This window comes from Macaca mulatta, chromosome 15 (genome assembly GCF_049350105.2).
Source record: "Macaca mulatta isolate MMU2019108-1 chromosome 15, T2T-MMU8v2.0, whole genome shotgun sequence".
NCBI lineage: Eukaryota > Metazoa > Chordata > Mammalia > Primates > Cercopithecidae > Macaca > Macaca mulatta.
The window spans coordinates 74,908,269-74,980,357 of NC_133420.1; positions in this window are offsets into that span (position 1 = coordinate 74,908,269).

Below are 72,089 nucleotides of genomic sequence, written 5' to 3' on the forward strand. Positions count from 1 at the left end.
TGGTCATTGAAGAGTTAGGTATTTATTGTAGTCATTGCAGTCTGGGTTTGTTTGCACCCATCCTTTTTAGGAAGGCTTTCTGGGCATTCAAAGCGACTTCAGTGTTATAATCTAAGTCTTATGTCACTACAGATATATCTGCATTAGGGCACACCTCAATTCCAGTAATATTTTGGCTGTTACAGACTCGAAGAGGTACTGCCTTGGTGGTCTTGGATAAGATCTAAGAGAATTTTCTAGATTAACAGGCAGATACTGCTGTTCTCTTTTCTTACTTTCCACTAAACAAAGTCTCTGTGCTGAGCTGCCTGGAGTTGGGAGACTGGTGATACAAGTATCCCTGTGGCCCCCACCACTCGGACTGCACTGGATCAGACCTGAAGCCAGAGCAGCACTGGGTGTCTCCTAAGGCCCACAGTGACCACTGCATGGTTACTGCTTATGTTCACTCAAAGCCCAAGGGCTCTACAATGAGCAGGTAACAAATCTAGACAGGCTTGTTTCTTTCCTTTCAGGGTAGTGAGTTCCCCCTGTCCCTGTGCATGTTCAGAGATGCCATCCAGGAGGCAGAGCCTGGAGTTGGAAACATTAGGAATCTATTTGGTGCTTTATTCTACTGCAACTGAGTTGATACTCAAGCAGCAACACAAAGACCTTCCCACTCTTCCTTTCTCTTTCCTCAAGTAGAAGAGTCTCTCCTCATACCCACCATCACCCCAGGTTCATAACAAGTACTGCCTGGCTACTACCAATGTTCACTCAGACCCCAGGGCTCTTCTATCATCTTGCGGTGAATGCTGCCAGGCCTTGCTCTCCTCCTTCAGTGAAATGGGCTCCTGTCTGGCCCAGAGCAGGTCCAGAAATGCCATCTAGGAGCCAAGTCCTGGAATCAGGGACTGCGGGAACTCATTTTGTGTTCTACCCCACTGTGGCTAAGCTAGTACCAAAGCTGCAAGACAAACTCCTTTTTTCTCTTCCCTCTTCTTTCTTCAAGCAGAAGGAATCTCTCCCCTTAGCTACCATAGTTGGAAATGTGCTGGGTCATACCTGAATCCCCCCTCTGAATGTTGCTTAAGGCCTACAGCAAGTACTGCCTGGCTATCACTGCTGATTATCCAGTATCTGAGGGTTCACTAGTCAGCAGGTGATGAATGCTGCCAGGACTAGATTCCTAGATCCCTCTCTTCCAGGCAGTGGGCTCCTTTCTGGCCCAGTGTGTGTCTAGAGATGTTGTCTAGGGGCTACGGCCTATGTATCACTGCCTGGGTTTGGCGGAGGGGGTGATGATGATGTGCCATCCCAGCTGGTGTCTCACTGCGTTGCATGCACTCCAAGTCCACCAGTTCTGAGGCCAGCACAGCAACAAGACTTGCCTAGGAATTCCAGTTCTTGTGGCCTAGACTGCCTTTCAAGTTTATTTAGAACCCTAGAGCACTGTAGCCCACAGTGGCAAGGCTTGTTGGAACTCAGCTTCCAACTGCTGGGATAGACAATTCACCTGTGTCTAGAGCAGGTCTAAGTGGTCCCTTCGTGGGTAACAGTTGAGTTCCGCCCCATGTTGCTTTCTCTGTGACAGGACAACACTAAGTTCCAGTGCAAAGTCCCACAATCACTGTGCTCTCCCTCTCCCAAGGGCACAGATTCTCTCTCTGCACCACATGGCCACTGCTGGAGAATGGGGAAGGGGTATTGTAGGTGATTCAAGACTGTTTATCCTACCCTCCTCATTGCCTCTTTCTTTTCTTTTCTTCTCCTTTTTTTTATTTTTTGTTGAGATGGAGTCTTGCTCTGTCACCCAGGCTGGAGTGCAGCGGCACGATCTCAGCTCACTGCAAGCTCCACCTTCCGGGTTCACGCCATTCTCCTGCCTCAGCTTCCCAAGTAGCTGGGACTACAGGCGCCCGCCACCACGCCCGGCTAATGTTTTGTATTTTTTAGTAGAGACAGGGTTTCACCGTGTTAGCCAGGATAGTCTGTATCTCCTGACCTCGTGATCCGCCCACCTCGACCTCCCAAAGTTCTGAAACTACAGGTGTGAGCCACCGTGCCCAGCCTGCCTTTCTTTAATGTGATGTTAAATTCAGGTACTATGATAACTCACCTGATTTTTGGTTGTTTTGAATATGTTTTTTGTGTGTGGACAGTTGTTCGATTTGGTGTTCCTGTTGAGGGAACAATTGCTGTAGGCTTCTACATAGCCACCTTGCTCCATCTCTCTAACAAATATTTTTTAACATTTATTTCTCCCTTAGATTCTGTAACACTTGGTTCTTCTCTTACTTGTACATTTCTTACATGTCTTCTTTTCTGTTCCTTCTTTCTCCATCAGCCCTTGAATTGATGATTGTCCAGAATTTCATCCCCAGCCAACTACCCTTCTGCCTCTGGCCTGCCCTTCAAATCTGCGCTTTATTCCTGTCAAAAGCACTGTCATCCACCCAATTGTTCAAAACAGCAACTTGAGCATCATTTTAGATGCCCCTCTTCCTCTATTTTCCCTTTTCATCCAAATGATCCTCCAGTACTGTCAATTCAGTTTCTCAAATGTGTCTTAAATGCATCCCAACTTTTCCATTGCTGTTGACAGAGTCTTATTAGACAACCTGATCAGCTCTCATATGACCAATCATAACAGCTTTCTTTCCTCAAGTCTTACCTTCCTCCAGCTAGTGTTCTGATCCATCTTCCATAATGGAGATAGGATAGTCGTCTATAATGTAAATCTGATTATATTAGTTCCATTTTTAAAAAAATCCTTTCATGGCTTCCAATGTCAACATGATGAAGTCCTAAATTCTTAGTATATCACCAAGACCTTTTTGTGACCTTACCCTTTGCCCTACACTCTACTCCCCAATTATACACATGACCTCAGTTATATTTTGCTTAGTGGGACATGCTTTCTCAAGCGTTCCTGACTCTTCAAGTGCTATTTCTGCTGCCTAGAATGTTATAACTTTTTTCATATGCCTAGTGAAAATACAGTCTTCTTCAACAACTTATTTGTTTCATCTCCCCTAGGACAGCTTACAAAGGAGTTTTGTATTTTATCCTCTTGAACACATTTCTATTTTATACTCATTATATAGTATTATAATCTTTATCTGCTTGTTTCTCACATCAGAATAATAGTATTAATGTCAATAATAATTATAATATCCAGGATTTGTTGGGATGTATGTGCCTGGTGTCACTGTAAATGCTATATATTTATTAACTCATTTAATCCTCAAATAAACCTTAAGGTAATATTTATTATTACCTCAATTTTACAGATGATATCATTGAGAAATTGAATGTCCAGCATCTAACAAGTGGTAAAAAGAAGATTCAAACTGAGGCCTAAAGGTAACAAAATCTACGCACTATTTCATGCTGTTTTTACAGCTTTATGAAGACTGTGAGCTCTGGAAAGGTAGGGTAAATGTCCTATTCATTTTTGAAACTAGTGCCTAGAATATTGTCTGCCACATAGACAGTGCCCTATTAATACATGTTTACTCAAAGGCCATGCCCAAAGGGAATTACACTAAATTCCAAATATATTTTTCCAGTGAAATTGATAAATATATATATACACACACACACATATATATTTTATATATATATATCTCCAATGAAATCAAGGAAAATGTGTTTTATATAAATAGATGTAAGCACCTGTAGAAATATTTTTTAAATAATTTACGGTTGCAGGAGACAAAAATATATACATGTAGATATTAGTCACTATACATCAACACAGTAAAAGTGTACCACAAGATGGATGACAACTAGGAAACGTCATGGAGATTATTGATCAGATAGGCACTGAAACAGAAATTCTGTTACTCCATTGGCCTTCAAGGACATGAAATAGGAGTTTGTGCCATGAAGCATTTCTGCAAATACACTATGAAATATGGTGTTCCTCTAAGTAGCAAGATGCTTCAATCCAGAATAATAGTCTTAAATCACTACTGGGTCTTTCCTCTCCTCTTTTTTTTTCATCCTATAAGGCATTATAATTTCAAAAATGAGAAACTGCTTCAATGGACACAACATGAGCACAGTGTTGCTCCTTATAGGAAGGAACAAATAATGTTAAAGAAAATAATGTTATGCCTTCAAAGACCAGCCAGTAAGAATTAAAGCAACAGACAGCCCTGGAAATCCTTTATTTGAAAAACAAAATGGTATAAATTCTGTTATGTCTGTAAAAAATGATACAAGAGAAGAATGCATCAATTGTGTAAATTGCAACTAATAAAATTTCAAGTCATTCTAGGGAGGCCACATGTGGAGTGAACAACCTGGCAAAACTGGTTTTTGAGTACTGCAACAAAAACTACGCATTCAGTCTTGGTTTTAAAAAATGTATATATACATAGAAAGATTGATAAGCTTGCATGCATGCACTTTCTCTGTCTCATATATACACATTTATAAACATGTATAGTGTACAAATAAAGGCAGCATATGATAGTGGAAAAGGACATATGGATTCTCGTCTGCTTCTACCATTTGCTAAATGATATGGTAAATTATTTTCTCCTTCTGTTTCAGTTTTTTTCACTTTTAACATGAAAAAATTTTCCCTACAGAATTATTGTGAGAATTAGAGATGTTTTTAAAATGTTTACCTCTTACTTGCATCTTACACTTCAATCATCAGTGTGTCATTATTAATAAAGAATATTAGGCTGGGTATGGTGGCTCACACCTGTAACCAGCACTTCGGAAGGCTGAGGTAGGCAGATCACTTGAGCCCAGGAGTTCAAGACCAGCCGGGGCAATATGGGAAAACCCCATCTCTACAAAAGAATACAAGTTAGCTGGGTGTGGTGGTGTGCACCTGTGGTCCCAGCTACTTGATAAGCTGAGGTAGGAGGATGGTTTGAGCCTAGGAGGTTGAGGATGTAGTGAGTTATGATTTTGCCACTGCACTTCAGCCTAGGTGAGAAAGCAAGGCCCTATCTCAATTAAAAAAAATAAAAATCAATATTAAAAAGAATACTCCACAGGACAGAGAATAAAAGAAAGAAGGACAGCCAGAAAAATGAGGGCAGAGGTAGAGTGAGAGTGTCTGATGGTTTTAGGCCCCTTGGCTAAAGGGCCTTGGTAGGAAAGCTGGGCTTATACCCCAACCCAGGCCTTTTCAGGGAGGACAGCTTTTTCCTACTTTCCACTCTCCTTTATTCACCACACTTCATGCACACAGAGATGTAAATAACTGATAAAGAGAACTTGCCTGTTCTTTGGTCTTTGCATTTTATTGTGCGTTAGAGCCTTGGAGCCTTGAGCTAACAGACTAAAGATCCTTTGTGTTGGCAACAAAAAGGCAGGTGATATGGTTTCATTCTGTGTACCCACTCAAATCTCATCTTGAATTGTACTCCCATAATTATCATCTGTTGTGGAGGGACCCGGTGGGAGATAACTGAATTGTGGCATCATGGGGGCAGTTTCCCCCATACTGTTCTTGTGGTAGTGAATAAGTCTCACGAGATCTGATGGTTTGAAAAGGGGAAACTTGTTTCATTTGGCTCTCATTCTCTCTTGCCACTGACATGGGAGATGTGCCTTTCACCTTCTGCCATGATTGTGAGGCTTCCCCATCCACGTGGAACTGTAAGTCCAATAAACCTCTTTCTTTTGTAAATTACTCATTCTCAGTTATGTCTTTATCAGCAGCATAAAAATGGACTAATACAGTAAATGCACTGCTGAGAAGAGACCTGAAAACGTGGAAGTGACTTTGGAACTGGGTAACAGGCAGGGCTTGAAACAGTTTGGAGGGCTCAGAAGAAGACAGGAAAATATGGGAAAGTTTGGCACTCTTTAGAGACTTGTCGAATGGCTTTGACCAAAATGCTGATAATGATATGGACACTGAAAGCCAGGCTGAGGTGGTCTCAGATGGAGATGAGAAATTTTTTGGGAACTGGAGCAAAGGTGAGCTTTGCTATGTTTTAGCAGAGACTGACGTCATTTTGCCCCTGCCCTAGAGATTTGTGGAACTTTGAACTTGAGAGAAATGATTTAGGGTATCTGGAAGAAGAAATTTCTAAGCAGCAAACCATTCAAGAGGTGACTTGGGTGCTCTTAAAGGCATTTAATTTTAAAAGGGAAACAGCATAAAAGTTTGGAAAATTCACATCCTGATAATGCAATAGAAAAGAAAATCTAATTTTCTGAGAAATTCAAGCCTCCTGTGGAAATTTGCATAAGTGATAAGGAGCTGAACGTTAATAACCAAGACAATGTATAAAATGTCTCCAGTGCATATCTGAGGTCTCCACAACAGCCCCTCCCATCACAGGCCTGGTGGCCTAGGAGGAAAAGATTGTTTAATGGCCCAGGTTCAGGGTCCCCCTGCTCTGTGCAGCCTTGGGACTTGGTACCCTGTGTTTCAGTGGCTCCAACCATGGCTAAAAGGGGCTAAGGTACAGCTCAGGCTATTGTTTCAGAGGGAAGGTGCAAGCCCCAAGCCTTGGGAACTTCCATGTGGTGTTGAACCTGAGAGTGCACAGAAGTCAAGAATTGAGGTTTGGGAACTTCCACCTAGATTTCAGAGGATGTATGGAAACTCCTGGATGTCCAGGCAGAAATTTCTTGTAGGTGAGGGGCCCTCATGGAGAACCTCTGCTAGTGTAGTGCAGAAGGGAAATGTGGGGTCAGAGCCCCTACACAGAGTCCCTACTGGAACACCACCTAGTGGAGCTGTGAGCAGAGGGCTACTGTCCTCTAAACTCCAGAATGGTAGATCCACCAACAGCTTGCACTGTGTACCTGGAAAAGCCATAGATACTCACCGCCAGTTTGCGAAAGCAGCCAGGAGGGGGGCCATACTCTGCAAAGCCACCAGGGGCGGAGCTGCCCAAGACCATAGCAACCCACCTCTTGCATCAGTGTGACCCAGATGTGAGACATGGAGTCAAAGGAGATAATTTTGGAGTTTTAAGATTAGACTGCCCTGCTGGTTTTCAGACTTGTATGGGGCCTATAGCCCCTTTGTTTTGGCCAATTCTTCCCATTTGGAATGACTGTATTTACTCAATGCCTATACCCCCATTGTATCTAGGAAGCAACTAACTTGCTTTTGATTTTACAGGCTCATGGGTGGAAGGAACTTGCCTTGTCTCAAATGAGACTTTGGACTGGACTTTTGAGTTAATGCTGAAATGAGTTAAGACTTTAGGCGACTATTGGGAAGGCATGAGTGGTTTTGAAATGTGAGGACATGAGATTTGGGAGGAGTCAGGAGTGGAATGATATGGTTTGGCTCTGTGTCCCCACCCAAATCTCCTCTTGAATTGTGCTCCCATAATTCCCATGTGTTGTGGGAGGGACCCGGTGGGAGATAATTGAATCATGGGAGTGGTTTCCCCCATATTGTTCTCATGGTAGTGAATAAGCCTCACAAGATCTGATGGTTTGATAAGGGGAAACCCATTTCACTTGGCTCTCATTCTCTCTTTTGCTGCCACCACGTGAGATGTGTCTTTCATCATCCACCTTGATTGAGAGGCCTCCTCAGCCATGTGGAACTGTAAGTTCAATTAACCTCTTTCTCTTATAAATTGCCTAGTCTCAGGTATGGTTTTATCAGCAGCATGAAAATGGACAAATACAACAGGCAAGGAGTGCATTACTATTATGACATTAAAAACACTGCCTAGCTGACTCCAACTACAAAATTTATATATGCAACTGTAAGGACATGAAATCTTGATCAGGTATTTATAAGGAAACAATATCTTAACCTCCAAAACCTACTGGAAACATTACCTAGAATGACCTGAGTTCTAGACACAGCCCTATGACATGTTTTGGAAAAATAAAACAACAAAATAACTACTAAGTAACCCACCCAAGAAACAAGTAGAGTCACATACAGAGCTTATGTGAAAAAAAAAAGAGAAAGTAAATATTGACATTCAAGATAAGTAAAAGATGAAATGCATTACAATGTGTAAAAGCAAAAAAGTAGAGTCAAGGTAAGTGTTATACTGCAAATAAGTCAATAATCATGTATAATCAAAATTGCCCTTGAGAATCCCTTAGAAAGGTGCCATATTGGAGAGAAACACACCATCTCTCAGTAAGTCTAACAAAGCCAGCTTTTCCTCCAGTGCTGGAACAGATCAGTGTTTATTTGAGTGATTTTGAGTTTGGGGCCATGTAGTATAAAAAACATACGTCTTTAAAAACAATAGGAGCAAACTCAGCATGGATCATCAGTTTTGCCATTTAAATTCTTTAAACAGCTCATTTATTATCTCTCTCCCTTTCTCCATACCACTGTTTATTTGCGGTTATATGGTAGAGACTCGCATGATAGGAACCTATTACATCTAAGACAAAACCTGGAAAGAGAAAAGGAATCAGGCAATCCACAATTCATCAAACCCTCCAAGAAATGTCAGAACAGTGTGTTTGTCCCTGCATTAATGGGACTTATTTTATCCTGTGTTTCAGTATTACTAATGTTTTTGCTCATTTACAAATGCATTAGATTGTAGGATCCTAGAAAATGTGCTGAGAACAATTCTTTATTGAGGGAGTCCTATAAGGTGTTGCCACTCTCTGCAAACTCATTTAACCATGCTGTGAGGCAGGTATTATCCTTTTACATATGAGAAAACTCTCTCAGAATCAGAGGTAGCTTGCCCCAGTTAGAGCTTTCAAGGAGCAGAGTCAAAACCAGAATCCACATCTGCCTGACTCCCTGGTGGACACTCTTCCCACTCCCTGAGTTGATATGGCAATGGGCCTTGAAACTCTGCTCATAGTGGACACACATAATTGAGATCATTCTTTCTTTTCATCATAGAGGTTTCCTAAAGAAATCTCCAAGCATCCTCCAATAGTCCACCTAAAAAGGCATTCAAGATGAAACCTGTGGGCCATGCTGATTACCATGCCAGGATAGTATCATTCTTTTTGGTGCCTCATGATGCTAGGGATGCCACAATTTGTTGAAAGAATGAATAAAGTGCTAATACTGAAAAAGAGAAAAACAAGTTTGGGAATAAAAATGGAATAGAAAACTAACAATGCATATGAATAGAAATGAAGTCTTTTGTTCATTTCATGCACATTGAGATTTGCATAAAATGAATAAGCTGAATAAACCAGCAAACTGAATTTTAGTAGAGTTTTGGCTATTCAAAACAGAAGCATGATGAATATTTCAAACTAAAGGTTCACCACATTTACTTGGAAGATGGCGCCTCTTAGATCACCTCGCTTTCATGGTAAAAAATGGAAAGGACAGAATATTTCTAGAAATATTTTCCACTAGGGATACAACATTTTTTAAAATGACAGCTCAGCAATACTACATAGCATCCCAAAAGTTTGGTGGCACCTGTAAGTCCCTGTTGGGCAATACATCATTATATTTTGCTTCTAAACTATCTATAAATTTGCTTACTGAGTCAGGATAAATCTCCTTGAAAACTACATAGTTCTTACACTCTCTCTAACCATTGCAATTCATGCCAGAGATTCTGGGGAGGGCAGTAGTCAGGGAGAGATTGAGATAAAGGGTTAAGAATAGGTTGAATAGATATTGTGCATAACAAAATTTATATAATAATAAATGGTCAGGGCCACCATAGAAGGGTAATTACCTATCATGTAGCTGGTATGGTAAATGTTAATATTCATGATTTCCAGGCTCGAGGTACATAATGCATATCACAGCACAGGGAGTATACAGTAAAATTTCTTCTTTCTTTTGTTAAGCATTCTCTATTAAATAATTCCAGGAAAAATATGCATACCTTAATCTTTTCTTTAGACCAGTTGTCTAATTATATCAATTAGCTTTGATATATATAATGATCAACTATATCTATGAGCTGTTATAATAATCATGAAAGATTAATGCATACTCTAAAGAGCTTACTTTTCTCCAAGTCATGGTCAGATATGGAGGAAACACAAAATGCATGCCATTTTATGACTACATGGTGGGGTTTTAATGTGTTTGCAGCTGTAGTAAACATATCATTGAATGCAATGAAATAAGAAATTATTCTCTGTGGTTACCTTCCCAAGATATGGAGGGGAAGAACAGGACACAGTAAGGTATAATCTGCTGGCCCCCTCTCTCTGTTTGTAACCCACTTCTTCTCCACCCACCCTGCACAATTAGCCACAGTAACACCTGTAACACACCATTGTGCCTGCTTGCTAATAGAGCTTTCTTCCTCTGTTGTAAACATTGCAAAGTCAAAAGCTTGTCTTAGACATCATTTTATTCCTGGCATAGTCACTGGTTCACAATGTATTCTCAAAAAGCATCCCTAAGTCACTTGTGAATGAAAAGACAATAAAAAATACTTTTAGTCCCTGGGTATTAGATATTAATATTGTACCAAGACCCCTAGGTTGTACAATTTTATCCCAGCATAATCCCCTCAAAACTCATTTCTGCTCTAGAGCCTCATGAAGGAGGAAGAAGAGCCCAGCGACAGTGAAGTGTAGGGTTCCTTTGGTGTCTGACTTGAGACAGAAAAGTCAGGGAAAAGGGAAGGAGCAAGCTGAGGGCTGCTCCGGGGATTGCCACTTTTCCACTCTATCAGGTCTTAACATTGACACCCTCCAACGATAGACAACTGTAACAGAAATAGTAAACACATGACTAAAGTCCTCTGTCCCCTGTCTCTACCTAAGAGCTGAACAATGCCTTCTACTCTGCTATTTATCTTTCTTTGTGCCCATCCTATGCACAGAGACAGCAAAAAATTCAAAGGTCTCACAAAATTATCATCCTATTTCTTTACTGCAGAATAGTTTAACTGTGAAAGAGACAATATAGCCTCACTCTTATCCTATTTACTGAAATATAATAAATATTCTGTCATTAAATTTTCTTAAAACCCAAAGCATGCTACTTCCAAGGATCCATTCTCATTCGTAAATATCCCATATTCATTATATTACAAATATCATATTTATATTCCAGTATGCAATGGTATTTTTTTTTGAGTGTGAAGAAATGCTTCTGCCTTTATGGTTTTGTTGTTTTTCTACCAGATGATTAGAAAACCAAAGTATGAGCTTTATAGATGTCTGAGGCAATCCTGTTCTGTCATTTTTTTATGCACATACTGACTCAATGTCATAGAATAACTGTGTTGCTTTCTGCTTTCCCTGACAGTCCAAAGAAAGAGTAATGCATACAAATCATTTTACTGTTTAAAAGTTTTGAATAAAACATGCTAACCTTGTCATGCTAAGTGACAGACAGAAATGTCACCATTGTTTGCCAGGGACAAATAATCCATATACTTCATGTATAATTCATCTGATCTTTAAGAATGTTTAACAATATTGAATTTAGATAAATTTCAATGTTATGATGCATCAAACTTCCTTTATCAATTTACACATGTGCCTCATCAATTTAAGTCTTCATTTGTATTACCCTATTTTTTTATTAACTATGACAGATCTAGAGGAGATTCTTATTTTCAGAAAAAAATTTATAGGTGCATTGTCCATCTTAGAGATGCCTCTCTATGTTCCTCTCTCCATCAGATCTTAAGTTGGAAACCCTGAAATAACTCAATGGTTATAAATCTGCCATAGAAACCTCAGTTGCAAGTACAGGTATCTATAAGCTTTTTGACATAGAGCCTTTGGTCTCCAACAGAGATTGAAGAATTCATTGAGATAAGATTTCAATCCTTTATAAATAATATTTCAATGGTTTCCAAACCCTACCTGTCAAAATCAAAGCTAACCAAGGGCAGGTCTGAAAATGAGTTGGTTTGGAGGTAAAACAGAAAGACAGGAATATTTTGAACAGAGTTCAGAAAGAGCTGGAATTCCCTATGCTGTGAATGAGGAGAAATGATGTTCACAGTCTACTGCGAAGTCTGCTCTCCAGAGCAGCTGCCAGTGCAGCCCATCTGTGGTTTTCCTGAGCATAAAGTTTGAAAACACTTCTTGTCATCATCATGTGAAACCAGTCCCTCAAAGAGGAAAGAAAACCTTTCGATTGATAGTGTCTTCAATACAGTTAGAAAACAAGGCACTACAGAAACATTTAGGAAATATTCACTGAGCTTAGGATCAAATTGAGCATTTACAGGTTCAAACAAATTGAAATCCCCCAAAGCATCTTCAGAAAACCAATTTGCTGTTTTAGGGAGTAGTAACTAATCGTTTACAAACAATTTAATTTTATCAATAGCCAGCTCCTTGTCCTTTTCTCATCCAGCTCAGAACTTTCTTCCTCTGTGAACCTTCATGAATTCTTTCTACCCTTGGAGATCATTTTACTTCAATTAAGAACATCTGATAAAATACATTTTTTTTAATGATTCAGAGGGTAAGAGTTTTGGGGTTTTCTCTTCCTGACAAGGAGCTAGGGGGCAAGAGCTAACATACACATACATATTTACATTTTATAAATTAAAAATTCATATATTAAAACTATCTTTTCTTCTCTCAAGCTTATAATCACATCTACATTATGCATAGGCCAGCTCTTTTCTCTGAATTATAGGTAGGTATGCACATGGGTGCATACAAATATTCAATATATATACACACACACACACACACACATATATATACATTATTTTGATTTTTTTTTCTTGGTACATGGGAAAAGGCAAATCATTTTTATTAGTTCAGCTATCTCCTTTGTGGCCCATTCACCGGGTAGTAAAAAATTATATGAGAAATTTGTTTAAATCTTCAAAGGGGAAAATGCCAGTAATATAGAGTTGAGTAAATGAACCTATGGGAAATTATTAAATTTACATGTTGAGCTTAAAAAAGAGCTTTGTTTTGAGAAATGTTAAATATACTTTTAAGGGACCCTATAAAATCCCTCTTTCAAAAACTTATTTGGAATATATATATTTTTTTAATCTAACTGCTGAAGTTGCTTCTATTTTTTTATATAGCATCTTTTTTTTCTGGGATGAAAATCTGTACTTTTCATTTGTTCTTCCAAGGGATTAATGACACTCATCAAACATATTTAAGAATCACTATTTGATTACATGGGGCATCCTATTTTCTGGAATGGTTTGAATAACTTCTACCTGGAGTTAGGAAACTGCAAAACTCTGATATAGAACTCAGGCTTTACTGGCCTACAAGAGTTAGCAGTGGCACTTAAATAAGTAATTTATATCAGATATCACTAACAAATTTTCACATCTCAGTAACAATATACACATGTCCATAGATTTCCATTATTTTCCAACAGTTCTAATTTCATTGTGGAACATTTACCAGATGGAAAAGGGCCATTTTATAGGCTTTTGGCAGATAGAGTAAAGTTGGCTCTGCTAAATGAAAATCTCATGTTTGAGGAGCCTGTGAAATTGGCAATAATTGACTTTTGAACACACAGAGAATTTTAAACCTGCTTTTATTTGCAATAAAAAAGAGATTCCTTTGAAGGGATTTTTGTTAACCCTTTAATCATTTATGTTAAGTCTGAGCCTTGAACTCGTATCAATTAGGATAGAAGATTTACCAAATGAGTTCTACTATTAATTCTCATCATTAATATTACTATTGTAATCATTATTTTATTTAGGCTATTATATAACTATGTAAGCCGGAAACTAATTCATTGAATGATACTTTAGAATGGTTGCATGTTCCTCTAATCCCGTACTTTACAGAGAAAACGTTAAAGAAATACTTGCTAAATTTATTTATCCCTAATTAATAGGTAAAGCTATTATTTCTCCTAACCACAATTGCTTTCCTTCCTTCGGGTTTTGGGGTCTTTTAAAAATTCTTTATTTTCAACCTACCTTTTTAACTATCGTTATTTCATTTTGGTGATTCAAAAACATATTTGTCATGTCTATAGGACAGATTGGATTTAATATTAAGATTAAAATTAGTGTATTGGTCTTATGGAATTCACAAATTTTCTTATGAAAATTTCACAATTTTCTACCTGGCACACTTCTGCTTTGTTTGTCTGTTTCGCCTAAAATTAACTAGCTGGTCACCAAAAAGTAAGTAAAAAAAGAAATGTTTAACCCTAAGTGGCAAAAAAAAAAAAAAAAAATTACCAGGCCAAAGCCAACAGTTCAGCAGGAAGTTGGATAATTTTGATCAAGTCTCTTTGGCCAGTACTGTGTGTAATCAACAAGGCAGTTTACAGAAAAATGTACTGCAGTTATTATTCTAATAACTATAAACTAACAATAATTTTTAGGACATCAAACAGGATAAAAAGTGATATCAGATGCTTTATAACATCCCATTTGTCATTTTAACGGTAAAAAAAAGTAGGGAAACCCCTCCTTTCATCTGAAGGAATATTTCTTTTTAATCAAATTCTAAGAGAAATGCTCACAAGAGTGGTTATATCAAGAGCATGTTTTTGTCTACTATGATTAAAATATTTTTCAAAGCCATAAGCTTCATACACCTCAATAACTTTTTCCATATTAATGTTTCATTATTTAAACCCTATCGTTGTTTATTCTTTCCCAACAGTGGTATGAAATCAATTCATTTAGTGTATTTCCCAAAATAATGTAGGTTGGTCAAGAAATTGAGCATGCAGCAGGCACCTTGGGTGTTTTCCTCAATTTCATTTTGGAAGCCCAAATGTTCAAACTACATTGTCTCTACTCACATTTTTTGGGAGGTGGGGAAGTGGGCAAATAGGTTCAGACAATATGTCTCAAAATACTCTGAAGACTTCTCATCTTTCAAATGAAAATACGTAAATAGGGTAGGAAAGTGCTTTAAAAAAATGACTACCAAAAGAAGAATGAGAAGGAGAAGGAAGATATGTTATAACGAATGTAACAAAAAGTAGGCTAAAGAGGGAGACTGTAATTTCTAACGTAAATGTGCAGTGCAGTGCAGTACATCATGACCCTGTAACATGGATGGGTAAAAGAGTTATTTATATTATAGAAAGCAGACATAGAATGAATCAAATGATGAGAGGTGTTTTTTGTTTCACTAAACCTCTTGATAAGTGATTTTGAAATGAAAACATTAGCACAGGGAAAGGACTGGGAAGTAAGGAAGAAATAAGGGAGCTCTGAATTACTTTGCAAATGAAAGTTGGACTTGGAGTTTGGGGCTTGGGGCAAGTTTTAGAAAGCCTGAGACAAGTATCAGGGAAGATTTCTTGCCAAAGCCATAGATAATTAGTTGATTCTTTTCATGAGGAATTGAGTAAAAGATTTAGAACTCCAACACATAGATACAAGTCAAAAATGTTTTTCAATAGTCTCATTAATTTTCTTTTTTAAAAAATTATTATTGCACTTTAAGTTCTGGGCTGCATGTATAGAACATGCAGGTTTCTTACATAGGTATACACATGCCATGGAGGTTTGCTGCACCCATCATCCCGTCATCTACATTAGGTATTTTTCCTAATGCTATCCCCCCACAACCCTCCAGTCCCCAACAGGCGCTGGTGTGTGTTGTTCCCCTTGCTTTTCGTGTTCTCATTGTTTAACTCCCACTTATGAGAACATGCGATGTTTGGTTTTCTGTTCCTGTGATAGTTTGCTGAGAATGATGGTTTGCAGCTTCATCCACGTCCCTGCAAAGGACATGAACTTATCCTTTTTTATGGCTGCATAGTATTCTATTGTGTATATGTGCCATATTTTCTTTATCCAGTCTATCATTGATGAGCATTTGGGTTGGTTTCAAGTCTTTGCTATTGTGAATAGTGCTACAATAAATATATGTGTGCATGTGTCTTTATGGTAGAATGATTTATAATCCTTTGGGTATATACCCAGTAATGGGATTGCTGGGTCAAATGGTATTTCTGGTTCTAGATCCTTGAGGAGTCGCCACACTGTCTTCCACAATGGTTGAACTAATTTACACTTACACCAACAGTGTAAAAGCATTCCTATTTCTCCACATCCTTTTCGGCATCTGTTGTTTCCTGACTTTTTAATTATTGCCATTCTGACTAGCATGAGATGGTATCTCATTGTGGTTTTGATTTGCATTTCTCTAATGACCAGTGATGATGAGCTTTTTTTCATATGTTTGTTGGCCACATAAATGTCTTCTTTCGAGAAGTGTCTGTTCATATCCTTCGCCTACTTTTTGATGGGGTTGTTTTCTTGTAAATTTGTTTAAGTTCTTTGTAGATTCTGGATTAAAGAATAATTAGGTATTACCTGTAAAGCTGTCCCAGCAACCTGCTGGTAAGATTTCTTTTTTTTTTTTTTTTTTTTTTTTTTGAGACTGAGTCTGGCTCTGTCACCCAGGCTGGAGTGCAGTGGCCGGATCTCAGCTCACTGCAAGCTCCGCCTCCTGGGTTTATGCCATTCTCCTGCCTCAGCCTCCGGAGTAGCTGGGACCACAGGCGCCCGCCACCTCGCCCGGCTAGTTTTTTGTATTTTTTAGTAGAGACGGGGTTTCAGGAGATGGTCTCGATCTCCTGACCTTGTGATCCGCCCGTCTCAGCCTCCCAAAGTGCTGGGATTACAGGCTTGAGCCACCGTGCCCGGCTGGTAAGATTTCTTTTCTGGCTTACAAAACTGAGAACAGCAAAGACCCTTGCCTTCTGGATTGAGTTGACTAGGCAAAGAGAGGTTACTTTGTAATCAAAAATCCACAAACATAACCTGCCCCAGTAGGGAGGTGACTCAGTACTTTCTTTTATAACCAGGATAATGTGCAGAGTAACTTCCAATTATAACTTCTTATTTCTCATGTGGGCCACTGAGAGACTTGCTTCCTCTATTCTCTAAAAGAAATAATTCAAAATAGCAAGTCTGAATATTTCCCATATCCTAGAGGAAGATGTGAGCATTTTCCAGGACACCTCATGTTATCATTTTCTGCTCTGTTGGAACTTATGTACATGATCTTTTGGAAATGGAATAGTCCAGGCCATGAGATCTCTGTTCTAAGAGTAGTGATAGTACTTCAAGTCCATCTCTTTGCAGATGAAGGAAAGGTTATCATATGGCAAATCCGCACAGCCTACTTTTCCAAGAATTCACAAATAAGACATGAAAAAATGACAGGAAAAAATGAGAATTTGGGTAGCATGACATACTCTAAGAAGAAGAGAAGCTGCCTGTCAAGAAAGCAGAAGGATGAAGCCCCTGAGAAAAAGATGGTTATTGTGAAATACCTTAGCGGTCACACCTTAGGGGCTTTAAACACAGGGACTTCTAAAATGTAAACATAGTCCATTTGCAGTACTAGGAGGCAACATAACCTACTTCTGATGCTCCTAAGCCCTCGGTAAAATCATGAGGTACAGAAATGCCTTTGCAAATATTGCTTTGGGGAAAATGCAAGAATAGGTTCAATGCACATAAAACGAAAAGTTAGGAAATGAGATACACAGGAGAGATTTTAAATATTTGGAAGAAAACAGGAAATCAGGATAAGGGTGACTAAGAGAAACTTAAGTCATCTAAAACTTCTCAGGTCATGGGTGAAAGGTGGGATTTCCACCCAAGTGTGCACTTTGGTTAGTTGCTGATGAAGACGGCAGGATTTTTGTTTGTTGGCTTGAATTGCTTGCTTGTGTGTTCATTCCATAAAAGATACAGGATATCTAGCTAGCTGATTCATGTAAAACAGGTCTACCTCTTACTCTTTGATGATCACAGCAAGCCCACAATGACATAGATAGATGACCAAATTGGAGATAGTGAAAATGAATGTATGATGTGCCATAAAAGAATACATAAAGATGGATCTCTTCTGTTACACTGTTTTGACTGTACTGGATATCACACAGGGTGTTTATTTTTTGGTTTGACCTTTTGTATTTTTGCCTGAAGTGATAGGTAGAAAAATAGCACATGGAAAGGAAAAGTTAAACTAAACAAGAGTCAAATGTCTAGAAAGGAGATTTGTATGTGTGCTAAGAATGAAGTATATAGGAAAATAAATCATGTCACTGATAAATTTAAGGCACGGGCCTCACAATTAAATAATGCTCTTACAATCTATCCATAATGACTGCTATCTTTGCCTATGTCTTTGGTTTGTTTTAAGAAAAGAGCTTAGTTAAGAGGCACACTAATGAGTCATGTGATCACCATCAGTGTCCAGCCCTCCCATGAGCCAGTATTCTATGTATTCCTCAGAAGGTGATTCAATCTTTCTTTCAACCACCTATATATGAATTCTAGAGCCATCAACTATGTCCACTTATTGAAAGTGGTTAAAAGCAGAAACTTAGGATCTGGTCTGCCATTATGTGAATTAAACTCTGCCAGTATCTAGCTCTGAGATGTTAGAGCAAGTTACATAACCTGTTTGTGCTTTAGTTGCTTCATCTTCAAATAGGGAAACATAATGGTTTCTACTTTGTAAAGTTCCTGTAAGTATTCAATTAGTACAGATAAAGTACTTAAGAACAGTGTCTTGCACATAAGCACATAAAAGTTTTAGTTATTACTATGATTTTCATCAGTAGTAGTACTTTATCAAGTAGCAAAATACTTGAAACATAGCAGCTACTCAGTAAAAAGGGATTTTCATCCCTTATTCCCCACCACCTCCACCCTCCTCCCTGGTTTTAAACAAATATGGGAATCCCATTGCCTTCTCCTTCATCTCCAAAATGTCTGGCATATTCCCCATCTCTGACAACCATGCCAATATAGATATATAGCTTGATGGACACTGGTGATAAATAAAATGTTTTGTAGGATTGTTGATCTTAGTGCTACTTAAAGCCTTAGAGATTTAAAGATGAAAGGGGCTTTATACATCGCTGACTCCAAATCTGTTACCTTCTCTCTCTGGTCTTTAGATATCTCTATTTAATTTAGTTCAATACTCATGTTAGTCCACAATTTATTCCTACATTTAACTTTCCAACTCCTAAAACAGCAGCTCTCATTCCTAGCTGCACAGTGGAATCATGTGACGCTTTAAAGATACTAAGCTCATAAATGCAATGGTTTTTAAACGTGCGTGATCATTAAAATCACCAGAAGAGCTTTCAAACTGTATATGGCACCCATGACCAACGGAATTAGTATATTTGGGGTGAGGCCCTAGGATTTTTTTTCAGAAGCACCTAAAGTAATTCTAATATTCATCTTAGTGTAGACACCACTGCTGTATTGAAGCACATGATGCTCAATGTGTCTTACCTCATCAAGTCATACCTAACACTTTAACTTGGATTTAGGAACATGAGGAGCAAAAATCATAAAGCACATGATTTTTTTTTTTTTGATGTGGTAGTTTTTGGTGTCTTAAATATAAAGAAGATAAACTTTCCTTTTTGTTGAGACAGAGCCTTGCTGGGTCACACAGGCAGAAGTGCAGTGGTGCAATCATAGGTCACCACAGCCTCAAATTCCTGGCCTCAAGTGATCCTCCCACCTCAGCCTCCCTAGTATCTAGGACTACAGGTGCACACAACATGCCTGACTAATTTTTTATTTTTTGTAAAGATGAAGTCTTTCTATGTTACCCAGGGTGGTCTTGAATTCTTGGTCTCAAGTGATCTTCCTGCCTCTGTCTCTCAAAGTGCTTGAATTATAGATGTGAGCCACCACTCCTGGCAAGAAGACATACTTAAATAGAGATATTACACTATTATAAAGCGTTTCCACTCCTCCTGGGGTAGCTTTTGGAATAATTCTGACTTGTTGAAACCTCTACTCCTGGAATATCACAAATGCTCGATCTATCACTGATCATGAGAAGCCCATTAAACAGCAAGTAGAACTCCCCTCACTCTGACAGAGTATCTACCTATATACTGAGAGACATGTAAAAGGCTGAGTGTGAAAACTGCAAATCAATATGTAGAAACCATGATAAATATGCAAACTGGTGATACAAAACCAAAGCACATATGGCAAGCATCAAGAGATGGACAGGTTCCTATACTAAACAAGACCTTTTTTCTTCATTCTTTTCCCCATCTCGCATTTCTTCTTCAAGATTTATTTCTGTACATATCACATTCTGAAAGAAAATGAGCTACCCTAACAAAACAGGCACTCTGTGGTTGGCTGGTTGCCAGATAATATTCTCTTTCTATATAAAAGATTTTACTTTTAATTAACCTGGATAATTACTATTGAAATATATACCTATTTGTGTGTATTTTCTCCCTGGTATCTTTCAGATATTTGATGAGGTTAGAGTGGTGAAAAAAATAATCTTAATATGAACCATTTTTGACATTAAATCCTGTTGCACAGAGTCTCATAGCTACACGGCTATTTCTCTTACCTCGTCTGACATTCTATTTAGAACACAAGCTCAAAGAGCCAGATGTTTTCAACCACTATCTTGTTTCAGAAATAGGGCACTTTCCTTACTACAGCCTGAATAGAAAAATATCAAAACTGTCTCCCCTAAAGTTTCATTTGATCTACAGACCACAGTTCATTAAATAGCCCATCTGATTTGAAAAAGTCAAAGAGCTAAATTACACAGAGAAGGACAAAAATATGAAGCTTTAGAAATTGTAGACTATTTAGCACCTGGAGTCCTAAACCTCATATCGAGACTGCTCTAAATCATTTCATTTTTGTGGCCTCAAAAACAGAGAGAAGAAAGTCTTCTTTAAAAGTAAAAACACTGTGAAAAGAAAAACCTTGGTGACTAGGAGATATGTTTGTTTTCTCATAGCACGTTGTGAATATTGCTGCCACGGGATTTGTCACACTGTTTACTTGCCCATTTCCCCCATTATTCTGAGAGTTTGTTAGGGGCACAGACTGTATTCTACCTGGGTCACTGACATTCATTACGAGCACTTGATAAATGAGCCCCTTTCCATTTATTTTTAGAAAAAAACTATTCTCAACTTACAAAGAGGGAAAATAGACTACTAAGATGGAATGCTAAAATACATGCTTTCTATAGCCTGACTTCTTGAATTCAAATCTTAGTTATTTCACTTACTATCAATCCACTTTGTGCTCCTACACCAAAATATGTGAGAGTGTGTAATTTATGAATAACAGAAATATATTTCTCACAATTCTGGAGGCTGGGAAGTCCAAGATCAAGGTGCTGGCATTTGGTCTGCTGAGGGCCTTTTTTGCTGTGTCCTCCAATGGCAGAAAGCAGAACAGCAAGCTGACTGAATTTTGCAGGCAGCCTTTTTAGAAAAAGGCATACTCCCATTAACAAGAGAACCAGCCTTCTTGTCCTAATCATCTTATGAAGGCCCAACTGCTTAACACTATCACAGTTACAACACCTGAATTTTGGAAGGGACACATTCAAACTACAGCAGTTACTTTGGGCGAGATACTTAACATCTCTGCACCTCAGTTTGCTCATTCTGAAGATAAGATTACAATAGTACTTACTTCATAAGGATGTAACAAGAATTAAGTGAATCAACATATGCAAAGTGCTTAGAACAGGGCCTACCATACATCACATGCTATAGTGTTCACTATTATTATATGCTGTTGTATATACTACCTCAATCTTACCAACCATCATCTGAGATAGACACTACCGGCCCCATTTGCAGATATAAAAGCAAAGGACTAACTAAGCTTTTAAGTGGCAGATATATTATTATTTTTGAGAGAGAGAGAGAGAAACAGACAGACAGGGTCTCACTCTATTGCCCAGGTTGGAGTGCAGTGGTATGATCACAGCTCACTGCAGCCTTGACCTGCCCAGGCTTAGGTGATCCTCCCACCTCAGTCTCTCAAGTAGCTAGGACTACATGCATGTGCCACCATACTCAGATAATTTTTGCATTTTTCGTAGAGACAGTGTTTTGCCATGTTGCCCAGGCTAGTCTCAAACTCCTGGATTCAAACAATCTGCCCACCTCAGCCTTCCAAAATGCTAGAATTATAATCATGAGCCAGGACACTTGGCAGATGTATTATAGAAACAATTTCTGACTGTTTCCAAAGCTTTTTCTCTTTTCCCTTTTCCAGAAGGTCTCTTCTTTGAGCATCCATTTACTTAAATTCCATTTATTAAGATTATGCTAGATGTATGGTATTCTCCATAGTCCTGCAAAAAAATTAAAAAGATGAGCAAGACATGATGTCTATCTTCAAGGGAAATAAACTTAACACTAGAGGAATATGTAGACATAACCAATTTTAGTATGAGAAAAACATTGTAAGTAATGCAATAGAATTTCGCAGTTCTATGAATGGAAGTTAGAAGAAAGATTATGGCTAAGGACATGAGAGGCTTCATGAAAAAAGTAGTTTTCAACTGGCTTTTTAAAACTTATGGGTAGAAATGACAGGCTACATCAGGACTGGGGAGTGAAAGGGAAGACACACCAGATGAAAATAATAGTGTGAGAAATATTAGAGAAGCAAACAACACTCAGACATATGCACACACCTCCACTCTATGTTCAAGGAGAGTGAGAGTAGTTAGTTCGCTGTTATGAATGGAAGCTTGGAAAGGTCGTGCATGGCCACTTTTGGGAGGGCTCTAAAAGTGATGCTAAAACATTAAAACTTCACTTTGTAAGTAATAGGGAGTTAGTCTAGGTTTCTGAAAAGGCTTAAGAGAAGGAGGATGTGGAGGTAGTCACATGGCCAGAGCTATATATTAGAATATGGAAGGTAACTTAGTAGCGGGAAAATGAGGGAAAGCCAGGAAGTAGGGCCACAAAAAATAATTCAAGGAAAAAGCAATATCCTGAATAAGGAAAACAATGACAAATATAAGAGGAAAACAACGCTAAAAGAGACATAAAAAGCAGAAATTCGCAAATGACTAGAAGTAGAACGAAGAAAGCTAAACAGGATACCAATATATACAGGTGTTTTCTAAGTGCCTGGAAATATACTACATTATCTTATAAAATTCTCACAACATGCTTCCAAGATAAGAAGAATCTGATATTGACAGAAAGGAATATAGAAGGCTGAGTTTGAATATTGACTCTGGCATTTACTGCATGAAATTAAAAGAATTACATAGTCTCCTGAAACTCAATTTCCTTAGATAAAATATGTCGATGACAATATCTACCTCATAGTGGTGTTATGAAAATTAATTGAGATGTTTATAATTTTCTGGAAAAGACCTACCATGTATTTTTTTTCTCATTAAATGATAGCAATAATGATGAGAGGAAAATTTTACTGAACAAGAATTGGTAAATTAACCAATATTACATCGCTGGTAAGAATCAAAGGCAAAATTGAACCTCATTTTCTTATAATTCCAAAGTCCATCTTTATTCTAACATTCCACGTTTTACCTTTCAATGTAGGGAAACAACTGTAATGTCTTGGGAATAAAGAACTAGAATCAAAATAACTGATAGGAAAATGGGATTATAGGAGTCCTCCACTGAGTCCAAAATTAGCATTGAATTAGAGGATAGTTTGATCTTTTGATTCCATCATGGCAGACAGGAGGCAAAACTAGGTTGCAGCTCTGACTCAGATGAACAGAGCAGCGTATGGAGGCTCACATAATGGATTTTAACTCCAGAATTACTGACTGTAGGAATAAATCAGGAAACCTGAGAGGATCCACAGACCCTCTGAAGGAAGTGGATTGCCCCTGCAGGACCCGAGAGACACCCCAAATATTGTGCTGGCATCCACAGCTGAGAGACCCATAAATGGCTCACATCACAGGACTCTGTGCAGGCAACCCTCAGTACCATCCTGGAGCCTAGAAGACTTGCTGGGTGGCTAGACCCAAAAGAGAGATAACAATAATAACAGCTCAGTTCTCAGGAAGCCACATCCATAGGAAAAGGGGGAGAGCACCACATCAAGGAAACACCCCAGCAGAGTAAACAGACAACCCACAGAGTGGGAGAAAATCTTCATAATCTATACACCTGACAAAAGACTAATATCCAGCATCTACAATAAATTCAAACAAATCAGCAAGAAAAAGCAAACAGCCCCACAAAAAAGTGGGCTAAGGACATGAAGAGACAATTCTCAAAGGAAGAGATAGAAATGGCCAACAAACTTATGAATAAATGCTCATCACTAATGATCAGGGAAATGCAAATAAAAACTGCAATACAGTCCCACCTTACTCCTGCAAGAATGGCCACAATAAAAAAACAGTAGATGTTGGCATGGAGGCAGTGATCAGGGAACACTTCTATACTGCTGGTGGGAATGTAAACTAGTATAACCACTATGGAACAGAGCGTGGAGACTCCTTAAAGAACTAAAAGTTGAACTATCATCTGATCCAGCAGTCCCACAACCGGGTATCTACCCAGAGAAAACGAAGTCATTAAACAAAAAAGATACTTGCACAAACATGTTTATAGCAGCGCAGTTCACAATTGCAAAATCATGGAACCAACCCAAATGCCCATCAGTCAACAAGTGGATAAAGAAACTGTCATATATATATGTATGTATATATGTATATCTTCACTATCTATGCATCTGACAAAGGACTAATATCCAGAATCTACAATGAACTCAAACAAATTAGCAAGAAAAAAAACAAACAATCCCATCAAAAAACAGGCTAAGGATATGAATAGACAATTCTCAAAAGAAGATATACAAATGGCTGAAAAATATATGAAACAATGCTCAACATCACTAAGGATCAGGGAAATACAAATCAAAACCACAATGCGATACCACCTTATTCCCGCAATAATGGCTATAATCACAAAATCAAAAAATAATAGATGTTGGCATGGATGCAGTGAAAAGGGAACATTTCTACACTGCTGGTGGAAATGTAAACTAGTGCAACCACTATGGAATACAGTATGGAGATTCCTTAAAGAACTAAAAGCGGAACCACCATTTGATCCAGCAATCCCACTACTTGGTGTCTACCCAGAGGAAAAGAAGTCTTTATAGGAAAAATAAAATACTTGCCCACGCATGTTTATAGCAGCACAATTTGCAATTGCAAAAACATAGAACCCACCCAAATGCCCATCAATCAATGAGTCTCTAAAGAAACTGTGGTGTGTGTGTGTATATATATATATAATCATTATTGCAATTATCATTTTGATCCTATCTATACTAAATGTCTCTACTCCTGTTTTTAAAGCATATTATATATGTATGTGTGTGTGTATCTATATGTATGTATGTGTGTATATATATATGATGGAATATATATATATATATATATATGATGGAATACTACTCAGCCATAAAAAGGAATGAATTAACAACATTCACAGGGATCTGGATGAGATTGAAGACTATTATTCTAAGTGAAGTAACTCAAGAATGGAAAACAAGACATCTTATGTTCTCACTGATATGTGGGAACTAAGCTGTGAGGACTCAAAGGCATAAGAATGATACAATAGACTTTGGGGACTTGGGGAGAAGAGTGGGAGGGTGCGAGAGACAAAAAAAGACTACAAATATGGTGCAGTGTATACTGTTCTGATGATGGGTTCACCAAAATCTCTCAAATCACCACTGAAGAACTTACTCATGCAACCAAACACTACCTGTACCCCAACAACCTATGGAAAAAAAGAATTACAGAATAGTTTGTTCTAAATCTGAGCCTAAACATTATTTACTAGACTCTTTATAAATTATAAAATATTCCATATTTTAAAATTATAATTCAAATACTATATTTGAATATTAGGATTCACTGCTTAATATATAACTTACCCATGAAAGTTTCATGAAACATAGAGCCCTTTGGGGAAATCTTTTTAATTGACAATATCCATTTATTACAGGTGGCCTTGTTTTTCAACCCCATTAGCTGAATGAGGTTATGTGGAAATATTTGACAACATTTTTTACTTTTTATCCCAAGGCATTATCAAAGTGTTATCAAAATATTAAAGCTGGTACTCACTGTGTATGGCAAGACTTGGGAAAGGAACAACCGTCCCTTACTGGCTAACATGGCATCTAAAATTTTCTTTATTGTAGATATGCAATATTCGATCAGATTAATTTTAAATTTTCTAATTCCTTAAACAGCAAATCTTAAAAATGGATTTTCTTGCTCACAATGGTGAACATGTAAAAATGTCAGAATCATTGATCAAACAGCCATAATTACAGACGAATATAACTTTTCCTTTAAGTCTAAATAATTTCAGGTTGAGTAATTAATGTTTGGATAATAGAAAACCCCCTAACCACTCAGACACCAGAAAATAAGGGCAACCATAGTTTTAGAAAATTCTGATTAAAAGACATAATTTTCTGCTTCACCTTATTTGGCCTCATTTCCATCGTAATGCTCAAAAATCCAAATCAAAGCAAAAGTATAGCTACTTGGAGTCACAAATTAGGCTTTTTATCAACAGCGTACTAAAGATTGCTATGTAGCAGAAAGGGTTCTACAAGTAACTTACCATATGTTCTGCACTGTCACAGCCCACAGCCGAGCTTTCTTCCTCCATGTGAGCACTAGGAATGAGGAAGATGTGTGTTTATCTTCAAGTGGAAAATTGTTACCTGTTATCAGATAAAGCAAAACACCAAATAAGCATAAAAACAAAAAATATTCGTCTCCCACAAATATATCATCCAATTGATAAATCTGCCATCAGTGGATGAGAAAGTGCAACAAATGATGAAGAACCAACCCAGGAGGGTGGTTTAATTAAGAATAATTAAGGCATATGTATATCAAAACATCATGTTGTATGTTATAAATACATACAATTTTAATCTATCAATTTCAAAATAAAATTTTTGAAAAAGGAATTAAGACCTTTTTTTCATACAGAGATGGTGTTGATGATGTTCTATCAAAAGTGCTAGTCACACGTGGATTTTATGTCAACCCAGTCCTACTCTCTAGTCTCTGGTTCCCACTGAGATCCACAGTACATATTTATAGGATGACAGGCCTGAGTCACAACCAGAGTCTCCAATTTCAGAAAAAGAAAAGAAAAGAAAAATGCCACGGCCAACATCAGTAACTAGCTTGTTGGATATGGAGCAAGGGAAGAAGCATCTTCTATTAGGAGAGAGAGAAACCAATTCTGAGGTCAAGAGTAGCCACACAGAGGAAAAACAATCATTAAAGGAGATTTCTTAAAGTTCAAGCCAAGACAGAAAATGTTTTTGAAAGAAATATGTTCCCATTTTTAAATCTGTAAAATTGTCTCCCATTTATAAGTTACATATTTTGGTAATGAAGCACCACACCTATTCCCAAACAAGATGAAGAATTCATTTTCATTCTGACTACATTTTCCTGAAACCAAATATTTCTGTACAGAATATAAATGAAAAAATTGAGTGGGGTAGTCTTTACACAAAATATTGCTTAATTATTATGTACTCATAGCCTTCTGCTTCTCATGTATTTCAACTATATAGTAGTACACTTTGTTTCAGAACCAGGTTTTTGTCAACAACACAAATGACCAGTCTCAAAAAGACCTGACACAGATGTTAGGATGCCCTACCAGGGCAGACAGGACAGAGGAGAGGCTGTTAGGAAAAACTAGTAACAAACTAAAGGAAGAATAGTGGCGGGGGTGGGGCGGGGAGTGGGGGGATAGGAAGTTGAGGTAGACAGGTGTCAAGTATTCAAGATGTCCAGAAGTAGGTGACAGGGAGATAGCCCTGCAGTTGAATAGAGTTTATTATCAGGTGACTGATGGCAGACAATAAGCAGAGATCAAATCAATCAGACAGACAGCTGGAGAACCAGGAACAAACCCAGAAGCAGAGCTGACTCAAGGCTGTCTATGAACTCTGGACCCAGATAGGCTAACATTTCCACCAATACTGCAAACTTTTCCAAAAGCTAAGAGTGGGAATCAACATGATATCAGAATAAGGAGTTTCTAAATATCCAGATTGAAAAATGTGTCATCAAGGAACCAGAAGAATATTGTGTTTGAGAGAATGACAGAATAAACTCTAGCTAGTCTGCATTCACATATAAAATTCCTATCAATCTGAAACTTCATCAAACCAGAAAAAGCAGTACCAAATATTACTTGGAAGCAAAAGCATCAAAATATAAGTGGTATTATTAAATAGCCAAGATATTTATTTTTCTATCAAGATTAATAATATATTAATTCAGGAGGTAGATTTAGCATTTCTATAGTTTGAGAGTTAAGTTTGGTTGAGAAATAAGTGACTATTCCATAATTTTCTCAGACAGTAGGAAAATAGTTTTAACAAGCTAAACGGGTATAGGGAAATGGAATATCAACAAAGATGCATGACCCAGATAAGCCTCCTCTTTCAGCAAATAAGTAAATAGTTAGTAGGTAAGACCTTCATTTATTGCAAATATCAACACCGTTGAGTTACAGTGTATTACATCCTCCCTCTGACAGAGACCAAAATAAAGAACTCTGTTGGACTGAAGTAATCAAAAATATATAGTGACAACCAAACTGGCTCTATATTTCATTGAAGGGTTGTGTTTCTAGTGGCTGTGGGCTGAGTTAAGGATTCACTACCAACCCCCCAGAGACTTTTCCAGTCACCTTAAACTTAACTCATCAAATGTTTCTTGGAAAAGTCTTAATAGTTGCACATAGTACAGACATGACTGTCTTATCCTGAGTTTTGCTAAAAGCAACGTTTGAAACAAACGCTAATATGTGAGAAGTTATTTTGGGAATGTGATTTGAGGGAGCAGAAATGCGTGGCAGATAAATGAACTAGGAAGGGAGGGAAGCCAATACAAAGTTGACTTATTGAGTTGGGTCATTTGGTCCTGAAGGGCCTTTTGAGGAGCTTTATGAAATGTGTGTTCAAACCATCTGTGCAGGGTAAGAAAGGAGAAGCATTTGTCTACGGGCTCCTCTTCCTGATTGGCCCAGGCCCCCCAGCTTGTGATTTGTACATGTTTCAGTACCAGGAAATTTACTGCAGGTGTCCTATACAGCATCCTAGAAGCCCCAAACAGAAAGTAAGAGAGCAAGGTGCTTCTTGGTGAGCTGTGTGAAGCTAGAGAAGTCTGTCTGACATTGGTTGCTACAACAACTGAAGACCTAAGAGTGAGATAATGGGGCCGGGCGCGGTGGCTCAAGCCTGTAATCCCAGCACTTTGGGAGGCCGAGACGGGCGGATCACGAGGTCAGGAGATCGAGACCATCCTGGCTGACACGGTGAAACCCCGTCTCTACTAAAAAATACAAAAACTTAGCCGGGCGAGGTGGCAGGCGCCTGTAGTCCCAGCTACTCGGGAGGCTGAGGCGGGAGAATGGCGTAAACCCGGGAGGCGGAGCTTGCAGTGAGCTGAGATCTGGCCACTACACTCCAGCCTGGGAGACAGAGCGAGACTCCGTCTCAAAAAAAAAAAAAAAAAAAAAAAAAAAAAAAAAAAAAGAGTGAGATAATGGGAAATGGTGCACATGAGGTGTCTAATACAATATCTAAAGGATAATCTCTAAGCAGAAAATAGTTTCAGGAAACTTAGATGCAGGTAGATGTTTGCTCAAATAAGAGAAGAAAAGGAAAGTCTATACTAGGTTATAAGTAAGATTTAACTGGAAGTGTAGGCCCATATTTTTCCTTTAGGCTCACCAACTGCTTATCTTCAACCAGCAGCAGCAAGACAGACTTACTAGAATCAGGCCCTCAACAGCCAGAGGAATGAGTGTAGGACCAATGAGTTTTTATTCAAATCAAGTGGCAGTGATGTGTAGTGTATGACTTGGGCAGTCCTGGTAACGCTTAATATTGAAGACATCACCCCACATCATTTGAAACAACAACAAAAAAATATACCTACTTACCACGATAAAATATATGTATAATATTTTAAGAGTTGAGTGGAATTGCATTTGACTATATAGTGCTGTTACACTTTTTATATCAATTTAAATTTTCATTTTGATTCTACAAGATTTAAAAATTTTAAGCATTTTTTTCTAATTGCAAGTACATGCATAGGGTCTAGGACTGGTAACCTTTTTGTTTTACTATTAGCTTTGTTTTGTTTTTCTAAGTGACATATTTTGTAATCGACAATAAGGTATTTTAATTTAATATGAGGAAGGGATTTAATGGATAAACAAGGACTCTGAGAAACTTAAAGTACTGTAATGTATTTATCGGATAAAAAAAGCACTCTGAGAAATTTACTTGGTCAAGGCACAGTAAACAGATCAGATGCTATGAGTGAAGAAATTGCTTAAAAAGAATTGGTTACATTCAGAGTTGAGTATTTATTCATTCAACACACAATAAATATCCAGTCTGTGTTAATACTGTGCTTGAAATTAGTAATGTAGCAATGAATGCAAAAGACATGGTATTTTTATCACAAATTTTTCAATGTAGCCACCCAGATACCCAGAAATATATAATTTATTACTTAATTGCATCCAATATTCCTTGTTAAGATTACTGTTATCTCCAGAGTTCTTACTCATCTGATGAAATAGCACTTACTAACTTCAACAAACAGTAGGATTAGCACTTAAAATGTGAAGAGCATGAAGCTTTCGAAATTCTTATCAATATTGTGAAAAACTATGTCCATTATATGCATAATCAGTGAAGTGTATCACCAGACTAGGGTTTGATCCTAGTTCAGGAGCATTTACCTGGTATGATGTTAGAAAGTTACCTAGCCATCTTGAATTTTCCTTTCTTCATCTGTAAAGTAGGTGTAATAATAATACCTATTCAGGTAATTGTTTGTAAGGAAACCTAACATAATGTAAATGAAGGGCTTTGTGTATTGGCATAAGTACTCAGTGTGTAGTTGCTGCTGCTGTTGTTTCTGTTTCTACAGATGAAGATGATTCAGCAGGTTCCAAGAAAGGTGAAATACAAAAGATGGCTTAAAGGGCATTTGAAACTATCCAACTGAATGAAGCTTTTATAGAATTATCACAGAAACTCACAATTCTCTCCTTCTTGGATGTCATGGCCCTTCAAGTAGAAGAGGAATGTTATTAATTTCAACCATTCAAAAGCCAAGCAGTGATAAGGCCACTTTGTCAATCTCTTTTAAGAAAATAAAGCAAAATATTTGCACAAAATTCATTATTACAATGTTATTTAGAATATTGAAGGGTTGCAAGCAGCCAAGATATCCAACAACAGGTCATATTTAGGCAAATTATGCCATATCTATTTGTTAGATAATCTAATTTGGTACTTTAAAAATTCTAAGTTTTAATGTGAAAAAATGTCTGAAGTAGTATCAAGGGAAAATGAGTATGTAATGTTATGATCACCACTATGTAAAAGTACAGAAGAAGATAAACCTCAGAAGGGTCCATATCCAGATGATACTGGATGTGTTAGAGCGATGTTACAATATAACTTTTTCCTTGTTTTCTGCCATTCTCTAGTGTCTCTCTGTTATTTCTGTACTTAAGACAATAAAATCAAAACTTACAAAAAAAACATAGCACCTGCACGTCCTCATCCTGACATTAAAGCTCAGCAGCCTACAAGAGGGCTGAAGAACCTTCTGAATATTTGAGAAACTAAAGAGGATGGTAATTATCTCCAGCATCACTTTATCATAGTTATTGTGACTTCACTGTGTGGATTATACTAATGCCAATAAGTAGACTGGGCTGGGGAAAAAAAAGGTTAACTATACAATGAACAGATGTACTCAGTCTCCAGTAAGATTTCCATGCACACTGAATCCTTATTAGCAGAAGTGCAACTGATTTTCCAGTACTCTGAAGATTAATTTGACTCCAGTTCACATTTTATTAATTATTAATTGACTGATAATATTCCTGCCAAATTTGTGTAATGAAATTCTGCCTCAAAGAGAAAAGTAGAGATCTCTGAACTGGTCTCTTTCTACTCTGTTGGGAATTTATTTTTTCTCTGAGTTAAGTAGGGTGGCAAGAAGAGGATGAAGGAAGCAAGCTCAGAGCAATTTGGAGCTGAAGGTGCCCAGCTGAGCAGATTTGAAAACCAAATGCATTTGTTAATTCCCAAAGTGATTTTAAGAGCAGGATCTTGGAAGGACTGCCAAATAAAGTTAATACTTTAAAATGATAATGCAAATTTTAAAATCACAATGGAGAGCTGTAAGTTCAAAGAGAACATTTTAATATCACATGTATCTTAACTTGAAGCTCAACAGTTCACCTATGGATGGCTTCTCCCATCATTTCTTAGTTCAGATCAACAGGTATGTTTGTGTGTCAAGGAGTGGGGAGGAACATGGAAAGGGAGAGACAGGGAGAGACAAAGGGTAGAGAGAGAGAAGAAAAAGAGGAGAAGAAAGATTGAGATAATCCACAGTTAATATCATCCTAAAAAAGGAAGTTTTCATCTTTGTGTGTGTGTGTGCATATGAATCAACATGTAAACTTATCAAAAGATTAATTCTAAATACCAGTAATTTGTAATAAACAAAAATTACAAGAAAGTAATAATAATTAATTTCTGTGTTTGATCAATGAAGGCAACAGGAAAACACAAATATGAAATTGTTCTGTAGCTATAATTAAGAATAGATTACTGCATATTTGCTGTCCTTTGCAGATATAAAATTCTTAAAAGTAAAAATAAGTTCTAAAGGGCAGTAGGATACTACAGACAATATGAATTCTTAGTGCTCATGAAAAATTACCTATTCAGTTAGCCAAAAAAAATATGTATTAAGTTCCTTCACGCCAAGTATGCTGTTGATGTCAAGAATTTCTGTCCTTACAGATATGGTTCCTACCCTCCTAGAGCTTTCAGTCTGGTGGGAGACAGATATTATATATACATTTAAAAGATCACTTCAAACTACAATGGGTGGATGGAGAAACACACAGAAATACAAAATACATAACAGGTGGATTTTTCATCACCTGGTGCATCAGAGAAGGATTATCTGAGTCTGTTTGATTTGAGATATGAAAGACTAGCAGAAGTCAACGAGGCAAAGAAAGAGAAAAAAAACATGGAGATGGTAGACGCAGAGATTCTATGCTTGGATGGAACTCAGCTGTAAAAAATGCCTAATCAAAGTAGGTGACATGAGAGTTGAGTTTGTGTTAAAATGAGCTGTTTTTAAGGAAAAAATAAAACATAGCTTATTTCTTCCCGTCCTGATATAAGGAAAGGAAGGCCAAGATTGTTCATCCATAGGGGTAAGTAGTCATTTTATCTCCACCTCCTTTCCCCTTCCCAACTCCCCACTATTCCACCCCTCTTCTCATCCCCTACCCTCCAACATTCAACCAAGCAGGTTATTTACGTGGCATTAGACTGTCCTGTTCCAGAAAATGAGAGGAGGAGGGAAATTCTTGCCATGAAGAGGCAGATGCAGTCTGATCCAATCCAGGAAGGCAGGCATACCCTAAAAGAAGGGATGAGGTTAAAGGTAGAGCTGAGGGGTGGGAAGGGGTACACTGTGTAGTAGAATCCCAGGTCTCAATCGTTCAGAGTAGGGTGCCTATGGAAGGTGGACTATATGAACTTTGAGCTGGAGAACCAAAGTCAGAGTTCCTGTAGGTGTGACCAAGCATGAATGCTATAGGGTTGGGAGCAGACAGTGAGGGCTGCCCATGCAGCCCTGAGGACGGTCTTCACTACATCATGCCCAGCACTGCAGTAAAAGCTTTATTGGAGTCATCTTAATTGATACTTACAAGTACCAGTAAATTAAAGACTATTTTAAGAAATAAGTAATTTGTTTGATAACCCATAGCTTGTAAAGTCAGTATTTGTGCTCTGGACGTCTGACTCTGGCTTTCCTAACCTAACTCCACTGAGACTGAATTTCCCATACCCAAAGTTGCTGGGTCTTGAGGCAGAGTCAAATTGTTCATAGAAATAAAGGTGTTCTGGCTGGGTGCGGTGGCTAACGCCTGTAATCCCAGCACTCTGGGAGGCCGAGGCAGGCGTATCACAAGGTCAGGAGATCGAGACCATCCTGGCTAACACGGTGAAACCCCGTCTTTACTAAAAACATACAAAAAATCAGCCAGGTGTGGTGGTGGGCGCCTGTAGTCCCAGCTACTCAGGAGGCTGAGGCAGGAGAATGGCGTGAACCTGGGAGGGGAGCTTGCAGTGAGCCAAGATCATGCCACAGCAGTCCAGCCTGGGTGACAGAGCGAGACTCCACTTCAAAAAAAAAAATTTAAAAATTAAATTAAATTAAAAATAAAAATAAATAAATAAAGGTGTTCTTATACTCAAGTGTTGTGGCAAAGAATCCACACCAGCTTCATTTGCAGAGCTCCTTCTGTAGAATGAATAGGAAAGGGACAAGGGTACATGTAGAAAAATCAGAACACAACTAAAAGTCCAGGAGAGATCAGTAGCTTGGTCCAAACTTAGTAAGCCTAAGGAAATTAATTCTGCAGCCCAAGTGATACGGTCAGATTTTGGAAACATTAAGGGAGGAAAATCATAAAATATGGGTGATGGTTGGTTATAGGGTGTCAAGGAGAAGCAAGTGTCAGAGATGATATCCATCTTTCTGGCTTTCTCTACTTCAAATTTCCTTTCGTATTAAGATGTATGCTCTGGGACTTAAAGGAAGTGTCTGGGCAGGAGATACCAATTTGGAAGCCAATCATAGAGTGATGGATTCTACTTCATACTTTAAAGGTTCTTCCCAACTATAAAAATGTAATACAGCAATTTTTATAAAAATATCATTGCAAAAAACCTTCTGATGAAAGTAACAAAATAACAGATAATATAGTTCTAAACCTAATTTTCAGGCAAGAGTATGGAAATATCTTCTTTTATACTAGAAATATCTATGTATTTTTCAATGCCAAGATTGGAAGTGGAACTGAATGACTCATCACCAAAGTGGGCCAGTTGTCTGCAAACTGATGGGAAAATATCAGTATGGTCATGTACCCAGATATAGTCAGCATCAGAAATCATTTTAACTGTATGAGTCTTATATTATTTTCTTAAAAGCAAAAAAGACCTATCTTCTGATATGCCTCTTAAGATAGGATACTTCCTGCGATTGGCAGAACTAAATTATTTATCATATTAATGCTCTTCCAAAATAATTAATCCAGCAATCAATGCTGTCTACCAATATTAAGAACAGACTGTCACCTCCCTGATAGAATATCCAGAAACTCAGAAGATTCTCTGCCACATTACTACTATTTCATGTGATCTCTCTTTCTCCTTAATTTTACCAATGAGTTTTTAGAAAGAAGTTTGTTACTCACTGCCTCTATATTTTGATTTTACACTCTCAACTATTTTAAATGGAGTTCACCTAACCCAGACACCCAGCATGAAAACCAGCATGAGTTTTTAAATGAGTTTTAAATGAAAGTTTTTAAAGGAGTTTTAAATGAAAAATCCAGCATGAGTTTTTAAAGGAGTAAGAGTTTTTGTGATAAGTAAATAAATAAATAAATACAGGAGACTGAGAAAAGGATCAAAGACATGTATAGTCATATGATAATCATCTGTCAACTTTCCAAATCAGAAATCAAGGTAAAGGAGTAGTACCATGAAATTCTTCCAGATCAAGTAGCTATGTTTTGCATATCATAGCTAATTAGCAGATCCACTACTCACTCCTAGTACAAATTGTTCAGAGATACCTATATTACTTGAATACTACAGAGGCAAACACATTATTCAAAACACTTTAAAAACACACATTATGGTGTACATCTGGGGACTGGAAGATATGTGTTACTCATGACCCCATCTCTGCCCAACTACAGAGTAGCTATTACTAATCAATTCCTGCACCTTTTCCCTCAGATACTGGATATAGATTAAATATCTTGAGCACAGCACTGTAGACAGCTGCCACTCACCGATCAGATATGGAATGTGTGAGGAAACGCTTGCCGTCTCTGGAAATGTGGAAAACCACTGAAGATGTTTGCTCTAAACTACATACTGCCACTTAACAGTAGGATATTTTTTGATAAGTTACACAACTTTCTGAGGTTTTTCCTGCCTCATAAGATTGTTGTGAGAAATAAATTAAATAATCTTTGTGAAAATGTTTTGGAAACAGTTTAAAGTGTGGTATAAAATTATTTCTTGTTATCACTTTCATCTAAAGCTATACAACAAAGGGGTATATAAGGCAGTCAAATTTAAATAACTTAACCAATATTTTATTTAAGGTACCTGGGATACATTCTTTTTATTTGAAAATACATATTCTAAAATGTAGTTCCACCTGAGATGTCAGAGTTTCTGAGAGCCATCTGGGGGCTTGATGTGTTATGAAGATTCCTTTCACACTGTTTTTTTTTTTTTCATATTTCCATTTATGTGATTGACCATGTGTGCATTTAAGTAAAAAAATCTTTTCGCAAGTGTGTTCTTGATTGGTGTATGCGAGCTCAGAAGGAAAAGGTACTGAGTAAATAGGCATCTTAGCTTCTGCAATGAACATACAGGAAGGAATCAAGAAGAAAAATCTCTGCTTTGAAGAGATAAAAAAAGCCTATAATCAGAGTTATCCAGGCAAAGGCATTACCTATGGGAGGCTGCTCTACTTTGTACTCACGTAGCACCTTTCATCCAGAAAGCTCAAATCACATACTATTTATTAAGCCCCTTCATGTACACAAACCTCATTGATCCTCTCGGCAGGGTTATAAAAGCACATTATGGACCCCACTATGTGGATATGAAAACTAAGGCACTTGGAAGTGAAGTGCCTCATCAGAATGCACAAATGTAAACAAATGAAAAAAGTTAAGAATATCAGAATAATTATGGGTGTCATTGACTTTCTTGAGTGTGAGCCCTGATTTTTAGCTATTTATTTCCATTAAACTGCAAATACTTGCTGGAGCAGCCAAACATGCAACAGACAATCTCCATGGGTAAGGGATACCTTTTATAAAAACAATCTATTACCTAAAATACTCCTTCCCCTTCTTTTCATCCAACTGAGAGCACATAAAATGCCTATAACTCTCATTCAGGGAGAAAAGTCTTCCAGACCCTTCACAAAAATCCCAAATTTACATTTATTTGTTTATTTGAGCATGGAGGTAAAACAAGGACAAATGTCCAAAAAACACACTCTAGTCAAATCTCAATTCACTCTTCTGGCATAATATGATTAAAAACCCAGTGGGTGCTCAAAACACAAACCAAGCAAGCACTGTCGTTGCTATATGTCAAACCTTTCCCACCTCAGAACTCTGCTTCTGTTGTTTCCCAAAACATTTCTGACACCTTCAATCAAATTGATATAGTTATTCTTCTTTCACAGCAAACAAGATCTATAACACTACATACTCCTATTCTTAAGCAAGAAAGGAGAGAAAAACATGTCTTCCTTCCTCTGGAAACTGATAACAGAAGATAAATATAACCCCCCTCAGTAATTCTTATTTCTCTTGGTCAAAGGCTAAAGGTCTCAGTGCTGCAAGCTGGATGATAATAAACTTTTGAGAAGAAAAGGGAATTCAAAATTAAGGTTATTTCATCCCAACACTGTTGACTTGAAGAAAAATTCATGTTTTCCCCCCATTTAGACTCTTATTGTGATCAATAACCTGAATGACAAATTCCTGAGCTAATTGTCTGTTCCTTGCCCTTTAAAATCAGGGTGTACTAGTGTTTCTCATAAACATTTAATAAATCATTCTTTTTTTTCTCTTTCTACATACATGATTTATAAAATAAACAACAAAAAAGCACATTTATAAAACAGACCACAAAGCCTGTTGATCCACACCAGGCCATTTTTCTTGTGATACCATTTCCAATTCTGCTGAAATGCTTTTTGACAAGATTTATAAAGTCTTCATAAATAATATATATGCAAAATAAAATTAAATAACAACAACAACAAAAACCCTGAAGTGCTTTTGTCACTCATTTCTGGGTGGTACTTGTCTCTTTTTTTATATATAAACATACCAACAAACACACACAATGAAAACAGCTCATATCCCAGAGAGCAGCCTCCACCATATGAAAAATAACACTACAATCACACACACACACACACACACGCACCCCTGGAAAAAAATACAAGTTAAAAAAATACATAAAGTACATCTTTGGAACAAAATCTACTTATGTGAAAATGCTTTTCAAATTAAATTAATGTATTTTAACAATAAGATGGGATGTTTGGCTTTAAGAATGTTGCTTCCAGAAATTAATAAAAGCCAGAACATTTATTTTGGATTAGAAGATTCACCTGAATGAGCAAATATAACTAGAGCAAACAGCTCTTTCCACTCAAATTTCAAATCTTAATTTTATAGACATAGCTAAAAGAAAGGCAAAAATTGAAGGAAAAAAGCTAAACTCAATCTATTTCTAGCAACTCCTGTGGGTTGCTTTATTTCTTCACCTAGATTTATCCATTCTTACTTGTTTCTACCTAGTTATGACTCAGCACCCTGTACTCTCCATAACTTAGCACCAAGGGAGTTAAAAGTTTAGTTCTTTAAATGTCAAAACTATAAATTATGTGCTTTGGCGTGAATATGTTTTTGTACACTTGCACAGCCTTCTGTTTGGGAGACAGGTACACAGGTCAAGATTGGAGATCATAGGTTATTATCCACCTGGATGTAGCAGGACTACTTAGAAATACACAAGTAAAGCCACCCATGGTCAAATGAAAATTATGTGATGGATAAACCAAGGTCTCCTTAACCCTCTAGGATTATAAGGATAAAGCTTGCACATACATAAATGTTAAAACATTTCCCCACTTTAGAAAAAAACAATGGAAATCACATGGCTTGAGTTTCTTTAAAAAGAGAAAAAAAGTGAAGATATGTCAAGCCCTGTAGTCCAATTTCAGGGTATCAAGTCAATCTGTGTGAAAAGGACGTATTCAGGAGACAGTGATCTCTTTGTGAATTACTGAAAACTTTTATTCTTTTCACTGTCTCCATTTACCTTTTAATCCTGAATGCTTATTACCCACCCTATACAAAGGGTAAAATCCTATTTTCTCTATTGTTACAAGTTTTTAAATAAAATATTACATTAGTGAAGAGAATGGAATGAAGACACAAAAATTAAACTTTAGAGTTGCACAGGAATTTATTTTATTTGGTGTATGTATTATTTGCTGGTACATTTTTTTCTTTAAAATTGTTTAGTTTTCTACTAAATATCTATGCATCCATTATCAGACTTTCAACACCTGAATTCAATCTCACTCTCAGCTGTGGAACTTGCTTTCTATTTTATTGAAGGAATTACGGCAATTTAAAAAGACCTTCCACAAGCTTTCACCACTGTGTTTCAAACATACATATACTTGGACCTTTACCTGTTTTTCTTTACTTCCTGTTTTTACATGAACTTTCTACACATAACTTCTCTTCTGATGCACTAGATACCACTCCCTCTCTGCTATTCAAAAATATTGTACCAGCAATGGTTTCTCCCCAGATCATGTATTTACCCTCTCTAGTAGAGCGTTCCAATTAACACACGTAAAGAAAACCCTCTGTTCCGTCTCTATCAGTCAGGATTCTCCACAGAAAGAGAACCAAAGTGGAGAGAGAGAGAGATACATACATACATAGATACATAGATAGACAGACAGAAGAATTGGCTCACACAGTTATGGAGGCTGAGAAGTCCCGTCTTCAGCCAGCAAACTGGAGACCTAGGAGAACTGATGACTGACGATACAGTTCAGTCTGAGACTGAAGGCCTGAGAAGCAGAACCAACGCGTATGCTCTGGCTCAACTCCTAAGGCAGAAAAAGACCATGTTCCAGCTCAAAGAGAGTCAGTCAGGCAGAGAGAAAACAAATTTTCTATTACTTAGCCTTTTTGTTCTATTTAGGCCTTCAACAGATTGAATGAGGCCCACACACATCAGGGAGGGCAATCTGCTTTTCTCAGTCCACCAATTCCTATGTTAATTTCATCCAGAAACACCCTCACAGACACACCCAGAATAATGTTGAAACAAGTATCTGGGCACCCCATGGCCCAGTCAGGTGGACACATAAAATTAACTATCATGGTGTCCCATCTGAAATAAAATAAAATAAACTCACCCGTGACCTCCGCATCCCCTGCAACTACTTTTACATTTCACTCTATCTTTTATAGCAACATTTCTGTAAAGATTTGTGGATCTCTTCCATGTCCAATCTTTCTCCTATTCTCCTCTAAAGCCCGTCCATTCAGCAGGCCAATATAAAATGCCAAACTTCCTCAAACCCCTTACTCTGTTTAATTTACCTTCGTAGAAATTATCCCTATCTGACATATTTACCAGTTTTTTGCCACTCACGCTAGAATTTAATACACATGATGAATGCTCAATGTTTTCAATGAATAAATGAATAAATATTAAAAGCATATAGAGGTGCTCATGAATATATTGGAGCATATAGTTAATTTATAGCACATGGTAGGTGCTCAATGTTTTAAATGAATGAAAATAGAAACTCTTGAACAAGCGCTCATATTTTGCCTGTATGCTTACTCCTAAAATAAGCCAAAGAAGAATAGAGTGCTGCTACAGGTTCAAAAATGACAGGTATGAGACATCCCTGATTGATAGTGCTTGAAGCAGTAAAAGGTTTAAAGCTATTCCAATTCACCAAGAAATTCATGGGATCACTAGAATCCACAGAAAGCAACATTTTTTTTTTTTCCTCTCTGAAACTCAGGCATGGGAAAAAACATACTAAACTTGAAACAGAAGACTTATGTGGAAATTGTTTTAAACTTTATCTCCCTCTCATTTCTCCAACAATCTAACTGTTCACAACGTAATCAACCAATGATGTCATATCAAACATTGTAGAGAATATAGATGCAAACAGAGAACCTACCTCACCTTCCCATTGTTACATTCACAATTGGCAAAGGTATCTGTCTACCTGTTTCTCATCTGTCTGTTCCTAAGAACAACATGCACACATGAGCTTTGGATCTCATTTTCTTGCCTTCTTAAGAACTTTACTCCTTGTTTTCTCTGCATCATCAGTTCAGTACTCTCTTTTCAATTATTTGCATCAACATACCAGCATTTTCTTATAACTCTCATCTTAAACAACATATCAAAGAAAACAAAACAATGACAATACAACAACAGTGACAATGAGAAATTTTTCATTGTGTCAATATATCACAATCTGTTTCTTCATTTTGGTGTCAATGAACATTTTGGGTCCCATTTCTAGATTTTGTTTCTTTTTTATTCATTTATTTTTTAAAATCTGCCTGATAAAATTTGGATTTCGTCTCCAAATCTCATGTTGAGATGTGGTCCACAGTGTTGGATGTGAGGCTTGGTGGAAGATATTTGGATTATGGGAGGAGATCCCTCATGGCTTGGTGCTGTCGTGACAATTGTGAGTGAGTTATCATAAGATCTCGTTGTTTAAGGTTACATGGCACCTTGCCCCCGCCCCCCACTTTCTCTCTCTCTCTCTCTGCCTCCTACTTTCACTGTGTAACGTATCAGGACCCCTTTGTTTTCTGCCATGATTGTAAGCTCCCTGAGGCCTCACCAGAAGCCAAGCAGATGTTGGTGCCATGCTTCAATAAACCAATGAAATCTCTCTTCTTATACTTTATCCAGCCTTAGGTGTTTCTTTATAGCATGCAAGAATGGCTTCATACAGAAAATTCATATGGAAGAGTGTGGCATTGCTATAAAAATACCTGAAAATGTGGAAGCAACTTTGGAACAGAGTAACAGGGAGATGGTTTGAAGTATTTGAAGGACTCAGTGGAAGACAGAAAAATGAGGAAAAGTTTGAAATATTTTAGATACTAGTTAAGTGGTTGTTACTAAAGTGCTGGTAGTAGTATGGACAGTGAAGTCCAGGATGATGAAGTCTCAGATGGAAATGAGGAACTTACTGAGAACTGAAGCAAAGGTTATGCATGTTATGCCTTAGCAAAGAGTTTGGCTGCATTCTGTGCTCTAGGTATCTCTGGAAGATTGAACTTAAGAGTAATGCCTTGGGGCACCTGGTGGAACAAATTTCTAAGCAGCAAAGCATTCAAGAGGTGGCCGATTGCTTCTAACAACGTAAGCTCAGATATAGGAGCAATGAGATGACTTGAATTTGGAAGTTACATTTAAAGGAGAAGCAGAGCATAAAAGTTTAATAAATTTGCTGCCTAGCCATGTCGCAGAGAAAGAAACATCATTTTCAGGAGAGGAATACAAGCAGGCTGTGGAGAAACCACTTACTAGAGAGATGTGCATGACGAAAAATGAGCTAGGTGCTGATCACCAAGATAATGAGAAAAAGGTCTCAAAGACATTTCAGAGATTTCTGAGGCAGCCCCTTCCATCACAAGCCCAGGGGCCTAGGGGGATAAATGGTGTCATGGGCCAGGCCTGAGTGCCAAAGCCCTGTGCCACCTTGGGAGGTTACTCCTGATATCCCCACTGCTCTAGCTCCAGCTGTGGCTCAAAGGGCTCTGTTCGGGCCCCTGCTCAAGAGGGTGCAAGTCATAACCCTGGGTAGTTTATATGTGGTGTTAAGACTATGGGTGCACAAAATGCAAGAGTGAAGGTGGCTTGGGAACCTCCACCTAGATTTCAGAGAATGTATGAGAAAGCCTGGGTGCTCAGACAAAAGCCTGCTGTAGTGGTGGAGCCATCACAAAGAATCTCTACTAGGGCATTACTAATGGGAAATGTGGGGTGGATACCCCACTCTCCTCCACACTCCCAGAATGGTAGATCCAATGGCAGCTTGCACCATGCACCTGGAAAACCCACAAGCACTCAATTCCAACCCATGATAAGAGCAGCCATAGGAGATAAATCCTGCAAAGCAACAGAGACAAAACTGCTCGAGGCTTTGGGGTCCCACCCCTTGCACTGGATTCAGGACAGGTGAATGTGTGTCCTGAATTCAGTGTGCACTGGATTTAGGACAGAAAGTCAATGGATATTATTCTGGAGTTTGAACATTTGATGACTTCCCTGCAGAGTTTCAGACTTCCATGGGGCCTATAGCCCCTTTCTTTTGTCCAGTTTCTCCATTTGGAATGGAAATGCTTATCCAATGTCTGTACCCACGTTGTATCTCGGGAGTAAACAACTTGTTTTGATTTTACAGGCTCATAGGTGGAAATAACTCATCTCCAATGAGACTTTGTACTTGGACTTGGTCTTTGGGACCCTCATATTCATGTTGGAATGAGTTAAGACTTTGGAGGACTATTGGGAAGGCATGGTTGTATTTTGCACTTAAAAAAGGATGAGTTTGTGTCCTTTGTAGGGACATGGATGCAGCTGGAAACCATCATTCTCAGCAAACTATCGCAAGAACAGAAAAGCAAACACCGCATGTTCTCACTCATAGGTGGGAACTGAACAATGAGATCACTTGGACTCGGGAAGGGGAACATCACACACCGGGGCCTATCATGGGGAGGGGGGAGTGGGGAGGGATTGCATTGGGAGTTATACCTGATATAAATGACGAGTTGATGGGTGCTGACGAGTTGATGGGTGCAGCACACCAACATGGCACAAGTATACATATGCAACAAACCTGCATGTTATGCATACGTACCCTAGAACTTAAAAGTATAATAATAATAATAAATAAATAAATAAATAAAAGAGAAGTACATGAGATGTGGTGGGCTGGAGTGAAATGATATAGTTGGGTTGTCCCCTCCAAATCTTATGTTGAGGTGGGGCCTGGTGGAAGACCTTGGTAAATTATGATGGCTAAGAGCATAGTTTCTACTGTCAGGGGGCAGATCCCTCATGTCTTGCAGCTGTCCTTGTGATAGTGAGCTCTGGTGAGATCTGATTGTTTAAGGGTGTGTGGCACATCCCAACTCTTTCTCTTGCTCCTGCTCTAGCCATGTGATATGTCAGCTGCCCCTTTGTCTTCTGCCATGATTGTAAGCTTCCTGAGGCCTCACCGCAAGCCAAGTAGATGCTGGTGCTATGCTTTCTGTAGAGCCTGCAAAACCATTAGCCAATTAAACCTCTTCTCTTAAAAATTGCCCAGTCTCAGGTATTTTTTCACGGCCATGCAAGAATGACCTAACACACTGCTATAAACAGGTTATACATGTCTTCTGGTAAACATGCACAAGAGTTTTTCTAGATCAATTACTTAGCAGTGATATTCCTGAGGCCTTCATTGTACACATCTTCAATTTTACAAGATAAAACTAAAATATTTTCCTAAGTAATTATGCCAACTTGCCTTCCATAAGCAATATGAATTGTTTTGTATTCTCACCAAAGTTTGTGATTGTCTGATATTCTAACCTTGGTCAATCTGCTGAGTATCAAAGGATTCCTTATTATTTTAACTGACATTTTTATAATCATTGAGTATCTTTTAATAAGTTGATAAACAACTTACACTTTTTCTTTGTGAAATATACCTGATCATGTCTTTGGCTCTTTATTTTTCTGGATAATCTTTGTCTTTTACTTTTTTTTTTTTTTTTTTTTAATTGAGACAGAGTTTCACTCTTGTTGCCCAGGCTGGAGTCTAATGGTGCAATCTCTCAGCTCACTGCAACCTGCGCCTCCTGAGTTCAAGCTATTCTCCTGCCTCAGCCTCCTGAGTAGCTGGGATTATAAGCATGTGCTACCATGCCCAGCTAAATTTGTATTTTTAGCAAAGATGGGGTTTCTCCATGTTGGTCAGGCTGGTCTCAAACTCCCAACCTCAGGTGATCCGCCTGCCTTGGCCTCCCAAAGTGCTGGGATTATAGGCATGAGCCATGGCACCTGGCTGTCTTTTACTTATTAATGCTTTTAAGAGTTCTATGTTTATTCTAGATACTAGTCATTTGTTCTTTATATGTGTTATTATACTTCCAGTTTGTGATTTGTCTCCTTTTTCCTGTGATAACTCTTGATGAAGAAAGTTTAATTAAATGTACTCAAGTCAATTAATATTTTGCTTTATGGACTGTACATTTGCATCATGTTCAAGAGACTTGGTAAATTATGATGGCTAAGAGCATAGTTTCTGCTGTCAGACTGCTGGGGTTGGATCCCAGCTCTGCCTCTCACCAACTGTACAACCTTGGGTACTTAGCTCTATATGCTTCAATTGCCTCATCTGTACCACAGGAATAGCTTGATGTATCAGGGTATTGTAAAAATTAAATGTACTCAGATATTTAGCTTATTAGTACTGTACTTAATATTTTAAATACATAATAATTATTGGCTATATTTACTTAATAAATTGCATTATTTTAAATTGAATGTATATGCAGCAAAAGCAGGTGCTTTTACAACATTTGATACATTAATCTCTTATTTATTAACTTTAATGGAGGTGGGGCCTGGTGGGAGGTTATTAACTGCAATGACTTTTCTAGGCATATACAACTCATCCTCACTTAGACCCTCTCACACCTCATTGACTGTCCCTTCTTTGTTCTCTTACAGACTCTAGCTCCTGTGATGTGACTTCAAAATTTTAAATTGCATTAGAGCTGAATTCTAGTCCCTCTTTTTCCTTTATACTCCAGGGACTGTATATAGGGGTCAGATTACCTAGGCTCAAATTTTGGCTTTTTTATTGACTAAGTATGTAGCTGAGCAAGTTATTTAATGTCTCTGTACCTCTATTCCCCATCAGTAAAATCAACATAACATTTTCTATCTTCTATGGTGGTTATAAGCCATGCAAGATAAATTTAAAATGCATGTATTAAATTTAAAAATGTTTAATAATTCATGTATTACTAATTTTAAAACCATGTATATCACTTGGAATACCTGATCTTCTATAGGTGCTAAAATTAATATTTTTCCTACAGGATTTCCACTAACCTATGACTTTGAAAGTAATCTAATTGAAGAATATGAAGTCAGCCTTTCATATATATGGGTTCCACAGCCACAGATTTAGCCACCTACAGATAGAAAATATTTAGGAAAAAAATTATATAACAATAAAAAATACAAATTAAAAAAAATACAGTAAGAACTATTTACATTGGCTTTACATTGTATAAGGTATTATAATTATATGTAATCTAAAGTATATGGAAGAATGTGCATAGGTTATATGCAAATACTATGCCATTTATAAAGTACCTTGAGCATTGGCAGATTGTGGTATATGCAGGACGTCCTGGAACTAATTCCCTGTGAATACTGAGATTTGGCTATACATTCAGTCCTGAAATCTTCCTAAGTCAATTAGTCAACTGTTTAGTTGGACACTTCATGTTTTGATGTGTAACAGGTATCTTATCCTGAGCATGACCAAAGCATAACCGTTGGCCCAATCCAAGTTTTTTTCTCCTCAGAAAAAAATGGCACCACTATATATTCATTTTGCTCAAGCAAAAACTCATATCACCCTTGACATATTTTCCTCCCACATACAGCCTAATAAATTCTACCTCAAAAAGTACATAAGATTTAACCATTACTCCCTATAAGAAACATCTCTTATCTTGCCCACCATTGCAAATGCTCAGCTGTTCTCTCTGATTCCATTCTCAACTCTGTTATGGGCTATCCTTGATACGGATTGGCTCTGTGTCCCCACCCAAATCTCATCTCAAATTGTAATCTCCACATGTTGAGGGAAGGTCCTGGTGGGAGGTGACTGGATCACGGGGGCAGTTTCTCTCATGCTGTTCTCACGATAGTAAGTTCTCACGAGATCTGATGGTTTAAAAGTGTTTGGCAGTTCCCTCTTCACTCCCTTTCTCTACTGCCACCATGAGAAGATGTGCCTTGCTTCCCCTTTGCCTTCCACCATGATTGTAAGTTTCCTGAGGCCTCCCCAGGCATGCAGAACTGTGAGTCAATTAAATTTCTTTCCTTCATAAATTACCCAGTCTCAGGTAGTTTTTTATACCAGTGTGAAAATGGACTAATACAGTCCTCCATTCAGAAATTAGGGCTATGCAATCCAATCCAATATAAATCCAATTGCTAACTCCCAGCTTGCTTAAAAGTATTATGTGGCTCTGCACAGCAGTCGCAATAAAATTCAAACTCCCTTCCATTGAGGACAAGGCCTTAGGTGATCTAGTCCCACTTATTTCCCTACGCTCTTTTTCTAACCTCAGTCCACCCTCAGTCCACACCTTCAGTCCACATGCCTTCTTTCTGGTTCTTAAATAGGTCAGCTCATCCTTTCCTCAAGGCATTTGCACTGCTGACTTGGAATGACTTAACCCCAGGATTTTGCGTGGCTTCCTCCTAGTCTTCAGGTCCCAACTTGAGAAGTCACCTCATCCTTGACCACTGCAATTAAAATTGCCCCACCTCTAATCAACTATCTTTCCTTTTCTTTTTTTATCAGTATTTCAAATTTTTATATCTGTTTCTGCATTACATCTGTCTCCTACTAGAAGTAAGCTTTCAGGGCAGTAACATAGTATAATTTCAACTATCCCTGGGACAATGCCTGATAATCACATAATCAGTTCCTAACAGTAACTGACTGACTGTAAAATAGTGTTCTAAGGGCCTTGTATGCAGCGTTTTACTGAGGTAGAAGAAACACAGTGTCCATATATTACCCTTGAGATGAGTATATATAATTTCTACTTTGTAGATAAGCAACCTAGACAAAAAGTGTGGCAAAAGTAGAATTCAAAACTGTTTCCTGTTTGGCATTTTATCCCCTATTGCTTAGCACATGATTAGATGAATAAATATTTGTTTTCACTTGGAGAGATGTACAGAAACATCAAAGGAAAACATTCAAAAAATCCAAAAAAGAAAAAAAAATCTAAAGATAACCATTTTTGGAGCCTCCCACACCATTAAATGAACTTCAGAAGGTCGGAATTGGGTTTCAAAATTCACACCCTAATAGAATCTACAGAAAAAGTTGTTGCTACTTCCTGTGAAGTGCCTCAGGATTCAATGGTTGTGAAAAATGCTATAAAAATGTAAAGTTGTTTTTCACACCTTTGCTTAGCACTATTGTCTCTGTTTGTCAAGTTGCAGGCTACACAGGACCACAAATCTTTACATAATTCAAGCTTAGAGGAATATAAATCTGATTTGTCAGAGAAAAATAAGGGAGACTTTCAGGTAGAAAACCAAAATTCAGAGATCTCATCTGTTGTGTCCTGTGCATTCATATGGCAGAAATTCCACAGGGTATCTGGTCCTTATTGGCTGTAGGTCACTTATCTTTCCAGGACTCGCTTCTATCAGGAGCAGAAGTAACCCAGGTAGCAGCTGCTATGCAGTAATGTCCTGGAAAAGTAGGCCTGCAAAATGCACACAGGGTCATTACTGCCCTGAAGGACAGAGATCTGGGTAGTTTCTTAAGGGATTAGTTTCATTTTTATACTGTGTTAAATGTTTTAAATAAAGTTTTATAAAAGTTTTAAAATCTTATAAATTATAACATGTAAAAAACACCCTTTTTTTTTTTTTTTTTTTTTTTTCAAGATAGAGTCTCTCTCTGTCACCTAGCCTGGAGTGCAATGGCAATCTTGGCTCACTGCTACCTCCGCCTTCCCAGTTCAAGCAATTCTCCTGCCTCAGCCTCCCGAGTAGCTGGGATTACAGGTGTGCACCACCATGCCCAGCTAATTTTTTTTGTATTTTTAGTAGAGATGGGGTTTCACCATGTTAGCCAGGCTGGTCTTGAACTCCTGACCTTGTGATCCTCCCGTGTTGGCCTCCCAAAGGGCTGGGATTACAAGCGTGAGTCACTGTGCCTCACCCAAAACCACTTTCTTAAACCCCTAGCTCTGATTCTAAATCTAGAAGGCTACTAGACCTTCTAGGAAATGGAGCTGGGTGCATTAATTCTCTCACTGCTTTAAGTAACACTGGTTCCCAAGCTGTAGGGTAACTTAGTCCTTAGGTCTGTGGGTGCTAATGCCAGGGGTAGTGGGAGGCAGACTAGCACAAGGGAAACAGGAGGCAAAATAGGATAATGGAAAAAGTACATGGGTGTCGGCATCAGAGGGATCTCTATCCAAAGTGTACCCATCATAGTACCACAGCTCTGCCCCATTCTCTCAGATCCCTTTGCTGTTTTGGTACACCTCTCCCCAGTGCTGATGTTTGCCTCCAACTTGCCCATACATATGACTCTTCAGGCTGCCTTCAGGTCATTGAAGACCCTTGCCTCCAAGCACATAGCTTCCTGAGTACTTGGGAGTTTACATTCTCCCTTCCCAATCCCTGAGACAACCATTTGTTACCAAACAGATAGCTATAATTTTTCATGCTTACTTTACCTTATGTAAAATGTAGATTTACCAAACACCAAATGAATGCATAATGGACTATTCCTCTATCCTCTTTAACATGTCAGATGTGGATTTAGAGGGCACTAATCAAAGCTTCACAAGACTAACCACTTGCCTCATTGCCTATCCTCACCACCTCCACTCTTTCCCCCTTCTTTCCTCTCCTGCTCACTTTTTCGCCTTTAGTGCAGTCCTCACAACCCTGCTCAGAACAAAGCACAGGTCACAGAACCCACTATAACTTGTGTTTTTCTTCTTCCTGGGTGCATCCTCAGCCTTGGCGAAATAAACCTTAAAACCAATGCTAAACCTCTCTAAGTCTTAAGTTCTTCTTTAAAATGGAGAGAAAAAGAATCTCACTGACTTTGCCAAGTAGTGACAATTATGTGATGTTTGTCAAATCAGAGACAGCTTAGTGTATTCGTTAAGAGCAAGAATGCTAGAGTCAGATGACCTGGACTCCAAGCTCTACCTCTTACTAGTAGTATTAGTTGGAGTTCTCCAGAGAAACAGAAAAGAGAAAGGAAGAGAACATGATTATAAGAAATTTGGCTGATAAAATTATGCAGGCTAAGTCCAAACCCAGGAGAACCAATGGCATAAGTTGCAGTCCAAGTTTAAGTCCAAAAATCAGGAGAGCCAGTGATATAAGTTTCAGTCTAAGGCCAACTCTGAAACCAGCAGAAGATCTACGTTCCAGCTCATTCAGGTAGAGAAAAGAAATATATCCTTACTCAGCGTTTTATTCTATTCAGGCCTTTGCTGGATTGAATGAGGTCCATCTGTATTAGGGAGGGCAATTTTCTTTACTCAGTCCACTTATTAAAATATTGATCTCATCTACCAACATCGCTATAAACACTCAGAAATAATATCTCACCAAATATCTGGGCATCCCATGGCCCAGTCAAGTTGACACAAAACTGTACAAATGTGGGGAATTAACCCAACCTCTGTGATTTTTATTAAAAAACTACAGACAGAAGGTAGTTCTGGAAACTGAAAAAACTCAAACAGAAAGTGCCCATAATAGCCCTTGGCACTGACAAAAAAATGTTAATAAAGTTGTATCTCTGGCAGAGTAGGAATTCAGAAAATATTAGGTCCCATCCTCTTGGAAGTGGAAATGAACATGGTAAATACAAATTTTAAAACTACACTCTTGTAGACACTTTGAAGAGAATAACCAGAAAGTTTATTTTCTTTGAGTACCAAATGAGAACAGAGTGTTTAATCTTCAAGTGCACATAGTATTGAACTTAAGAGACACAGAATTTCAGGCAGTAAGCATAACTAGACATTGAAATGGATTACTGAGCAAGTTCTGAAATCTCCTATTTCTAGAAGTCTTTAAACTAAGAAATAACATTATGTGTCTGGAATAGCTTGACTCTTATTTTGCCTAAAGGTAGGAAAAGAGAAGCAAAATACAACCCTGCCTTCCTGCATGTTTCCTTCTGTTAATTTCATCTCTTCAGCTTCCTGAGAATCTGAGTAAAAATATTAGAATTATACTTTTCTAACCATGCTATTTCTTCTTCCTGGAATTAATATTTGTTAAAACAAGCAAGAAAATGTCTTTTACCATTTTTTTTTAAATCAACGGTTTTATCCTGCCTACCACCTATGAATACAGCAAACAACACTTTAGGTTGCTTCTCCACCACTCACTATCACAGACACCTCCTGCAGGTGCTGCATCCTCTGCAACAATGTCCTTCAGAAGTTATATAATAGTTTGGGTTCTTGCCAACCACTCTCTGGGTATCTATCCTGAGATATCTGAAAATGGCCTTAACTAAACCATACTTTTCCTTGAAGTGCATATACCGGTAACAATTTAAATACTTTTTTTTATTATTATTATACTTTAAGTTCTAGGGTACATGTGCATAACGTGCAGGTTTGTTACATATGTATACTTGTGCCATGTTGCTGTGCTGCACCCATCAACTCGTCAGCACCCATCAACTCGTCATTTACATCAGGTATAACTCCCAATGCAATCCCTCCCCACTCCCCCCTCCCCATGATAGGCCCCGGTGTATGATGTTCCCCTTCCTGAGTCCAAGTGATCTCATTGTTCAGTTCCCACCTATGAGTGAGAACATGCGGTGTTTGGTTTTCTGTTCTTGTGATAGTTTGCTAAGAATGATGGTTTCCAGCTGCATCCATGTCCCTACAAAGGACACAAACTCATCCATTTTTATGGCTGCATAGTATTCCATGGTGTATATGTGCCACATTTTCTTAATCCAGTCTGTCACTGATGGACATTTGGGTTGATTCCAAGTCTTTGCTATTGTGAATAGTGCCTCAATAAACATACGTGTGCATGTGTCTTTATAGCAGCATGATTTATAATCCTTTGGGTATATACCCAGTAATGGGATCGCTGGGTCATATGGTACTTAAATACTTTTAAACCTTGAAACTGTAGTATTGCAAGGATATTAAGAAACTGGGCTTTCAATTTAAAGGGGCTTCTACTAGCAAATATAGGAGAATTTGAACATCAAAGAATATAATGAGAAAAACAAGTTACAGCCCATGAAATAAAATAAAAAATCGTGAGTTTATAAGTGACTTGTAATTGATACTTTAAAATAACCTTAAGTATTAATATCGCCAGTTTATACATGGGGACACTGGAATGGTTCTCTATTTCCCCACCCAAATTTTATGTTGAATTGTAATCCTCAGTGTTGGGGGAGGGCCCTGGTGAGAGGTGACTGAATCATGAGCGTGGACTTCCCCGTTGCTGTTTTTGTGATAGAGTTCTAGTGAGATCTGGTTGTTTGAATGTGTGTATCATCTCCCCTTTACTCTCTTCCTCCTTCTTCTGCGTTGGAGACGTGCTTGCTTCCCCTTCACCTTCCACCATGATGGTACCTTTCCTGGGCTTCCCTAGAAGCAGAAGCCTGTACAGCCACAGAACTATGAGCCAATGAAATCTCTTTTCTTTATAAATCACCCAGACTCAGGTATGCCTTTATAGCAGTGCAAGAAAGAACTAATGCAGACACCAAGCTCAGAAAGTTGAAGTGATTTGTCCAACTCAGCTACCAACTAACAGTCTTTTTTCTCTTCTATTTTTTATTTTTATATTTATTTTTATTTATTCATTTATTTCGGAATGGAGTCTTGTTCTGTCACCAGGCTAGAGTGCAATGGCATGATCTTGGCTCCCTGCAACCTCTGACTCCTGGGTTCAGGTGATTATCCTACCTCAGCCTCCCGAGTAGCTGGGACTACAGGTGTGCGCCACAACACCTGGCTAATTTTTTGTATTTTTAGTAAAGACAGAGTTTCACCATGTTGGCCAGGATGTTCTTGGTCTCCTGATCTTGTGATCTGCCCACCTCGGCCTCCCAGAGTGCTGGGATTACAGGCATGAGCCACCGCACCCAGCCTCTTCTTCTATTTTGTAACCATTTCAAAATCACAGAAAAAAATATAAATGTAGTATAAAAAACTAATTTCTTTCTGAACTTTCTGAAAGTAGATATCCTTTCACATTCAAATATTCTACAAGCACCCTTTCTTACATAACGACAATAAAACATCAAAATCTGTGGTTCTATTAAGAAGCACCTTGCATATAACAAAAACTCAGCTAATATTTTCAAATTTCACCTAAACAAAAAATAGATTAAATATAAATATATTTATCCCAAATCTTAGGTATTATGAGTAATTATCCTAGGAAAAATGATGAAACAGTATCCTGCAAAGACTTTTTCATTAATACAGAAACATATATAAATGTAATTATTTGTAGTAAATTTACATATATTTTATTTATGAACCCTCAACATTAATTTCTAATTTGACAAATATAAAAATAAGTAAAGATTGTAATCATGAGATGTTTCTATTTATGTTATAAACTATTATTAGCATATATGCACATATATTGATAGTTTAAACATAAATGATTATAAATTGGGACTATAATTTTGTATAAAATACATAAGTAGAGGGTAAGAATCTTAACATTCCTGGACATTTAACAGACACTTCCATGTTTACAGATCAACTAATAGCTTGCATTTTGGGGGTTAGCAATATGATTTCCATTTTATATGTTTTTTAAAAATAAATGCATGAACATTATTTTGTAATAATGTGAAGATTTTAATCCATAGAAAAAGTAAATAAAACATCAAAAAATTATCACCCAATCACACAACTGTCAATTAAGCTTTTATAATGTTTCAAAGAAATAGTTGCAAAATTTCATGCTGATGAAAATTCCTACTGTGCATGAGCAAAAGCAATTTTTCAGACACTTACAACCTCATTACTCTTTAATATTTAAATTTGTAGTCAGTGAGTTTTTGTTTCAAAGTGTCAGCTTCGTTCATGTCAATAGTGTTAGATGGTGCTTTATTTCAAACATAACAGGATTCTTGGCTGATATATTTAACACAATCCCTACAGTATCTACCTGATAACTTGTTCTTTAGTAAAGCCAATGGATTTTGGAGTTTTGTTTGGAGTTATTTTTTGAAAACTCAGGTTTGTTTTCATTCTTCAATATCATACATTCTGAAACTCCACAAAATCCAAAGGACACATACACATATAGCACAACACAGAGGGAGAGGAGGTAGGCAGTGAAAGAATTGTACTGCCCAAGGGATGGCAATAAATGGAAAATAACTTAGTACTAGGAAACAGAGATCCAACTATAGAATTATATTTTCTCAATAGATCCTCAGGATCTATCATATGTAGTGTTACATATGAGGTCATTCTCAAACCCTTGAAACATGTCAGACAGGTAGGTAATAAAATAAAAGTAAGGAGAAATGTACTATTTTTTTCAAATTTATAAGCCCAATTTAGTAGAAAAGATCAGCAAAAACACACACACACACAAACAATAAGTGTGAGAAAATTTGTAAGAAATAAGACTCTACAGAGAACTCAGAAATAAGACTGTACGCTACAGCCATCTTATCTTTGACAAACCTGACAAAAACAAGCAATGGAGAAAGGATTGCCTATTTAATAAATAGTCCCAAGAAAACTGGCTAGCCATATGCAGAAAACTGAAACTGGAACCCTTCATTATACCTTATACAAAAATTAGCTCAAAATGGATTAAAGACTTCAATGTAAAACCCATAACTATAAAAGCTCTAGAAGAAAATCTAGGCAATACCATTCAGGATACAGGCACGGGCAAAGATTTCATGACCAAAACATCAAAAGCAATTGCAACAAAAGCAAAAATTGACTAATGAGATCTAATTAAACTAAAGAGCTCTGCACAGCAAAAGAAACTATCAATGGAATGAACAGACAACCTACATAATAGGAGAAAAAATTTTGCAATCTATCCATTTGACAAAGATCTAATATCCAGAATCTACAAGGAACTTAAACAAATTTACAAGAAAAAAAAGTGGGCAAAGGACATGAACAGACATTTTTATGCAGCCAAGAAACATATTTAAAAAAGCTCAACGTCACTAATCACTAGAGAAATGCAAATCAAAACCACAATGAGATACCATCTCATGCCAGTCAGAATGGCTATTATCAAAAAGTCAGGAAACAGATGCCAGCATGGCTGTGGATAAATAGGAACATTTTTATACTGTTGGTGGGAATATAAATTAGTTCAAACCATTGTAGAAGACACTGTGGCAATTCCACAAAGACCTAGAACCAGAAATACCATTTAACCCAGCAATCCAATTACAGGGTATATACCCAAAGGAATATAAATCAGTGTATTATAAAGATACATGCACGCATATGTTCAATGAAGCACTATTCACAATAGCAAGACATGGAATCAACTCAAATGCCCATCAATGATAAACTGGATAAAGAAAATGTGTACATATGCACCATGGAATACTATGCAGCCATAAAAAGAAATAAGATCATACCCTTTGCAGGGACATGAATGCAGCTGGAAGTCATTATCCTCAGCAAACTAATGCAGAAACAGAAAACCAAACACCACATGTTCTCACATGTAAGTGGGAGCTGAACAATGAGAACACATGGACACAGGGAGGGGAACAACACACACTGGGACCTGTTGGGGGAAGGGAGGAGGGAGAACATCAGGATGAATAGCTAATACATGTGGGGCTTAACACTTAGATGATGTGTTGATAGGTGCAGCAAACCACCATGGCATACATATACCTATGTAACAAACCTGCACATCCTGCACATGTATCCCAGGGCTTTAAATTAAATTTTTAAAAAAAGAAGATTCTAGGTCAGAATTTTATATTACATTTATAATATAAACTGTAGATTATAAATATAATGTAAAATTGCTAGTAACCACATTAAAATAGTGATTTAAAATATAAAATTTTGTATTATAAATTATAATATTAAAGATAATTCTGTAGTATCTATTTTTGTGTATTTTAATTTCCTATATTAATTTCAACAATTATTATTTTGGGGGCAGAAGAGTGTAAAGCACTTCTGTTCAATGGCAATATAATTTGAACTGCATTTGTAACTTTTTTCTAGTAGAAAGATAAATGTTTTGATTAGCTTCAATTTTTTAGATAGACCAAATGCTGATATAATTAATGTATGCAACTTAGTAAGTTTGAAAATGAGTATACACCCATGAAATCATCACTGTAATTTATGCCATAAATCCATGTATCACCTCCAAAATTTTCTCCTGCCTTCTTATTTATGATGATGATGATGATGATGATGATGATGATGATGATAACACTGAATATAAGACCTACTGTCTTAGGAAAGGTTTAACTGTACAATACAGTATAATTAACCATACACATTATGTTGTACAGTAGATCTCTAGGATTTATCTCGTATGATAGAAACTGTGTATCCTTTAACTAATAACTACCCACTTCTTCCAGTCCCCAGCTCTTGGCAACCACTAGTTCACTCTCCGCTTCTATGAGTTTGGCTGTTTTACATTCATCATATAAGTGTATAACACAGTATTTGTCATTCTGTGTCTGTCTTATTTCACTTAACATAATATGATATAATGATCATTATATAATAACACAACAATATGATGAACCTCCAGGCCGAATAATAGTCCATTGTGTGTATGTACATTTTCTTTTTCCATACATTCACTAATGGACATTTAGATTACTTCCATACCTTGTCTATTGTGAATAATGTTGCCGTGAACATGGGAGTGCACATATCTCTTCAAGGCCCTGATTTTAATTTCTTTAGATATATATCCAGAAGTAGGATTGCTGGATCATATGGTAGTTATATTGTTCGTTTTTAGGGTCACCTCTAGACTGTTTTCATAGTAGTTACACTAATTTCCCACCAACAGGTTATAGGGTTCGCTTTCCTTGCCAACATTTGTTATATTTTTGGTTTTACCAAAAGCCATGCTAACAGATGTGAGGTGATATCTCATTATGGTTTTGATTTGCATTTCCCTGATAAATAGTAAAGTTCAGAATCTTTTCATATACCTCTTGGCTATTTGTATGTACTCTTGGAAGAAATGATTCTACAGGTTCTTTGCCCAATTTTTTAACTTTTTTTTTTCTTTTTTTATTGAGTTGTGGGAGTTCCTTACAGGTTTTGAATATTAACCCCTTATGAAATATTTGGTTGCAAATATTTTCTCCCACTATGTAGGTATATTTTTGTTGTTGTTGTTTGTTTTCTGTTTTTTTGTTTTTTGTTTTTTCAGAAAGGGTTTCTGTCACCCAAGCTGGAGTACAATGGTACAGAGCATGATTACAGCTCTCTGCAGACTTGACCTCCCGGGCTCAAGTGATCCAAGCTCAAGTGGGAAGGATACTAAGCAGCTGGGACTACAGGCTTGCACTGCCATGCCTGGCTAATTTTTTTTAATTTTTAATAGAGATGAGGTCTCACTATGTAGCCTAGGTTGTTCTCAAACTTCTGACCTCAAGTCTCAAGCAATCCTCCCACCTCAGCCTCCCAAAATGCTGGGATTACATGCATAACCCACCATGCCTAGCCTAGTTTGCATTTTCATTTTGTTGTTTCCTTGGCTGCATGGTAGCTTTTTATTTTGATATAATCCCACTTGTCTATTTATGCTTTTATTGCCTGTGCTTTTAGTAACATATTCAAAAAATTACTGCGAAGACTAATTTCTGGAATCTTTTTCCCTATGTTTTCTTCTAGGATTTTTACAGTTTCAGGTATTATATTTTTTAATCCATTTTGAGTCAATTTATATGTATGGTGTGAGATAATCATCCAACATTCTTTGGCATGCAGATATCCAATTTTCCCCATATAATTTAATGAAGAGACTATTATTTTCCCATTGTGTATTCTTGGCACCCTGGTTGTAGATCAGTTGACCATATATGCACGGGTTTGCTTCTGGGCTGGTCTTACTGTATTCCATTTGTTATGTGTGTTATTATTGCATTTGAAAGTTTAAACTGCTAGTAACCACAGTAAAAGAAAGCAGGATAAACCAGTAAAATTAGTTTTAATAATACATTTTATTTAATGCAATATATCCAGAATACCGTTTCAACATGTAATCAACATAAATGTTAAGGATATTTCACATTATTTTTATTATTATGAAGATTTCAAAATCCTGTGTTTTACACCTAGCACATCTCAATTCACATTAGCCATATATCAAGTAGAAGAGAGATAATATAGATTTTTGTTGTGAAGGACAAAAATCTTTTTTTGAAGTGGTATAATTAATTGTGATTACTATTCACATATGGAGCTGACTCTAAAAGGAAAGACATTAAACCAGTTGGTTTTTTCACCACCTTTTTTTCAAAATTTGGACAATTTTTCCTCAGTGCTCTCATCTAAACACAATTTAAAAACTGATGGACAAATGCATCAATGATAGACTGGATTAACAAAATGTGGCACATATACACGATGGAATACTATGCAGTCATAAAAAAGGATGAGTTCATGTCCTTTGTAGGGATATGGATGAAGCTGGAAACCGTCATTCTCAGCAAACTATCGCAGGGACAAAAAAACCAAACATCGCATGTTCTCACTCATAGGTGGGAACTGAACAATGACTTGGACACAGGAAAGGGAACATCACACACCAGGGCCTGCCGTGGGGTCAGGGAAGGGGGGTAGGATAGCATTAGGAGATATACCTAATATAATGACGAGTTAATGGGTGCAGCACACCAACATGGCACTTGTATACATATGTAACAAACCTGCACATTGTGCACATGTACCTTAGAACTTAAAGTATAATAAAAAATATAATAATAATAAAGAAAAATAATAATAAAGAAAAAAACTGATGGACAGATGAGTAAATGAATGACTAAATCGATGCATGAATATCAAAAGGATTGACGTTTCTTAAAGCAGGCCAACACTTTCCATTTCATGGTTAGCATTCTCTATTAGGCAGCCCTGAGCTTTGATGCATTTGCAATTTCATCTTGTTTCTAATCATTAAGGGATCTTCCTTTTTTTCCTGATTATAGTTACCAACATACATGACCATATCATACGCTTTATTTTCCCACTGCCATTCATTGTAAATACATTTTTCTCCCTTTCTCTCTTACTCTCTTTTCTTACTCCTACTGTGACTTTACCTAAACTAGTGTAAACATTTAATTAAATGTTTATGTTTTAATTATAATTGTGGCAAGCCACAATTACATTATTATTATAACAACAATTAAGTCTTATTTTTAATAAAGTGGTGTCATAAAAATTCACTATTACAATTAATTAATTTAAATAAATGCTGAAGTTCAAAACCAATTGTATAAATAAACCTGTTGGGAAATTTTCAAGATGAATTCTTCTTGTACCAAATGCCAATTTTTAATACGTTCAGGCAATATGCTTCAGAAAATAAGTCAATAGAGAGACAGAAATGCAGTCCATAATGCAAATGTAGGCCCTTGTACTACCTAATAGTAATGTATCTTATAATGTTATTTTTATATTTTGAAAATAATATAGGTAGAAAGTACACATTCCCTAGGTATCTACCCATGATCTAGGTATAGTAACACTGTATGATCACTTATAACAAAAGTCTATGTCTTCTTGGGATATAATTTAAAATATACTAAGCTGGGACTTCTATTTTATTTCAGTCATGTTCCAGACAAATTATATATGTGGAATTAAAAATTGTTCTGCAAGGTCCTTCCTTAGATTGCAACTCAACTTGAAGGTTTTTTTGGAGACCTATGAGAACTGTCATTTAAAGTTACAGTGATTATCTATCATTGGAAGAAGAGACCTCAGTTCCCTTTTGTTGTTGTCATTGGGGAAATGTCTTGAATAAGCCATAATTCTACAAGTAGAAAGCCAGGACACATATTTGCGTGCAAAAAAAATGTAAAATATTCACTGCCACGATTTCAATTTGTCAATGTGAATTGCCCCACACAAAAACTGTATTTCTGCAAACTGTATTCCTGGACTGGGAGTGGATTAAGAAAATACTGTTGCTCATTGAAATTGTGTGTGTTCTTAAGCAGCTGAGATAGTGTGTAAAGAGCGGTGATGCAGAGATCTACAGAAAGAATATACAGATATGGTTTTCACCTCAAGGTACTGTAATGACATAAAAAGTATACAATCAGACTGCAACATTGATAATAATCCAAAATTTACTGATTATTATTATCTCAATCAGACCATTGAGCAAGACTACATTCATTTTACTTAAGATAGACTTTCTTCAAAGGTGAATTGGTAAAAGATTTTGGGAAGATGGGAGAGTGCGGAGCACCAGGAACCTCTCTCTTCACCAAGGCAATAAAGGCACGGTCAGAAGTTGCCTGATGTAACTCTTTTGAAACTGAAATCAACTGAAGGCTTGAAATATCCATGAGAAAGCTAGGATGATAAATTGTGTTTAAATTCAGTTCATTTTAGCTCTTAGCATATTAGCTATTACCAATCCCCCATCCTTCTGCCGTGTGGCAGGCAACTGTGCATGTGTTCTTAGAGCAGCATTCACATGACCTAGGGGAGCCAGGCCAGGTACAAAGCACCCTTTCCTCCAAATATCAGAAATCTCTGATCACTGATTGCCACTTTTGATCACAGAGGTGGAGACAAACAGGTGGGTGGCCATTGCTGCTGCTACTCTTTCCAATGTTGCAAGTGCTTCCCCCCTCCTCTCCACTTCTGGTTGAAGTAAATTTCAAGGGATTTAAAATGCTGGTACCTTTTCTGCTCCTCTTCATCTTTCTCTCTCTCTCTCTCTTTTTTTTTTTTTTTTTTTTTTAACCATTTGGGATTCATATACTAAACACGAGGACATTTCAAAACCAATGGCACATTTAAAGAAAATTAGAAAGTTGACCATGCATGCCAGGGAAAAATTCAGGCTCAGGAAAGACCTCAGAAAACCTTAGATATTCACCGTAAGCTGATTATTGGCACAGAGACAACCTACAACAATCTGGAAAACAAACAAAAAAATGAAACTCAGCAAACATTGAGAAGAGAGGGAATCTGATTTCCAGAGTTACCACATTACCACTTATATGTCCAGTTTTTAACAAAAAAATTACAGGGCATAAAAATACACAGGAAAATATGGCCTATTCAAAGAAAAAAATAAGTCAACAGAAACTATCCCCGATGCTCTAGTAGGTCTGACAGCAGATCTACTAAACAAAGACTTTAAAACAACAGTCTTACATATATTCGAAAACTATAGAAAGATGGATAAAGTCAAGAAAACAATGTATCAACAAAATAGAGATATCAATAAAGATATATATCACTCTAAAATTAAATCTATAAGAAACCCTGGAGCGTAAAAATACAATAACTGAAATAAAAATTTCACTTGAGGGGTTCAAAGGCAGCTTTGAGTAGGCACAAGAAAGAATTGAAAAACTTGAAGATAGAACAATAGAAATTATTGAGTATGAGAAACAGAAAAAAAAATAATTTTAAAGACTGAAGAGTCTAAGAGACTTGTTGAATTTGATCAAGCCTACCAACATACACATTGTGGAAGTCCTAGAAGGAGAAAAATGAGACAGGGTAGAGAAAAATGAGAATGAGTAAAGTCAAGAAAACAATGTATCAACAAAATAGAGATAACAGTAAAGATATATTTTAAAAACTCTAAAATTAAATCTATAAGAAATTCTGGAGCCTAAAAATACAATAACTGAAATAAAAATTTCACTTGAGGGGTTCAAAGACAGATTTGAACAGTCACAAGAAAGAATTGACAATCTTGAAAATAGAACAATAGAAATTATTGAGTATAAGAAACAGGAAAAAAAAATTTTAAGAGTGAAGAGCATAGGAGACATGTGGGATTTGATCAAGTCTACCAACATAAACATTGTGGAAGTCCCAGAAAGAGAAAAATGAGAAAGGGTAGAGAGAAAATGAGAAATAGTGCCTGAAAACTTGAAAACACCAAATTTGATTAAAGACATGAATATAAACATACAAGAAACTCAATAAACTTAAGATGAATGCAAAGAGCCCCACATTGAGACATGTTTTAATCAAACTTGAGATAGCCAGAGACAAAGAAGGAATATTGAAAGCTGCAAGCGAAATTATTCATCACATATAAGGGATTCTCAATGAAATTATCAGCAGAGTTGTCATCAGAAACTTTGGAAGCCAGAAGGCAATGAGCCAATATAGACACATTGCTAAAAATAAATAAATAAATAAATAAATAAATAAATAAATAAATAAATAAAATATCTGTCAACTAAGAATTCTACATCTAGCAAAAATTGTCCTTCAAAAAGTAAGACATTCCCAGATCAACAAGAGCTGAGACAGTCTGTTACCACTAGACCTGTCCTGCAAGAAATGCTTAAGGGGACCTTGCTTGGTGAAATTAAAGAATCCTAGACTGTAAATCAAAGTCATATGAAGAAATAAAAATCTAAATGAAAGTAAGTACATAGAAAATAATAAAAGCTAGTATTATTTTAACCATGGTTTATAACTTCACTTTTGTTTTCTACATTATTTAGGAGAGTGATACATTTTTTAAAACTAATTATTACTCTTAAAATTAGTATCATTATAACAATGGTTTGTTATTTCACATTTTGTTTTCTACATAATTTAAGAGAGTAATGCATTTAAAAGAATTACTAGGTTATATTTTAGGGTACACAATGTATAGGGATATATTTTTTTGACATGAACAAAAGGAATGGGGAAAAAGTCATGAAAGAGAAGAGTTTTATATTATTGAAGTTAATCTGACATTAATTCAAATTAGAGTATAACTTTTGAATATTACAATGTACTCCTCATGATAACCACAGAGAAAATACATATAGAAGATACACCAAAGGAAATGAGAAAGGAATTTAAACATTTCACCACTAAAAATCAACTAAACACTAAAAAAAAACATAATGCAGAAAATGAAGGATAAAAAAGTAATAATATAAAAAACAACAGCAAAATGATAGAAATAAGTCCCTTCTTATCAGTTATTACTCTAAATACAAACAAGTTTAACTTTCCAATCAAAATGTGAGATTAGAATGTGTAAAATAACATGATCCAACTGCACACTGTCTACAAGAGGCTCATTTTAGATTTCAAACACCCAAATAGATCGAAAGTGCTGATGTAAACTATAACAACGATGAATCTTGAGGACATTATGCTAAGCAAAATAAGCTGGTCACAAAAAGAAAATACAGTACAATTTTGCTTATATTAGACACTTACAGCAGTCAAAATGATAGAAACAGAAAATAGAATGATAGTTGCCAGGGAATGGAGGAATAGAAAATGAGGTGTTATTGTTTAATGAATATAGGCTTAGCTTTACAACATGAAAAGAATCACGGATACGAATGGATGTGATGTTTGTACAACATTATGAATGTATTTAATTCCACTGGACAGTATGCTAAAAATGGTAATGATGGTAAATTTTAAGTTATGTGTATTTTACCACAATAGAAGTACATTAGAAATAAAACCATATCCATAAAAAGCAAATTACTACTATGAGGCAACTTGCGAGGAGGAATATCCTGGAAACAGAAAATTGGGAGTTAGAAGACAAATCGTAGACATGGATGAGAATGGAGTAACTTCATCTTCATGGATCGTTGGCATAGTTGGTGCTTGGACATATAGCAGTCACTTTCAAGGGCATTCTCTGGGGAAGTAAATTGGCCCTTGCTACCATATGGCATCCAGTTGATTTATAGGCATGAAAAATGCTCCATTAAACTCCAAGAGCAGTTACTGAAAATAATTTTTATACCATTATTTTCTTCTACCATATCTAAAGCATTGGTAAATTTTGTTTAAAGTTGCAGCCTGTTCTTGCTCTGTGGGTGGCTTAATAAAGCACTTGTTTTATTCTTGGAATGAAGCAGCAAAGGGTATAGTCTTCTCATGGCTGGAGCAGGAGCAGCAACAGCAATTATTAGCAGAGCCTTTGTTAATGAGCAGTGTTTTCAGGAGATCTTGCAGCAATAGGGGCAGAGGCCTCCCACCTTACTGGCAAGTCTCATTTTAAATTCATTTTTCTTTGCAAAATATACTAGCTTGAAAAGACTGGTGTATTTCCTTATAAGTTCAAATTCCCTCTGCCCTCAGTGACTTTCACATTTTCTCTTCTCTCCATAACCCCCCAAAACCTCTTTTTCTCTATGTTTCCTCTTACATAATAACCTTACCTTGTACTCCACTGAGACAGCAGAAATAATCAGATGAAATTGTTTTAATTTCCCAAAAGATGCTCTGCTTTCTTTTCTGCTACAATAGGATATTAGTCCCTTTTTCATCAAATACCAGGTAAAGCACCTGTGTTCTAGAGACATTGTCTCATACCCTCTTAAAGATTTCACTCTGGCAATGATTGCCTCCTTCTCTTGCATCATAAATGTATCCTTCTGCAAAAGTTATTAACACTGACAAATACGCAGTCTCTAGTATCTGCCATTAAAAAACAAATTTTACTGAACCTATCATATTCTTTTAGGGAGTCTTTTTTTTATTTTCCTCAACAGCCAAATATGTAAAAAAAACAGTTGTCTATACCCTCATCTGCAACACCGATCCTATCTTCAACTCATTTAAACTGAGTTTTCACCCTCTAGACTCTAACAAAAACAGCTCTCATCAAGACCTTGTCAATAATCTCCATGTTGCCAAATTTACAATCTCTTCTGTCTCTCTTTTTGCTTCATTTCTCAGCGGTGTGTTACATGGTCAAACAATCTTGACTTTCTGAAACACATTTTTCTGGATTTCAGAAAATCATACATTCATCAATCATTTTGAAAAAAAAAATGTGGATTGCCTGTTTAAAACATGTCAACATCTTCCAGTCTGATTGTCCTTTGAAGCTCTACAAGGCCATACATGATAAGGTCCTTGCACAACTCTCCGACTACACTTGTAAACCTTATCCATTTCTTACTGTATTTCAGCTATACTCTCCTTTCCTCGTTTGATCTAAGTTAGTAAATCTTTCTCAGAATTTTGCACTTGTTGCTCCTTCAATCTGAATTATTCTTCATCCACCTCGGATCTTCACTTAGCAGGTTCCATCTCTACCACGTAGGTATGAACTGAAATGTTATCTCCTCAGAGAACACTTTCCAGACTACTATCTCTAATGTTGCCAGTCAATTTCTACAGGATTGCTGTTTTATTTTCTTCAGAATATTTGTCCTTCTACATAATTATGTCTATTTTACTCAACTATCACACTCTCGCTTGCCACCATCTATAAGCTTCATGAAAACAGGGACCTCATCTGTCCTATTTATTACACAACCCATATGCTAGAAAAGATATTGGCACAAATTAAGTATTCAATAAAAATAGTTGTTACTAAAATATTTTGGGAGATTGTCAAAGGAGAACAGAATTAAGAAACTAAATGAGTCTGTTCTCAATGCATGTAAGAGAGAATGTAGTGTCATTTCCAAAAATAATTGGGGCACAATTTAAGGGAATCTATCATGGTGTATTAATTCATACCATCATAACATGGGTATTAAAGGATATGGGTCTCATTTTATATTCACTGATAGGCAAAACCTGGCCATACTAGTTATAGTGTAACAAGTCAGGCAGGTGAATGCCATTATCTGCACTTTCAAATAGTAATATCAGGCCCAGAGAGATATAATAATTTGCCCAAATCCATGTAGCAAATAAATGGTGAAGCTGGGATTCTAACCACTGTGTGTTTGATTTCAAGTTCCATGTCCCTCACTGTATTCCAGAAATAATAGACTGCTGAGCATAATAGTGAAGCATCTTTTCTCCTGAAAGCATGTATTGTTATTCATGAGTCCAAATGGGAGTTAAAGATGTGAATATGGGAGCTGACCCATAGGGTTAAAGGGAGGAGGAAAAGAAGAAAACTGTGTGTATAAAAAAATGCAGCTGATGGGTGTCTTTTTCAAATACTATGGTGTTTCAATAGGGCCTGTTGAATCACATACACATAATCAGTTTAATTCCAGGAGCGAGCTCGCTTGGCTCAGCAGTTTTAATATACAGATCAATTTTGCATTACCTCCTTCTGGCTGTGAGTGCTCATAGAGGGAGGTCATCAAACATTTATTGGGCCAAGGATGCAAATTGAGCAAAGAGTGAATCTTCAATCTGCGGACAGGCCCTTGAAAGATACTTGTCAGATGAGTCTGTGATGAGCATTTGCTCTGCCCTACACCCTATGAAATTTTTATTTTCATTTCCTTTAAAGAATTCACCTCTTTGTGGGGTGTAAAATTTATGTACACACACACACACACACACACACACACACACACACACATATATATATATGAATGTGTGTGTATGCATGTGTATGACTATAGCATAATTCATGTGCCATTCATATTTTAAAAATAAAAATGCATGTGACAAAGGCTATTAGAAAATTAAACTTGAAATATTATTATAGAATTATGACAAATTCTCCCAATTATATCTTTGAGGTAAAACAACTTTTGAGGACATCAAGAAAAAGTGGAGAATGAGTATAAATTTCCACCATGAACTAGGACATCAGGCCAAAAGTACATCTTGTGGTACAATATCCAGATGATTAGTTCATCAATCACTGGTATAGGGCAAGTTCAAGGCCTGAATCAAAGCTCAGAGACTTGAAACAACCAGGATAATTTTTATACTTGCTGTGTTACATTTAATTACTCTCAGGGTGGCATGGTTGCTGGTGCTCATCTTAATCCATCTTAACCCTTATCCTAATGCAACTAATGAGAAATGAACAATGGTTCACTATAATGCAGTCATCATGACATAAAGAAGGCAAGAAATGAAAGAAAATGAGCAACACTGAAGAAAAGGGAGAAAGGGCATTTTATGAACTTGGCTGGTCTATTTCAATCCTTAAAAATTTTGTACACATGTAGAGCTTTATTTCTCAGCTGAGACCTTATAGTCTGAGGCTTACCTCCATAAAGCCTTGCCTGCCAGTTCCAATATAAATGATTGTCTGCTCTCTTAATCTGCTGAAGAATTTAAATCTGTAAGATTCTTTGGAACTAAGGCCACCTTGCATCACTGTTTTCTTATTTAGGACAGTACCCTTGGTAACAAGCTAGAAAACGGATACGGTATGCCTTAAATTATTTCTATTTGCCTAATGGCTGGTAAATGTGCAACAGAGAGCAAAAATTTAAGCAGTATTTGTTAGTGAAGATAAAAATGTATGCTTGTATTTTCTTTTTAGCAGATAATGACAAGCTAATGACAATGGTCATATTACCCATAACTAGACATATTTTTCATGTCAGATAAAATAGAATAAAAATTGAAGGAAGAAAAAGAGCTAAAAAAACCCTGCTAGGGTATGTGTAAGATCACCACCACCCATGCCATAACCTTCTTGAAGGCAAGAGCAGAGCCTTATTTATTCAGTAACCCCAGTAATTAACACAGTGGTACACAAGTAGGTACTCGATATTTATTTGTTTAATGAGTGTCATCCTGCCAGCTCAAACACACTCAGACACACCCACACACACACACATACACACACACAGCATCTTCAGAACATCTATAGAGAGTTTTTTTATTTGAAGAAGGTATAGAATATGTACAAGAGTGTTTCTTTAATGACCAACCCAAATTTCCTTGGGGATTTTAATAGCTTTATATATTTTTAAGTTGATCCTTGTTGTTTCACTTTATTATGCCGCATCCAAAATGATTTTTGACTTCTCTATTATTTATAAGTCTCACCTAAATTCCTACTGCTTTCCTAGTCACTATAGTTTTGCCTGAAGTCGGAAATCTTTCTCTATAGCCCCAGGGGAGGCAGAGTACCAGGAGTAGTTGCCCAAGCCCACTTTTTCTCAGCAAACGTTTCAGCAAAAGATATAAGACTTGGGTTACCTTAATCTGTCCTCTTAGTTTGATGTTCCAAAAATGCAAAGAGCTTCTATATGAAAACACAATTTTTGCTCTTGATGGTCACTCTTTCAAGTCATTTTATCATGGTACACCTAAAAAATAATGTAATTGTCAATCAAGAACTAATTGTTACCGGTTATTTTAAAAGGAGCAGAGCTGAGTCTAACATATAACACTCTCCCATACATCCTTCATGCTCTTGGCAAAAATGTCCCCCAGATCACCAGTAACCACAGAGTCTGGGTCCAGTGGCTCACACCTGTAATCTCAGCACTTTGGAAAGCCAAGGCAGGAGGATCGCTTGAGCCCAGGAGTTCAAGACAAGACTGGGAAAAATAGGGAGACCCCATCTTTACAAAAAGTTAACCAAGTGTGGTAGTACACATCTGTAGTCCCAGCTATTTGGGTGGCTGAGGTGGGAGGATCACTTGAGCCCAGGAGGCAGAGGTTGCAGTTAACTGACCTCACCTGTCAGAACAAGAACCTCTCTCAGAAAAATAAATAAATAAATAAATAAAAGAATCATTGAAATAGCAAAATCTGAATGAAGCATTGAGTTTAGTTAATAGTAATGTACCAAACTGGTTCCTTAGTTGTGACAAATGTACTATAGGAATATGATATTTTAACAATAGGGAAAACTGGGTGAGAAGTGTAAGAGAATCATGTACTATCTTTTGCAACATTTAGTAAATCTAAAACTATTCTAAAATAAGACACTTTTAAAGATTTTTTTAAAAAAAAACTATCACAGAATCCTGAAAGAAATTTAATCACACAACTAGATATCTCCTAAAGTTTTCCTAAGAAACAAAGTTCTTATGGGAAAGTCCCAAGTCCTACTCAAAATTATAGATCAAATGGAGACAGGACTGATAGCCTGACTGAGAAAGGATGCCAGTGGCAGTCAGTGAAGTTCGGGGAGGCAGCACAGCACCTGAAGGGGCAGCAACTGAGAGGTAAAGAATGAGACTCGCCAGGCCTTAGCAGGGCTTTGAACCAGAAGCAAAGTAAAATTATACGTGAAGTTAAACTTCTTTTCCTATCCTCTCTTCAGCTGCTTATGTATCTTTGACAGGTGAGAGCCACTCTACAGAAACAATCGTATTTGAAAAAACTGATTAATACAACTAAATCAACTGCATTATTAAGAGTTCATAGATCCTGTGAAGTGAGCTAAAGGGAAACATTTTCCAAGCAGGTTGAAAGGATAGATAAATAATGGTGATCCTAGGATCAGTGGAGAGAGTGCCAGGCAGGGCAGTGGTACAGACGACCCACTCTGAAGGAAGGTAGAGTGTGGGAGCAAGTAACAATCTCAGGTGTGAGAGGAAGCTGAAGAGGCCATGGTCCTAGAAGTGGGAGTCATGGGAAATGGTAGACAGGGACAGTGTAGGGTGCCAGGAACAAGCATCATTACGGTTACAGAGCACAAGGTTGTTATTAGTTTTGATGAGAAGCTGCTAAAGAGGCCTTACCTAGAATTCTATTGCCCATGGGCCCTAGAGGATATTGCAGCTATTTTTTGATATTTCAAGAGGGGGTTCTGAAACTCTCAGAAGCTCAGCAGTGGAGGCAACATCAGAAGTCATGGAATTTTATAAATAATGCTAATGGACATGTTGCCTCCGCATACATTGACATTGGGCTATTCAAGGTCCAATATCTATCCAGATGAAGATTTCCCACAGCAGAACCACATCCAACAGCCATTCCCATCAGCCTCAGGGAGTCCTGAATTTTTGCAGGCCTGCTGTAACCCCAGTTCACCTGTAATAGAAGGATAAAATGGCTAATAATTTCTTATGAATTACAGAACTAATTTCCATCATGGTAACATTCTACAATAACAGAAGTGTTGGGTTCTCTGAGATTAAGCTGAGCTATTCATAAATTTGACTTCAGGGACAAAAGAGATTCCAGAAGGAGACTTAAGTGGATGAATTTTCCCCAAGTGAGACGTGGAGAAAATGGCATCCTATTGTGAGGATACCCCATCCTGTCACATAGTTAGAGGCTGAAACCTGAAATGAAGTATTGAGGCCAATTTCCTTTTCAGAAATTGCCATAAATTGCCAAACTATAAAGTACATTTTTAAAAGACTATCTTTGTATTCTCCTAAAAAATATAAGCTCTCGTATCCCAGGTTTACAATTAAGGCTTTTCCACAATGCTATCCTAATCCACATATTAGAATTTTCAGCTTGGGATTCAGACAAAAACAGGTTCCAGACAGTAGAGAGTTGGTTAGCTGTTAAGCCCCGATGTAGCTCCAATTGCACAATTTAATAACATCGACTTTTAAAATGCCCACATTTTCTCACTTGCCAGTGGATGTATCTTTCCTTTTGGATAGACATCTACATTCATGAAACAAAAACCAAGCTTTGGGAAGTTTGGGATCACTGACTCCATCCATGTTCATGCCACTCACCATGACATCACCCATCAGGCAGTACAAGGCTTCTCCCAACCCATTCAGGTCAAACTGAAGTGGAGTTTTGGTTTGTCTGAAACTAACACTTTGGGAAAACAGACAAAAGTATACATCTCCCATGTAGAAGTAACAATAGAATCTGACTTCAAGTTGTTTTGTGTTTTGCTTTTTTCATGTTAGTTGCCAAGAATTTGCTATCACCAGACCTGATTTTTTATTTTGAGACATTGATCAGCAGGCCATTGGGAGACTGGTTGCCATTTACTATTACAATAAGGTCTTATTGCTTTATGTTTTCAAGTCATACCTCTTTCATGCCTCAGCCTCCTTTCCTTCTCAGAAGAAGAAATATAATTTGGTATGACATTTATCTCTATGTGGAAGCAGCAGGGTGAATTAGAAAAAAAATAGGATCTTTGAAGACAGGCTTAAATATAAACATCAGTGTCTTTACTTATAGGTAGCTGATATTGGGCAACTTATTAAATTATCCAGGTCTCAGTTACTTTATTGGCAAACTGCAAGATGGTTAAAGAAAAAGAATTGTAGACGTATTGATACTTAATGTTTATGATCCAATATATGATTTTTTATTATTGTGAGGCAATAATTGCAACCAAAGATAAATATGGTGAAATCATCCTAGAAGAGCAATCCCTAGCTGGCCCATAAAACATAAAATTCAGTGTAGTTTTTATATCACAAAAACCCAGCTCTATAATTTCTTTTAAAATTCTATGGATACTCCCAGAAAGCAGGAAGGAGATTTTAGAGAATTTGTGAGAACACTTTTTACAATCTATTGTTAAGATATAAACTTTTCTCACCTAAAAACAGCTGAAAATATAGGTTATCTTATTAGAAATCTGTTCTACTTGTAAATTCGCACAATTAAAAAAGTAATACAACCTCTTTTAATTACATCTAACACATTTTTCCTCCATCAATCTGAGCAAGAACAAACAATGCTAACACAGTATCTGTTCTCTGTTTAATAATGGATTCAGCAAAGGAAGAATACATCCTAAAAGATTAATAAGAAGCAAATATTCAGGACAGTGAAAAGACAAACAGCAGAGTGGCTGTTTTGCTTAACCGCCTGTCAGTAAATATTCATGCCTGGCTTTGGTCTTTCACGGGGCCCACGCTGCTGTGCCTGGTCTCAGTCTCAAATTTCAATAGCCTAAAAGCTATATTCAAACAAACATTCAAATGCACATTAATCTAGCTCCTTCAGACATACTGACTCAATGGGTTTCTATTTTAATTAGGGCAGTTTCTAAAATAGTGTACATCAGAACTGTGCAGGGCTCTGTAGCAATTGACAAAGATGGGGATTTCTTTATATATTGACATTAATTCTTAAGTTGTGATGCAGCATGGTTTGAGGGAGTCAAAATGAAAAGTTAGAACACATAATGCTTAAAGTTTTATGAATATCACCTAAAAACCCCAAATTATTAAATACAAACCAATCATCCAAAAGGTGAGGTTTTTAAAATCTTTATCTTTCAAATCTATCAGATTCATTAAATTCCTCAACTGTTGAACTTCTTCCAAGAGTGGAAAAAAAAACAAAGAGATGGTTTTTAATAATGTGATATTTTTGGAATTCTTGAGTATCACCCCTTCTCCGATTGCTATGATCTATTTCAACAAGTTTTACACTCCATAGCTCTCCTCTTTTCAATCCATTTTCTCAGGGTTTTCAGAGTAATCTTACCAAATAACAGATATTTTCTCTGACACGCACATTCACATATACATTTCAGTGACTCCCTTAGTCCCTACCAATTCGACTCTTAGCCAGTGCTAGGTCTCAGAGAACAATACCTCAAAGTATAGTGCTTTGGCATGCTGAGCACTTTTGAATTTTAAAAAGATGGAAGACCTTAGAGGCTGCCTCAGAACCAAGGACTTTCTAACTTTCTCTTGCTTCTCCCCACCACCCACAAGCACTGGGAAGCACTTCTTCAGGAAGTTACCTTATCTGACTGAGGAAAACTTCTTCCAAAAGTAATACAATTGTCTTAAAGTTCCCCCGAGAAATCTCATTAAGTAGCCAGGAAAGGTTAACCACCAAAGAAGAGAAGGGATGAGGCTAAAAGTCATCACCATGCCCAGACAGACATAATCTATTCTGAAGATAGCTCTGAGAGATTTCCTAAGAGTCCTTACGTGCATAAAGAGACAGCTTTGTCCACAGTGCAGTTCTGCCCATAACATTTCTGTAACTTTTCAGTCCCATTCAGTTTCTAAAGAAAATTATTTGCAAACAATTGTTTGTCCTTTGAGCCTGTTCAATTCCCCTGAAA